Source organism: Taudactylus pleione, unplaced genomic scaffold (genome assembly GCF_031769625.1).
Source record: "Taudactylus pleione unplaced genomic scaffold, aTauple2 ptg000116l, whole genome shotgun sequence".
Classification (NCBI taxonomy): Eukaryota; Metazoa; Chordata; class Amphibia; order Anura; family Myobatrachidae; genus Taudactylus; species Taudactylus pleione.
In genome coordinates this window covers 2057207-2129295 of record NW_028284518.1, presented here as the reverse complement: position 1 = coordinate 2129295, position 72089 = coordinate 2057207, and the positions used below count along the sequence as shown (strand labels likewise).

The following is a 72089-nucleotide window of genomic DNA, read 5'->3' as shown; positions in this document are numbered from 1 at the left end:
TTGTCTTATGCTTCATGCCTTGATTCATCCACAATATATATAATTCACCTATTGCATATGTCTAATGTCCATGGCAGATACCATTTTTCTGCCTCACCCAGTATTTATCAACTGATTCTGTGAATTCTCATCCCTTTTGAATCTACAGCACGTCTTGACTGTATGCATTTATATTCCATGCATCACCTTGTATTCATTAATAAATTTTATTTTATGTCTACACTGACCTATGTCATCTATACGGTCGACTCCGTCACAGCATTTATGTTAAGGAGCGCCTAAATACATGGTAATACCTACCTTTAGACACATAATTCAGACTTTGGTTTTCACTAGGGAAAACCCATTACCATTCACGGCCCGCTTACCCTCAACAGGAGCGCCCGGTTTCACCAATACACCACAAAATCTGAGTACCATTTCCCTAGACTAGTGAAACCAGGCAGCACCATGCTGAATCATTATTCAAGAAGATCTGAAGATGTCAAAGAAGTCTTCAATATTAACTTTAACACTGAAGAAATTGAAATAAATTCAGAGAATCTTGAAACAGCCATGTATAAAATGAGTGAATGGCTATTAAAAGAAAATAAACTATGGTGGGAGGTGGCTACCCTGGACAAATATCGTACAGAACAAGTTATTCCTAAAGGCCTCAGACTAGAAAAACACCCCTCTTTCACAGATGCCACTGAGGACTTTATTCAGGAATGGTCCAAGATTTTGGATACATGTTCTTTTTCTCTAATAGATCTTATCATAAATGAGAGAAAACAGAAACTAAAAGATACACAGGAGACGATTGAAACACTGAAAACATTGCTAGAACCATTTAACCACCTCTCTACATTCAAAACTTTAGAAGAAGATATATGCCTCAAAATCGAACAAAATACAAAGGATTTAATGAAAAAGAAACAAAGGAAACTACAAAGAGACTTTGATTTTTACAAATTTGGAATAACAAAATCAAAGAAAATTAAAAATGGACAAAAAGAAGGAATACCCTCAAATAATTATAAAAAAAACGAAAAACATACAAGAAATATCCCACTTAATTGGAGACATCAGAATAAAGAAAATGATAGAAAAAAAGAAGAAAACGAAAATGAAAGACAACATGAAAGATGGAGAGAACCCTATCCCAGGTACACACCTAAGTGGAGAAAAAGACTGCATCACACACCACCTTTTCACCAGTTTACGTATAAGAATGAGCCATACTATCCCAGTCTGAGAATAAACAGAAGACCCTACAAGACAACAATAAAAAACAGATTTAACATTGGTTATAAAAGGTCGTTTCAAAGGTATCAAAGAACTCCAAGCCCAATAAAGACCTACACCCCGCAATGGAGAAACCGAAATAATGAAAAATCAAGGTTCCACACACCAAACAGAAGTAGAAGAGATTCCCACAGAAAAAGGACTCCAGAACGCAGGAGGAATAGAAAATCCTTAATAACCCCTCCTGCCGGCCACTATAGATTACACGGAAGAGGAGTGAGACACCTGGAAAAAGAAAGCACTTCAGAAAGCACCCCACAAAAATCCAGAAATAGAAATAGAAGACACTCTGAAAAGAGAGAAAAAGGAGACATCCCCATAGTGTTTGAATTAAATTCAGACCTGGAAAACACAAACAGAGAATCATCTCGAACAAATAGGAATTATAAAAGTCCACACAAAAGAAGAATCACTATAGACAGATGGCCAAGAATAACCACTCCCTCAGATCAACACAACCCACGAGGAAACTCTATATTGGTAGAAGAAGAAAGCAGCTCCCAAGGGAACGAAACACGTATAAGGAATGAACCCCCTTTTCGCGAAGAAAGGAAGGGAAAGAAAAAACGACAATAAAAAACGACACAAAAAGAAAAATAAGGTATAGGGGGAAAACTAAAAGAAAAAGAGGCACAAGAGCTGGGAAACCAAAAACAAATAAAAAGAAAAAGGAGAAGAAAACTGAAGAAACAACTATCATTAAACCAACAGAAGAAAGACAAATCGTCTACAATCTAAGCTCTAGAGTTCTCACAACAGCCGAAGAGAACGTGCTAAAAAAGGGACTTAAATTTGCACCTACTACATCACACGACGAATTCGATAAGTTCATCGATGTACAAAAGTACATCAGGAAAATTTCTTTGAGAAAATTCTTTGAACTAAACAAATTAAACACTCCAAATGAAGACCTATCAAATAATCATGTAGTAAATGAGGCAGAAGAAGAAAGACCCATTACATTTAGAAAAACATCGACCTTTTATCCGGCTCACATCAAAGGAAACTTTATAGAAACCTTCCAAAAATTGATTATTGAAGACCTCAAAACAATTAAAAAGCACAAACAACACACCCTGAACTAGAATAGAAAAGACAGAGAAGCGATGAAATCCCTAAAAGAAGACACAAATATAGTAATTAAACCATGCGACAAAGGAGGAGGAATCGCCATCCTCAATAAAGAGGACTATAAAAAAGAAGTCCTGAGACAACTATCGGACACCACTACCTATCAAAAACTAAAAACTGATCCTTCACTACGCATTAGGAACAACTTCCAAAAACTCATCACAAGACATTTGGACAAAGGTGCAATAACCGTAGAAGAGTATGGTTTCATCAACATTGTAGAACCAGTCACTCCAACCATCTACGTACTGCCCAAAATTCACAAAAGCATTACGTCACCACCTGGAAGGCCCATCATCGCAGGGACTGGGAGCCTAACCTCTAACCTCTCCGCCTTCATAGACTCCCTGCTACAACCTCTCGTCGTCAGAAATCCATCTTACCTCAAAGACACCTCGGACACAATTAGGAAACTACAAGGGGTATCCTGGGAAGAAGAAATGATCCTGGTCACTGCAGATGTAACATCCCTGTACACCATCATTGAACACACCCAAGGAGAAGAAGCCATCTCTGAGTTCCTAAACGAAACAGAATATGACACAAACAAGAAAGCTTTCATAAAAGAGTCAATCCAATTTATTTTAGAAAACAACTTCTTCTTCGATGGTGAATATTATCTGCAGAAACGGGGTACAGCCATGGGTACCCGTTTCGCTCCCAGTTACGCAAATTTGTTCATGGTGTACTGGGAGCGAAACGAGATCTACACAAAAGAATGTTTTAGTAACAATGTGATAACTTGGAATCATTATATAGATGATATCCTCTTCATTTGGAGAGGAACAGAAGAAACTCTTGATGATTTCTGCAAACAGATTAACAACAATAACAAGAATATAATATTGACATTCAATAAAAGCAAAAACGAAACACACTTTCTGGATTTGTCTGTATACATCAAGGAGAATATGATACACACAAAGACTTTCAACAAACCAACAGACACGTATAACTACACATGAACACCACCAGAATTGGCTTAATGGTGTCCCCAAGGGACAGTTCACCAGGATCAGAAGAAATTGCAGTGAAAACAATGTGTGTCAACTCCAAATAGAAGAAATGAAGAAAGAGTTCTTAAAGAAGGGCTACAAAAAACAAGATCTCGAAGACACTGCCACAACCATATTACAGACAGAAAGATCCAATCTCCTGAAAACCAAACAACCCAGAAATATACAATCAAAAAAATCTAGACTCCAATGGTCATTCATTACGGGATATGATTCAGACCACAAAAAAATAGAATCTATCATAAGAAAACATTGGCACCTTTTACAAGAAGATCCTGTCTTGAAGACCATAATTCCCACTAAACCCCAGTTCACCTATAGGAAAGCACCCAACCTAAAAAACCATCTCGTCAGAAGTGCATTGGAAGTAAAACCCCCTAACCCAATCAGGACAAAAGGCTTTCATCGCTGTGGCATGTGCATAGCCTGTAGACAAATCAAAGACACAACCACCAAATACACAGAAATAGAGATGAATGGCTCTAAATTAAAAATTAGAGACTTTATTACCTGTAACTCCATCAACGTAGTGTACCTGATTGTCTGTTCTTGCGAAAAAGGATATGTTGGAAGAACATCAAGACCTCTCAAAACTCGGTTAGGAGAACATCTCCGAAATATCAAGAAAGGGGTCATGACTCATAATCTGTCTGATCACTTTCGTACACACCATCAATGTTCAGCCAATCACATAAAATATTTCACAGGTCTCAAACAGATAAAACCCACCTGGCGAGATAGAAATGTTGAGAGAAACCTGGCACGTACAGAGATGAAAAGTATATTCAATTTACAAACCCTTGTACCAAAAGGCTTAAATGCAGATTTCGAAATAAAATGGTTTCTGTGATCATCCTGTATACCCCTATATCCCATCCCCACTTCATGTCACCTGATACATCCTCTAACTAATCTCACCTTCTTTCCTTTCACGAGGCATCACATACCAAGAAAAGTCATCTACAAGTGGAATACAGAACACCAATCAAGCTAACAATAACATATATGGACACATTCTTCTATTCCTACAAAATGTCAGCTTTCAAAAAGGAGACATAGGAAGAAAGTGAGGAAGAGAACGGGGGAAAAGGGAAAAGAAGGAAGAAAGGGGGAAGGAAAGAAAAAGAGAAAAAAAAAAAAAAAATCTTTTTTTTTTTTTTTTTGCACTACCAAGATGGCCGCTGGAGCACTTCCGGTTTGGCGAACATAACCACACATTGATATGATAACCATCATCAACAGCCTTCAATAAAGATACCTACTCTGGTAATCAACACATTGCTATCCTGGGCCGCACAGAAAGATGCCAGGATTCCTTAAAAAGAAGATCTAAAGTACTGATGACATCACTTCCGCCCAAAACCGGAAGTGGGGCAAGGAGGAAGCTTTAGCAAGTGCACCTCATACCCAGAGACTGCTATAAAAGACCTCCCGGGGGGTGCTTAACCCTAAATCTCCCTGGGAGCCCTAAACCTAACCCTCCCCTCCTTCGATCGGGATGCCGGGCGCCGGTCTCCCGGCATCGGTAAAATGACAGGCATTGGGATTAAGCAGTCGGGAAGCCGGCGTTCGGCATTGCATCCGCTGGCTTCCCGAACGTATACCGGTGCGGACATCATTAATACTCTACTTACTGTGGATTCGCCATTGTGGGACATTGTGTTTCATTAATGTCTATTTTGGGGAGTGAATGGTGAAGGCTCCGTTTTGTTTCCACAGGCTGCATTCATAGTGTTTTGCGCAGATTTAAAATTATTACTGTTTTATTACAGTCTGAGCACTCCCGCTGAGCATGCAGTAGCGCCTCCCTGTCCCAAGCATAATGAGAAACTAGATAAGTGGCCTTTAAATCACTGAAAGCATTCTCAAGTTTAACCAAGTTTAACCTCTTGTCTATTACATTTTTTATTCCCCACAATACGTTAATATAAGTGCCCAATAGAAAGGGGAAGGCGTTAAATGAATCCCACAAAATAGAGGCATCCAAATATGAATCATTGGGATGCAATCGGGAAGCCGGCTGACATTATACCGACAGCCGGCTTTTCGACTGTCATATCCCGGTGAGGGTGAAATGCCCAGCGTCTAGATGTAGATGGTGCTCATTTCCCCGACGCCGGGAGACCGGCGCCCGGCATCCCGATCGAAGGGATGCCGGGTGCCACGAGCGGACAGCCACGGGAGGGGAGGGTTAGGTTTAGGGCACCCAGGGGGGACTTAGGGTTAGGTCCCCCCCCCCCCGGGAGGGTTAGGGTTAGGCTAGGCGGAGTGAGGGTTAGGGTTAGGCACCCCCGGTGGGGACTTAGGGTTAGGCACCCCCCCCGGGGGATTTAGGTTTAGTAAGTGGGGAAGGGGGGTTGTTAGGGTTTGGCATTTAAAGGAGGGATTAGTGTTAGGTACTTGGGGGGAGGTTAGGGTTAGGCACCCCTAAGGAGGGTTAGGGGGGTTAGGTTAGTCTATACTTACCTTACAACAATCAGGATTTCCAGCGCTGTCGGGCTCACGCTGCTGGGATATGTTCCAGTGTCCGCCTGCCACTGCTGGGAATCGAACCGCCGGTCGTATCTCAAACCGATTCCGAAACATTACACTGGGGAACGAAAAAACATTTTTTTTTTATTGCCAAGGATTTAAGATCGGTTTGAGAGTACTTGCAGGTCCTATTTTCTTCGCTATAGCTGAATTGGCTCCAATTTTCAAATTAATGAAAAATTATAAAATGTAATTATTTTCTCCATTTGAAGTACCTTACTAGTCTAGGCCGCTTTACTTAACAGAATCTACTTCGTTTTGCTTTATTAACAAATGCCCTCTTTCATCAATAACAAGAATTAAGCTGCATACACACACGATTTTTTGAACGATTATCGTTAACGATATCGTTTATCGTTCAATCGTTGAAAAAATTGTTCACTTTCTGAGTTTAAACGATGAACGATTATCGTTCATGCGCGTTCACGTTTGTAGTTTGTAGTTCAGTCAGACTGGACAACTCAACGATTTTCATTAAGTTAATATGCAAAAATCGTTTGTAGTTCAAAAAAATCGTTCATTACACTTTAAAAAATCTGACAGATAATCTGACAGAAAATCGTTCTTAAAATTGTTGGTAACAAAATTGTTGTGTGTGTATGCAGCTTTAAGATGCATACCCACACAACGATTTTGTACAGTTGACAACTGTACGATTTTGTACAGTTTGCACAGTTGACAAGTCTGACTGAACTAGAAACTACAAACGTGAACGCGCATGAACGATTATCGTTCATCGTTTGACTCAGAAAGTGTACGATTTTTTCAAACGATATCGTTTAACGATAATCGTTCAAAAAATCGTTGTGTGTGTATGCACCTTTAGTTTTATTTGTGATAACGTAGCTGGTAGTCACGTTAGAGACACATAACACATTCATATCTCCTAACTAAGATCGAGATGCACTAACATCTCGGTATACTTACCGCCGGTCACCGCCTGTCTGCTGATCGCATATGCACTAACATATGCGATCAGCAGCACAAAGGACAGCTCTTCCGATAAGAGCTGCCTTTTGCGATCTGCCCTGCGCCGTGGACATCCGGATTTATGACCCGGGAGTCCATCTGCGCATGCGCAGAGTGACGCGACAGCCGCGGGCATGCTGGGAGGGATTCGATCGGATCCCTCCTTGCACCGCGATGCGGTAGAAGCCCATAGGCAAAGGCAGGCGTTACCCTCCGCATCGCAGCCCGGTGGCCAGCTGATTGATACATACGGAAAATGCGGTAAACAGAGGTTTTACCACATTTTCCGTTTAGTGCATCCCGTCCTCAGGCTGGGAGGAGGCGTGGCAGTGCACTGCTGAGCCTGCTGGGACATCCTCAGACCACAGCCACGCCTCCTCCCAGCATACAGAGAGGAGCAACGGAGAGGACAGACTGATGCAGTTAGCACACCTCCTGTGCCTTTGTTCGGTTCTGTCTCTGTCCCACCACAACCAATTTCACGTCGTTTGGGCTTGTTTTGTTCAGTACGTCCTCAGCTTTTGTTTGGAGTTATCACTGAATGTGTGAAACAAAACGTTTGCGCCGTAAAAATGAGTTGTACTAACAACCCTGATGTTTTTTGTTAGTGTTGCAAAAGAATTAAAATATATAACTGTGGGCCTGATGCAGACCCGGTTGCAAGTGCTGAGCGCTCGCAAGTCGATGTTGGCCAAGTGCGCATGCGCACGACGGAGGCGGCTCCGTCCTGTGCATGCGCGAGACCTGAATAACGATGGCCAAGCCGTCGTTATGGGTCTCGCTCCAAAGGGAGCGTGCTGTCGATGGTGATTGACAGCACGCCCCCTTTGGTGGGCATGCCGGGGGCATGGCTGCCCAGACGGAGGCGTGGGAGGCACATATAGAAACTGTTCCCCTGATTTGGATGTAATTACCCTCAAATTAAATCTGAAAGTCTGCAGTTAAAGCACATCTTGTTTGTTTCATTTCAAAGCCATTGTGGTGGTGAATAGAGGCCAAAATATGAAAATTCTGTGAATGTCCCAATATTTATGCACCTGACTGTATCTATAATATTTAGCAGGACTGTGAAAATATTGGTACAATCGAGTACCATCGCAGCCTCACGCACACTTACACAAGCCCTGACCTTACTCAGAAATTGCTAACTTCAGTGCACGATATGAGGCCTCAGGCTGCGTAGGGCATCGCAGTGGATAATTTCTGCATGCCCAAGCAATAGCATTCAAACGCATTGGCACGCCTGTGTTCGGCAGACCACCCCCGCGTTACCACCCACAAACGGCAATTACTGTCAATCACTCTGCGATGGGTCTGCGTAGCTGCTGCAATCGCAGTCCTGATTGCAAAGGCTAGTTTGCGCACTGCAATGCATGCGCAGTACGCAACAATCGTCCGATTGTGTGCGTATTAGCAACTGCGTTCCTTGCTGAATCAGGCCCCATATTTTTTTACTTGACTTCGTGACATCACCAAGGATTGCTTAATCCCATCATTTAGACCACAGACATTCCAAGAAATCAGAACCCCCCCAGGAACCCTATTCACTGCCATGAAAATGGAAAACTAAACAAAAAGATAGGAGAAAAGGGGGACGATAGCCTAAACTCCATAACTATCACCCGACACACCAAAGAGACAGACGAAAGGAGAATAAACAGTGGTCCGCAGACCAGGCAAGCACAGATAGTAAACAGAGGTCAGCAGACCAGGCCAGCACAAATAGTAAACAATGGGCCTTATTCAGACTAGTACACAAACGCGATGGTCAGAGTTATCTCCAATGGGCTTAGGGCCTGCCTAAGTAGTGCTACAGTGATCTGGTCCTAATGCCCAGAGTCGCCTCCAGTGGTCTCAGTCGTATTGCCTGCCTATCTGCTGCTCAAACCGAGTGATCTCGGCCTAATGATCAAAGTCACTTATATGTACAGTAGTGAGGGCTCAGGCGTATTGCCTGCCTGCACGGAGCCCGGTCACAATCACCAGACATCAGCTAAAGGTGATTTGGGGAATCTCCGGCCCTGGCCTACCTTCTGAAGACTACCCTGACCACAGCATGCTTCCGACTCATAACGGGTTTCCCGATTTTTGTCTCTGACCGACTCGGTGACCCCTTAAATCCAGCGCATGTGCCCCCCTAGCCCTCCCTAGTTGCGTGCTGGCACCATCGATATTTGCAGTAGCCTAGTACTCTCCTCAAATCAAACCCCTTCTCAAGTGTTAGCAATAACATGTGCAATTGCAAACAGCATAGCTTACCTGGTTTGCACATGTGCAGTAAGGGATTTGTGGACTTTTTGCACATGCACAGTAGTAAAACATCGCTCATCTACGTAAGCATTGGCACTGCATCCATGTGTGAATCAGGCCCTAAGTGCAGTCTTTGCTGAAGCCTGTGAGTGCCTTAGCTATTTTGGAACGAGAGCCTGAGTCAGAGTTAGTTGCTATTGTGACCGCCCGCATTGCAAAAATAACTACGATCACAAATCATATACTGATTTAAAACAAAACCAACCCATACCACAGAGTTGCAACCAACAATCACCATCGTAAAATGTATAACACACCTTACACCCGCAGAGGCGAATGTGGCCAAACGCACACTATAGCGTACATTTATGGAATAACAAAAGAATACGCAAGGACGCGAGTCACACACAAGTCATTCTGCAAATACTCCAGCGATTTGTAAGGTTGTAGCCATCTCTAAGTCATGAAAAAGTAAACAGCCAATTGAAAACCAATTACATGAAAGGGAATAGATATCGAAATAGGAAATGTTTAAAAATTGTAGAAACATTTTCTGTGTTAATAAATATATATTTTTTATTAAGTTTAAGGCACATGCAGTCCCTTACATGTATTAGGTTGCCTAATGTAGAGTTATTGTCTCCAGTGGCTGTAGTGGTCCCGGCCACTGCACACTCACTTCCACTCCCCCTAGTGCTTAACTCTCTCCTCCTCCCCCCTTCACTACCTAACCCTAATCTCCCCCCGCAATCTAACCCTAACTTTCCGGACGGCGCCTATACCTAACCGTCGGCATTCTGTTAAATTGTGACATTTCAGATATCGACATCGTCTAGTGTGTACCGCCCTTTAGAGTGTTTTTGGCCTATAAGAGAACTACTGTAAGCAACCCCAAGAAATGACACAAGTGACAAAAGCAAATAGTGATCAATGTTTCAGTTCATTTTTAGTTTCATTTGAAATAATAACAGTGCTAATTTAAATATAATGGTTTTTTTTGGGTGGGGGTAAAAAGAACAATACAAATACTTTTCAGGCAAGAAAATTGGCTTCATCTTCTTGTCCTAAAAATGAAAACACTAAATAAAAAAAACTTGGGTGACAGCATTGTAAGTTACCCAAAACAACAAATACACATGTCCATAATCACTCAGGGACTGATGTTTCAAGCAGTGAAAAAAGTAGAAAAGTGGAGCAAAGAAGTTGCCCATAGCAAATAATCAGCTGTGAGGTAGCATTTACCAATTGCATTTGATAACATGATAGGTAGAAGCTGATTGGTCGCTCTGGGCGACTTCTCCACTCATTTCACTGCAAAGCAATTTAACACATGCAAACTATTTATGTCCACACATCATGGGTGAGATGCATCAAGGGTAAAAATGCTGAAAATGGAGGCAAATTGGTATCAGTACATTTCCATATGGAGACAGGGGCTTAAGGGGGCCTTGCAAAAGGAAATGTGGACAAAGTAAGAATATGCTCCTCCACAATTCGAATTAAAATGCTTCAACCTTCAATTTTGTAATATATAGATGACCACACAGCATTTCTAATGACATTTGTTGTGGTCACTGGCACAAATGATCATATAATAACACATCTTCCTATACGCTGACACCCTAGCGCCCCCCCGGACATTAATATCTCTGCCCTGCCACACTGACATTAATACTAGATCTCCCCGTCACATTCACAGATCCCCCCATTCACATTAATAGAACCCGTCCACCCACACATTCACATTAATAGACCCTCCCACACAGATTCACATTAATTGAACCCCCCCATAGACATACACACAGACTCTCATTAATAGATCCCCTCACCTCTCCTCTCCTGCAGCAGCACTGACATCAAAGGTTCTCGCTAGCGCTACAGTGAGCTCTGGGCTCAATTCAGATCTGCTCTCTAGATGCGTATGCAAATTCGGCATGGCAGGCGATCGCACGGCAAGGCATTAGTACGCCCACTTTGTCTTAGTGTACGATCGCATTGTGTATGCGTAAATTTCAGCCAAGTGACGTGTACTATGACGCTGCCTCATAATTATGGCGTTAAGACGCTCAGGCTTTAAGACCCTCAGTCACGCCTGCGTTAAGACGCTCAGGCACGCCTGCGTTCTCACCTCCACTCACCCGTTTTTTGAGGCCAGCCCGTCACCACCCACAAATGGCTTCTCCTGTCACTCATTCAGCCAGGCTGTCTATACGCAGCGAGCGAACGCTTCCCGATCGCTCACACTGGTTCGCACACGCGCATTGCGATGTCTGAATCAGGACCTCTGATCACTCACACAGCTCCTCAGTCAGTTTGGCGTCAACTCCTCCTCCAGCTGTCCTCCGTTATGGCTGGGAAGCCTGGGCTGATCAGGCAATGCTGGGAGCATCAGTCTCTCCCAGCAGTCAGTGTGTTGCCCATTTGACTGTCAGCCCTGTGCAGGGGGCGGACCTGGCAGGCATCTTCGGGCTCCATAGCAAACGGACTCCCTGCCCCTGCGTCTTCCTGTATTCAAGCCCGGGCCCCATCGCGCATGCGTGGCTAGGATTTTCTGCAGGGCAGTGGGGAAAGTGGTGGATTGCATATACCTTGCAGGGTAACGGAAGCTCCCATCTTAATTTGGAAGGCTCTCGTGGAAATCGGGAGGGTAGGCAAGCATGACCTATGCAATGCCTCATTTCCTAATATAAAATGAAAAACTATTTTAACATGTTATATGACTAAACTGATCAGTTTGGGTGTCCACACTTACAGTCCAGGATTGACATAAATGCATATTTGAGCACATAGGGCCCCATTTAAGGACCAACCTAAACACCAGTGATACAAACGAATATGCCACTGGTATTCATCATTACTAACCTCACAGATGGTATCCCGCACTCAGCTGGCTGCGACGGGCTTCTATGTCATGCGTGACGTTCAGTCTGCATATCTGTTTCACCCGGCGGGGAAACGACAGCGCCTGGAAGGCTTAAAACACAATTTAGGTTACAGCTGTTTGTTAAATATTGAAAGGATGACATAATCCCTTTAGCTAGCGAGTGCTAAATGCGTTATGTATCATTGTTAAATGGGACCCATAGCTTTTAAAATACATCTATGAAATTCTAATTAGGACACTCTGCACAATGATACCTATGCAGAAATCCAGGTCTCTGAACGTGTTCCTTAAGCAGGATGCTTAGTAAACATGGCCTTACACTTCAAACATTGCTATAATTGTGACATACACGTAGAATGAAATATCTTTTAGATGGGCAATAACAGTACTGGGGTGAGTAATGTATTGTGACCCACACAATTAGTATTTGCAGGATAGCTCCAATCAGGCTCGGACTGGGCCACCGGGAATTTGGGGTGGGCCCCGTGGCCGGGAGACCCGTCCCCTTCCTAAGTGGGCAGGGCTTGCAGTTTAGTGAATCTCCAGCAGTGCATATCTTGTAAATGAGAAGGCTATGTGGCTGTTGGTGATGATCGTCAGGGCTGGACACACTACTGCTGTATATATAGATGTTTCATCACGCTTCTCTCTGTGGCTCCGCCCCTTTTACCTTACTGAAACTCCACCCATTTTATCCATGAAACCCCGCCCCTTGCTCCATTATATTTTATCCCTGTACTTCTCCCCTAGTCACCTCCCCTAGTGCCTGGTCCATCCTGCTTCCTCTCCTATCCCTGGCCTGCAGTGCCCAGGCCCAGCTGTCTGTGTCTGTGAGAGCTCCCCTGCAGCTCCGCAGTCAGTGTGCTGGGACCAGTAAGCCATCTTCACAGTGAGGTAAGTATATGGGGAGCGGTGGGGTGTATTGATGCAATGTCAGGGGGGGGAGTATATTAATTATAAAGGGGATGGGGGTGTAGTAATTCTATAGGGGGTATATTATTATCAGAGGGGTGTATTTAAGTTATTTTGGAGGTACAGTAATGTTTTGTTGGAGCTGATGTGATGTGTTTCTTTTTCATAGAATGTTTGCACAAATTTTCATTTACAAGAACACACACATATGGCCATGATGACAATGGGAATGGAGAAGTGTAGCAGAGAGACATGGGGCAGGGAGTGATGGGCTATTGTAGTTCACTGGCACTGGTATTAGGAACATATACTGCTGAGAGGGACTCCCACCCGCCTTCTCGTGCTGTTGGTGACGATCGTCAGGGCTGGACACGCTACTGCTGTATATATAGATGTTTCATCATACTTCTCTCTCCATGGCTCCGCACCTTTTTCCTCAGTGAAACTCCACCCCTTTATCCATGAAACCCCACCCTTTGCTCCTTTATATTTTATCCCTGCACTTCTCCCCTAGTCACCTCCCCTAGTGCGTGGTCCATCCTGCTTCCTCTCCTTTCCCTGAAAAGAAAGAAAAGATGGTGCACTGTAATTCCAATGTTGTCCAGTATGGGAACCAGCTGCTGACACCTGAGGGATCTTGCACAAACCCTCACAAAAACCCACAAAATGTAAAAAAAGGTGTCTGCGCTAACTCCAATACAAAATGACCCAAGACTGTATAATAATTATAAAAATGTATTAAACATATATTTGTTAAACATGTATAAGAGAACTGCAGTTCAAACTAAAAACATATACATACATTAAGCATTGATACACAGTGTAAATAAATGTGCCTCCAAACATTACGACTTGTGGCAAATAACTAACACAATATTGCTGTTATAGAACTAAAACACAATGAACCTGATTCAGACCCGCTCGCTAAGGCGCGATTGCTCGCTCTGAGCGATTTTTGTGCAGGCGTATAATTCACAGTGCGCGTCCGCAAGCCATTCGTTGTGATCTGATTTTGGTTGCTCGTAAGCCACTATCAGGTCGCTGCTTTGAGTGACAGATAGCGCCGTTTGTGGGTGGTAACAAGGGAAGGTGCTTGTGAACGGGGGAGTGGATGTGCGAACGCAGGCGTGTCAGGCCGCCAAAATGCCGTTTAAAGGGCGTGCATAATTAGCAAAGTAGCGTCATTGTACACGTCACCTGCATGTATTTCAGCCAGCACTGATCGCTGTGCTTGCGGCAGGTTAAGGCAACCCCAAGGGCTGCGAGCAGCTCCGATGGCTCACGATGGTCCCGATTAATCCTACATTCCTGGAGATGACGTGTGTTGTGAGTGGCAAGGGAGCGTCTTTAGACACTGCGAGCACACTTTGCCGTAGCTCGCTAAAACATAGTGGGCGTCCTTTCACGACGCAGTGAGAGTACTTCATTTAAATATCCGCCCCCTTTTTGCAAGCAAATTGGCCACTCGCTGAGACATGGCGAGCGTTCGCTTCCCATGGCGCCACTTTGACAAATTTGCATATGCATCTAGCGAGCGTACACAGATAGTGAATCAGGCCCTTAGTATTTTTGAAGCAAAGTAATTAGTGTAGGTTAAGCATAACGATGCATTGCACAGATCACTTGTCAAGTTTTTTGCCCCTTTACACAAACTGCATACTTTTTCCTCAATTCTACGTCTTACTTTGCTTATAGTGTAGTAGGTACTTAGGATTAGTGTTATAGCGCAGCTAAGATGCATAGTCCCTGGCACGCTAAACGAGACTACAGTATTTGACACAATTTGAGAATAGATGTATGTGGACACATTTGTATCTTCGTTTTTATGTATTGTATGGTGCAGTGGGTCTTGAGAACATAGACACCAGTACATCATACACAGTAGATGGTCGCGTCCTTTCAGTGGGCCCCTACTACTGCATTACCCTGGTGGGCCTTTCATGTCCCAGACCGACACTGGGTACAATATGTAAAAGTTATATTTTGTAATTCTGATGTCCCTCTCACAATCTCCTCATCCTCTGGCTCAATGTATTGGCCATTCTATGGCTCATGTCTCCTTGAGCCATGAATACCCCACACAGTAACCATTTGCAGAGAATACATGAGGCACCTATATACTTACAAACTTAAATACATACATACTTACAAACTTATCTTACTAATGAGAATAGGAGCAATGAAAAGAGAGCACAGCTGGTCAAGTTTAAAAAAGGACCAAATGTTGAATGGCAGAAAGATCTACACAATCAGAAAACATGGTGTGCACAAAATACAGTGGTGCTAGATGGAAACATACACATACTTATCTTGGTATGCAGTCGGGATGCTGACGGTCTAAATCCTGACCGTCGGCATCCCGACTGTCTAATCCCGGCAAGGGTCTAATGACAGGCGGCAAAATCCCGACACCTGTCATTTTACCCAGCATTCCGATCGAAGGGAAGCCTAGCACCAGGCACGGACAGCTGCAGGGGGGGGGGGGGGGAGTTAGGTTAGACTTAGTGTTAGGCACCCCCCGGAGGGAGGTTAGGGTTAGGCAGCCCCCCCGGGAGACTTAGGTTGAGGCAGCGGGGAGGCACTTGGGGGGAGGATAGGGTTAGGCACCTCTAAGGGAGGGTTGGGGGGGGGGCTAGGTTAGTTTTACTTACCTTTAGCGCAGTCTGGATCTTCACCTCTGCTGGGCTTCCGCTGTCGGGATTTCAACCACCGGCCATGCAGTCGGCGGTAAATCATACCGATCCCCTTATCTTATCAATGAGAAAGAGAGCATTGAAAAGGTAGCTGGCTAATTAAACATTTTGGTTTGTTTCTTTGAGTAAATCTCTCAATGGGCGCAACAATAAACACATGCAGGTGGTGAAGATGAGAAAAGTTTCCCTACATCGCTGTTTGCGTACAGACGTGCATATGCATAAAACGCATGTGCATACACACATAACAGCCACTATAAAGGGAAGCCCATCTAATAAGAACCACTGCATGGATTCGGGCTAATGCCCAACAAGCCAGGGAGGCCACTGCTCCTCAATTGGCCTCTCCTGAGGAACAGCAAGAAGGTGAAGGAAACAACCCTGTGGATGAAATTGTGGATGAGATGCCAGGTCCACGCCAGCCCACTAGTCAACCCATCCCAGGACCATCCCAGAAAAAAAAGGCAGCCAAGTTTCAGAAGAAATAAACTTCATATCCTGGTGGAGGGTGCCATGGAAAAGATACATTAAGAGCCTCGGAATATGAGTGCTGCAGTCAAAGAATGTTTTTGGCAAGACATCACAGATACCATTAATACTGAGGACCGTTGTCCGCAGTGTGTTTGAAATGCACAGATATTAAGTTAACATTTATGTACAAATTTTTTTGTGTTTTTTATTTTTAATAAACTTTTTACTTAAATTTTCAAAGTAAAACAACAGTAACCGCATTTCCAGCATATATACTTATACATAAGATTAATTGCACCCACAATAAAAATTGTAGTATTAATTTTCCCCAAAAAATGAAACAACAGACTGGAAACACAGAAAAAAAGGGGGGGGGGGGGTAGACAAGGAAAAATAGGAAGGGTGGGAGGAAGGGCAAACAAAGCAGATCGTTGGTTATTTGTGGGTTTTTTTTTTTTATTGCATAGAGATTTAGTTGTGGTCTCTGATTTTCAACCATACACTACATTTTCTGGAACGCAGATGTTCTCAGTTAATATAAGAAGGGAAAAAACACATTATGGGAAGATATACTAAGCCTTGGAGACTGGTAAAGTGGAGAAAGATAAAGTACCGATCAATCAGCTTCTAAATTTAATTTTACAGGTGTTTGAAAAATGACAGTTAGAAGCTGATTGGTTGGTTCTCTCTTCACTTTATCACTCTCCAAGGCTTAGTACATCTCCCCCATGAAAACCATGTCAATTCAGATATGTCCAATGAGTATCTTTCTAATGCGTGATAGAGCCGTAATAAGACATTTAGGTGCCTTGTGCCAGAAAGAGCATTGGTGCCCCGAACCCCCTTATGTTAAATAGTGACAATGCTCACCCAAAGGAGGGGTGTGGTTTTGTGGGAAAGGGGCATGACCCCACAATAGTATCCCCAATTCAAATCATTCCATACAGTAGTGCACTTTATTCACATTGCGCCACACAGTAGTGTCCCTTATTCACATTACTCCGCACAGTAGAACCCCTTATACACATTATACCAAGCAATAGTGCCCCTTACACATTATTGCACACAGTATTGCCCCTTACACATTACTCAACACAGTAATTCCCCCTTCCACATTGTGTCACACAGTAATGCCCCTTACACATTATAACACACAATAGTGCCCCTCACACATTATGCCACACAGTAATGCCCCTTCCATAGGGTGAGTCACGGTGACAGTGTTAGGATTTGCGGTTAGCAAATCATCTTAGTGGCAGTTCCCAGTTATAGTTGTTACTGGGATACTGCATCATGTCCTGTCTTTGTTCTGGCTTTTTGCAGGTAGCTGGAAATCCTGTCTTGTCTGTGTTTAGATCATAGTCTGTCATTCATGTCTATCTATGTGTGTTTTGTATCATGTGCTCCACTAATTACTAGCTGTCTCTCTGCAGAGCAGGTACACACATGCCTTTGACTAGGAATCCCCAGGAATGGTCTCTGACTGGATACTGCATCTCATAAGTATACAGCCAGCCCTGCTCTCATTGCCAGTTATACTGTCTGACAACCAGTGTATGCATGTCTCTCTGAAGTCTGAACTTTTACTGGTCTCCCCAAGTTCCACAGTTCCAGTGTCCTGCACCTATCTGTCTGTTAAGTATTAACCTGTGGAATATACCCTGCTGCTGCCTGTGGCACTTTAATTCCAGAGTCCAGCTAAGCCATGTCAGTCTGCTTCCTGCCTGTGTTCCTGTCATGCCAGAGTTCACCTGTCTGCCATATTGCTCCAGACACACCTCAGCCTGCATCTCATCTCGGCTGTCATAGCCTCACCACGGCCTGCAGGGCCGAATCATAGCTGCATCTCATCTCGGCTGTCATAGCCGCTCCACTGCCTGCAAGGCCGCATCATAGCCTGCATCTCATCTCAGCTGTCATAGCCGCACCACGGCCCGCAAGGCCGCATCATAGCCTGCATTCTGATCTCGGCTGTCATAGCCGCACCACGGCCCGCAAGGCTGCTTCATAGCCTGCATCTCATCTCGGCTGTCATAGCCACACCACGGCCCGCAAGGCCGCATCATAGCCTGCATCTCATCTCAGCTGTCATAGCTGCACCTCAGCCTGCAGGCTGCTTCCTAGCCAAGTATTACCCAGCTCTCAAAGCCACAACTCAGCCCAAAGGCTGCAACTCAGCAAAGTGTCACCCGCTCTCAAAGCCGCATCCTGGCTGTCTAAACTGCCCCACGGCCTCAAGGTCGTCTAGTACCTTGTGTCTATTTTGTTGTGTCTGTCTAGTTCTTGTCTTTTTTTTGTCAGTCTTGTCATAGTCTATTCTTGTCTTGTCCAGTCCAGGCTTGTCTGTAATCCTGATACATATCAGTCCAGGTTGCTACTGCCCTGCAGCAATTAGTATTGTCGTGCCACTCATTGCCTGACTACCCAGCTGCATCACTGTCCCTGGACATTCATGAGACCCATTATCTGTCGCTGCTGGTGTATCCTGTCGTGGAAGGACTGCCACATCATCGTCCTGTCTTGTCCTAGTCAGCAGTAATGCGGTCTCTCGCCAGATGTGTAAGCCTCTACTGCTGGAGGCATAAATCCAGGCGGCCACCTAAGTACCGGTTTGTAAATAATTCACTAAGGGAACAGCGGGTGGCTGTTATTGGTGGAAGATCCTCTCCCTGGCTCTAGAGGTCTTACACAACCGTGCGTGAACTGTAACAGACAGCATTCACCCGGCCACCAATCTCTCACTGTCACTCACTGACTGCTGGTCCTGGTCATCTGCCTTCCCTGCATGTGAAACAAGATGCTGCCCTGCTGCGATAACCGGCCAACAGCTCTTCCACGCTCTAGGCACTATGGAATGGAGTACTGCAGATGAGAGGGGGAGTTTGAAGCTATGAGGGGAGAGAGAGCAGGAAAGGGGAACATGTGTGGGGGTGGGGGTATGTGGTGCCACGGAAAGGGTGGTAGTTTTCAGCTGTAAGGGGAAAGAGAGCAGGTAAGGAACCTGTGTGGGGGAGGGAGACGGGGGTGCTGTGATTGGGGGGAGAAGTTTGGAGCTGTATAATGTGTGGGGGAGGTGGGTGGGTCAGGGGTGACATGAATGGGGGGGAGTTTGGAGCTGTGTGAGGGAAGAGAGAAGGGAACAGGTGTGGGGTAGGTGGGCAGGTGGTTGGGGTGCTGCGGATGTGGGAAAATTTGGAGCTGTGTGAGGGAAGAAAGCAGGGGAGGGGAACAGGTGTGGGGGAGGTCGGGGGTGCCATGGATGGGGGCAGTTTCGAGCTGTGGGGAAGGCAGTGGAGCAGGAATGGGAAATAAGGTGGAGAGAAGAGGAAAGAAGGGGGCGGATAGTAACAGGAAGGAAAGGGATGGATCTGTATTCTGTAGCAAATGTAAGGTGAGGAGGGGCCAGCCATAGCAAAAGGATATCTGCTCAATCTGCAGAGGAGGTGCCAATACCACCAACCTCTAAACAATCATCTTTGCCATGCCTCCCCAGCAGTCAGGACATTCTTAGGGAAATTCACATGGAGACAACAAGTAATTCTGTCATGCAAATGCCATTGGACCACAGGAATGACCTAGCGGCTGAGAGATATTAGCTTGTGAGGGTGCAAACAGATAATAAATAAGGATATAGGGAGAAGATCTAGACCTAGATACATTAAATTGAGCATTGTGACATGGATTCTAGATCTTTTAGGAGACTAATGGGGGAGATGACGTAATGAGAAGAGGTAATCTCCTGACTACCGCTGTGAAGATATAGGTAAGAGAGACCTAATAGAATGAAGATGATATCGATACTAACGGACATGGCACGCAATTCAATTCAAACAGCCTATAACGGGAGGCTATTGGATAGATGATCTATTTAAGGGTCACTTGTTTTCCGGCTCCGGTTGCCTTGTCAAATCAGTTTTATGCGAAACGTACGTCGGCACTGTTAGCCGAGTGTTTGTAATATGTAATGTTCTAGAGGAAACACTGATGTATTAAGTATAAGTTGGATCACTGATACATATTAGACATACAATAATCCTCCATTGCACACTGATATTGGGAGAAATGAAACTAGTATATGGGAATTAAATATGGGAATTATGGCCCTCATTCAGAGCCGTACGCTCTGAGCAGATCGCATGCTCTGAATGAGGGCCGTCCTCCATAACTATGGAGCATCCCCCTGGACGCTCGTATAGCTGTGGGTCACCACCCACAGCCTATACGAGCGTGCAGTTTGATGGCCGCGATGGTCGTGACCATCGAAACTGCGAGCAGGAACCTGCGATTGAGGTTTTCAACCGCAAGGCCCGGAGTGATTTTGGCTCTATCAGAGCCAAAATCACTCCCACTGACATCACTAGTGATGTCTGTGGGCTGGCTTCTGACGGGAGGCGTTCCCTTGGGAAAGCCCCCGTCAATCAACATCGACAGCACGCCCCCTTTGATCAGACACAACGAGCAAAGGACTTTCCTTCGTTCGTCGCGTCTGGCGCATGCGCACGACGGAGCTCCCGCCGTCGTGCGCATGCGCAGTGCACAACATCGACCCACTTGCGAGCGGACAGCCGCTTGCGAGTGGGTCTGAATCAGGGCCTAAGTATGTACAACGTGGAACTGTTCTAATCACTGATACATATTTGATATACAATAATCCTCCATTACATACTGACATCGGGAGGAGTGAAACCAGCGTATAGGAATTAAATCTATCTGAATCTGATGTACAGCGAAAGACACGATCTATATACTGTACTATATACACGGTGGTGACCATTTATTTTACTCCATAAAATCTTACTACAGTAAAATTAACCCACTAGTAACTGCTGTATAATAGATATATTAATTTTATTGCAGCACTGGATCCCTATGAAATAAACTGCACCATTTTATGAGAGATATATATTCCTCAATAAATCATGTACAGGTGGACTAGATACATAATGGTGGGTACACACCTGACAGATATATCTGCAGATCTAGTGATTTGCAGATATATGTGCAGATGATGGTCATTCATACACACTGAATGGCCATCGTCTGCTTGTGCCCTCGGGTCCCGGCAGCCAGGGGGCGAGTCGGGGCATGTCCCGCCCCCTCCCCTCAGCTGCCGCTGTCTGTGGACGGGTGGTCTGCAAACTGCCCGTACACACTTGTCGATAGACAGATATGTCTGTGTATGACGCAGTTCACAGACATCGTGTGTACACACTGGCCGCCGGGCAGCAGATATATTGGCCGATCAATTGATCAGACAATATATCTGTCAGTGTGTACCCAGCTTAAGGTACAGTTATTAAGGATCTACTGATTGGTAATCTATACGATACTCATTTGCTGAGGAATGTAAAACCTCAGAATTTTATATCAGTTACAATTCGTATCTCCCACAGCTAGCTATAAAGATATGTGATATATGTAATTACCAATTGTTACAGTGTGACACTCTGACGTATGAGATACAAAGTTACTCTATTGTAACAGCAATTCCATTAGCTGGAGATTATTGTAATATCTCCTGAATAGTAAATAGGAGAACCTTTATTTAATACATTAGGAATTCCTTTCCTGTGAGTCAGTAGCCATATGTATAAAGTTCATATAGAATAAGTTATTCATTAATAGGACTAGACATTAATATTAGAGAATTGATTTAACCTTATACTAGTAAATAATCACACAGACTCGCAGCTATATAAAATAATTTTAACTCTTTTATTTTAATCACTTTTTCTTACACTGTATACACAATTCTTACTATATTTTTTAACAATATATTTTGCTTTGCTTTTTGTATTGTACTAAAAATGTTTTAAAGTAAATTAATAAAGGTTATATTTTAATACTAGTGCACCATATACAGATTCATTTTCATTTTCTTATTTTCATATTGCATATCTTCTGGATCTGTGGTAGCACCCCCACCAACAATACTGACAGAGAGTTATCATTATTTAGGGTATTTTCTTGAATTTTGATTTGTATCAGATTCCCTGTGCAACAGATACCCTTTCTCTTTGCCCTACTGACACATCCACATCTCCCTCCCTGCCCACCTCCTACAGTTTCCCTTTCTAGCTCAGGTGCCCGCACCATCGCTAAACTCTATTCATATCAGTCTCCCAAATTAATCTTACCTCCATGTTACAGCAACTCGGATAATCTTATTCACATCTCCCCCACAAACCCTTTCCCTCTATCCTGTAATAAACTGGTCTCCACCCATGACCTTTTCATCTCCAACTCCCTACAGCTCCTAGCCATTATTGAAACCTGTATTTCACCCTCTGACACCTCTTCTCCTGCAGCTCTCTCCTCTGGGGGCCTCACCTTCTCTCATACCCCTCGTCCTGGGGGTCACCATGGTGGTGGTGTTGGGGTCCTTCTATCCGCCAGTTATTCCTTCCAGCTAATACCCTCTGAACCATCCCTTACATTCCCCACATTTGAGGTTCATGCTGTATGCCTCTTCCAACCAGTAAACCTCAGAGTAGCTGTCATTTACCGTCTTCCTGGCCCTCCCTCTAAATTCCTTGACAACTTTGCTTCCTGGCTCCCTCACTTTCTCTCCTCAGACCTTCCCTCTATTATCCTAGATGATTTTAACATTCCTATTGACATTCCCACAGAATCCTCTGCTGCTAAACTCCTTACCCTCACCACTTCATTTGGTCTTGCCCAATGGACCTCATCACCCTCCCATGTGAGTGGGCACTCACTTGACCTGGTCTTTACTCACCGTTGTGATATTTCTGATTACTCCAATTTCCCATTCCCATTCCCCCTCTCTGACCATCACCTTCTTTCTTTTAACTTATCCCTCTCTCCTTCCCCTCCTCTACCTCCTAAGGCTACCATTATTAAGCGTAACTGTTGCCTTTTCCTCCCTGCTGGACTCTCTTCTCTCCCCTATCCTTTCTCTCTCCTGTCCTGAACAAGCCACTTCCCTGTACAATGCCTCCCTTATTTCTGCTCTTGACTCTGTTGTTCCGGCAATAACTACTCACCCTCGCAGATCCATACCACAACCCCGGCATTCCAAATGCACCAGATACCTGCAAAAGTGTTCACGAATTGCTGAGCGTCAGTGGAGGAAATCACGTTCTAAGGCAGACTTCATCCATTTCAAATTTATTCTCACATCCTACAGTGCTGCCCTGTCCTTCTCCAAACAATCATATTTCAAGAACCTCATCTCCTCCGAGTCCTCAAACCCCTGGCGTCTCTTTGGCACTTTCAACTCCCTCCTCTGCCCTTCCCCTCCTCGCCTCCCCTCCTCGCTCTCTGCCCTTGACTTTGCCACCTACTTTACATCCTTGTCCAACGTTTCTGGAGAGGAAGTCATGGCCCTCATCCAGTCCTCCCCTCCTTCCACCTCCCCCTTGACCCTATACCTTCCCGTCTTCTCTGTTACCTGTCTCCTTCTGCCTATTCCCATCTTGCCCACCTCCGCAATCTCTCCCCATCATCTGGCACTGTCCCTTCTGCATTCAAACATGCACTTGTCTCTCCCATGCTTAAAAAACCTAACCTTGATCCTAACATACTCTCCAACTACCGACCAATCTCTCTCCTCCCTTTTGCTTCCAAACTCCTTGAGCGTATTGTTTACAACCACCTTACCACCTTTCTTTCCTCCCACTCCCTCCTTGACTCATTTCAATCTGGCTTCCGTTCTTTCCACTCCACTGAAACTGCCCTCACAAAAGTATGCAATGACCACCTTACAGCTAAATCCAAGGGTCACTACTCTCTCCTCATTCTCCTTGACCTCTCTGCTGCATTTGAAATGGTAGACCACCCTCTCCTCCTGCAAATACTTCACTCTCTTGGTCTATGTGGCACTGCCCTCTCCTGGCTGTCCTCCTACCTCTCTGATCATTCCTTCTCTGTCTCCTCTCATGACTCCTCTCCCCCCCCCACTTCCACTAACAGAAGGAGTTCCCCAAGGATCTGTTCTTGGCCCTCTCCTATTCTCAATATATACGTCCTCTTTAGGTGAACTCATCAACTGTTTTGACCTCCAATATCATCTCTATACTGATGATACTCAAATCTACCTTTCCACCCCTGACCTCTCCATCTCGCTCCTTACCCGTATCTCCAACTGTCTCTCTGCTATGTCTTCATGAATGTCCCAGCGCTTTCTTAAACTTAACATGTCTAAGATTGAGCTGATCATCTTCCCATCCTCTTCCATTACCTCACTTCCCACAATTTCATTATCTATTGATGGCACAACTATCTCCTGTTGTCCCAAAGTGCGCTGTCTTGGAGTTATCCTAGACTCCTCCCTCTCCTTTAAACCACACATTCAGCACCTCTCGCAGTCCTGCCATTTTCACCTAAAAAGTATTTACAGAATTAGACCCTTCCTCACCCAGGATGCTACTAAAACCCTCATCCACTCGCTGGTCATCTCCAGGTTAGTCTGCTGTAACCTTCTCCTAACTGGCCTCCCAGTCTCCCACCTCTCTCCATAACAAGCGGTCCTCAGTGCTGCTGCTCGTCTCATCTTCCTCTCCAGACATTCTACATCTGCTTCCCCCCCTACTTCAAGCCCTACAATGGCTCCCCTTCCCCTTCAGATGCCAATTCAAGGTACTTACACTCACCTACAAAGCCCTCACCAAATCCTCTCCCACTTACATTTCTCTCTCTTCACACTCCTGCCCGTCCACTTTGCTCAACAAATGCGTACTGCCTCTCTTGCCAACTGATTACTTCCTCCCACTCCAGCATCCAAGATTTTGCCCGTGCTGCTCCCTACCTTTGGAACTCTCTCCCTCTTCCTATCAGACTCTCCACCTCTCTACAAATCTTCAAATGAGCTCTCAAGACTCACTACTTCATCAAGGTCTTCCAGCTCTCATACTAAGCCACCTCATGCTCTTTCCTCCCTTTCTTCCCCTTCTGTGTCACGCCTGTCTGCCTGCCCCTCTCCTTTAGAATGTAAGCTCTCACAAGCAGGGACCTCTTCCCTCATATGCTTCTCTTTACATTTTCTTCTACTCCTTACTCCCCACAAGGGCACCTAACACTTGATTGCTAATTCCCTGCTGCTTATTGTGAGTGTTTTAATCTCTATTGCAGCCATGTATATAAACCATATCCTTGTCCTGCACTGTAATGTACTGTAAGTTACCTCGTTTCTTGTTCACTTATTATTTTATGTACTCTGTAAGGCGCTGCAGAACACTTGTGGCGCCATATAAATAAAGGATAATAATAATATTAATGAGGGGGGACATCCACTGGTGTAATGTGAGGGGGTCGAGTGGTGCACGTCCCCTGGGCACCGTCGGACATGGTGGTGTGGGGGTCGCCACAGACCAAAGTCCAGGGCACGTGCGGTCCACAGCACTACATATTAAAACAAACATGCCGGCAGCGACATGTTTGTTTTAGCACTGCAACCAATAAGACTCTTATTGGCTGCTGCACCCAGGGCCGGAGCCGGGCTGGAGCTCACTCATGCGCTCTGCCTTCCGGCTCCCACACTGGGTGAAGGGAGAGACGTCATGATGTCTCTCCCATAGTGCCAAGTGGGCCAGAGCCTTGCGGACAGCGGTGGGTGCAGGAGCGGGATTCTGGTAGGTATAATTTTGTCTGTGTGTGTCTGTGTATTTTATGTGTAAAAGGCACTGCATAAGGGGCACTACTGGGGGCACTGCATAATGTGAACTACAACAGGGGGCACTGCATAATGTGCACTACAACAGGGGGCACTGCATAATGTGCACCACAACAGGGGGCACTGCATAAAGGGCACTATTACTGGGGGCACTACTACAGGGAGCATTGCATAAGGGGCACTGCTACAGGGGGCATTGCATAAGGGGCACTACTACAGTGGGTATTGCATGAAGGGCAATACTACTAGGGGCATTACATAAGGGACACTACTACTGAGGGCATTAAGGTGCATATGGAATGGAAAGGAATGTTCTCAGAGTGACGAGAGATGGTGATATGTCATGTTGACACACCCCATTTTTCAGTGGCCACGTTACACTTTTTTGGCACGTGCACATGAGGGGGGGGCTCCATTTTTCATCTTGCCCTGGGCTCCAAATACCATAGTTACGCCACTAGGGACATCTATGCTCTTATGAACCAGGGCTTGAAGGAAATTGTGGCCAGGTTGCCACCCTCTGGACCACCACCAACACCACCACAAGTTGTCGAGCCCACCACCTCCAGTTTCCAGGCCCCCCAGTCCTGGTCATGATAATTCATCCCGTGTCCAGGTGCCACGTAGATCAAATTGGCAATCTGCGTCTGATTCTGCCCAGCCTGCAGGGAAGCGTGGCTGGAAAAAATAAGTGAATCCGAGACGTTCTTTAGCTGCAGCCCCATTTGCATGGGCCCATGATGTATTTAGCCCATGGCACACTCCAACAGGATACTATGATCCTTTCGGCTGAAACTTTTTTTTGGGGATAGGGTTAGGATAGGGTTGATTACTGGGCTGGCTTGGGCCAGTATCTCATCCATAATGTCATCCACAGGGTTTTTTCCTTCAAGAGGCATTACTGGGTCTGGTGACACCCGGTACGCGCTGTAAATCCCCCAAAAGGGGGTGTCGTCTGCCAAAAAGGGGATGTGGCCTCGTGGAATGCCTGATCATGTAACTCCGTGGCCGTGCCCAGCATTCCCAGAGATGCTGGGCTGTACCCGAAGACTGTGTCTGCACTGCCGGCTCCTCCTCTGTGACAGGGGCCAAGTGCTGCAGGAGAATGTCACACTGCAGCACCCGGCTCCTGTCACTATGGAGGAGCCAACATTTTGGAGTCAACCCTTCCGAGGGTGACACCCGGTGCGGCCCACACCCCCTGCACCCCCATAGTGATTCCATTGTTTCCTTCACCTTCCTGCTCTTCCTCAGGAGCTGCCACTTGAGGAGCATTGGCAGGTCATTTGTATATTATTTTTTATATAATATAAATATAAAAAAAAAACATTTAAATCATGGCATGTATGTGTTTTATATCATCTAACAATTGTAGTGTGTTATGCATAATTCTGTAACATGAAAATTGACAATTGAAAATGAGAGCTGGATAAGTAATATGTGGTGACATATATTACATGTGGTGTCATCCATGTCCACTTGTATAATGTTTATTATTCACATTTTTTTATACAAAGATGATGATAATTTAATATACAACAGTAACTATTTTTTGTTGCCAATATATACAAGTGTCCAGCATGCATATAAGATTGTTTTCTTTTTTTCTGGTGATTTATGTTTGTACAACTGAATATAAACACAAAATACACAAAGCAATTATACGGTAGTTATAAATATGTACATGATGTTTCAGATGTTGCTATACATTGTAGCACAAGTGCATTGAAATACGGTTTGAGTTAATCAGTAAACATACACACACAAAGTCTTGTATTGAATTTTAAAAGAGCTGCAGAAATGTGCATGTGGACACATGCACACACTTAGCTAACACCCCTTTCAGGGAGAAAACCTGAGCAATACACGGGTTTATCAACACGTGAATTTCCAGGGTCTCAGTCCCCAAACCTGGTACAGAACAGGGTCGCGGATCTAGGACTCCAACCCAGTTGGAGAAGATGAGATGGAAAAAGAAGGCTGGTACAAATAAGGGTAGGGCAGAAAAGCTGGCGCAGACAGTGGATGGGCGGAAAGGCTGGTGCAAACGAGGTGTCATAGCACAATGGTTTTGTAGACTCGGATTGGGACCCTTGGAGTTAACTTTGTCGGTAGGCGAGTATACGAAGCTTGAGGCCTTGATGAAGTCTTTACGCATAGGGACCAAAGCTACAATGCTATGTATAGAATATAGCAAATGAACAGATATGGATATAGTGATACCCAGGGTAGACAGAGACCGAGCACAGGTATAGTCTGTAGGTGTACTGAATGCAGTACTGGAAGCACAATTAATACAGTTTATGATTAGTGCAGGTCTCAGATGGACATCTCTGCATGTTCAAGCTTGAACAATTGAAGGATCCCTCAATCGAGAACATTTTTGAAAGGTAGCCCCTAGGCTATTATAAGGTAATGCCATCTTTGCGTTGTATTTCGGAGCTTGGTAAATTTGGCAGCACAGAAGCCCCCATAGAAACCTATGGAGGGGTCCGGGAAGTCGGCGGCCAGCAGGAAGGCTTGCCTACAATTTTTGGGAGGCTCCCGGCCGAATCTGGAGAGTAGGCAAGTATGCTTTCGATGGGTTTAGCCACTGGGTGTTATCTGGTGTACACACACGGTACGGGCACCCAAAGAGAGCAACAATTGAATTTCTCCGTCAGGCGCCAAATAAAGAATTGTACCGTCCCCAGAAGTGTTTACATTTAAAATGCTGGATTGCATATGCCATTTCATTAGCCATTACCTGACAAAGTTGTACCCCAGTAAGAGACTACATTTTATTTATTTTTTGCATACACATTTTTAAAGTATACAAAGCTTGATTTTTTCGATTAGTTTATTTTACAAAATTAAGTCAAGCTATAAAGTATACTTTCTTTTCAAGGCAGTTTTGTGTTTTTTTCCTGGGCCATAATAAAATGCGTATGTAAAATTTGGAGCGTGTGGATAACAGTCTATCTCAGTCACTATTATATAAATATCCTAATGTCTTCCAAGTTCCAGATCCAATTTGTCGACAAATGTTTTTGAGTGCAGTTGTCTTGTTTAGCAGTCAAGACGGATTTGAGTGGAGCATCGGAACTTAACAGCAGGTGGCGCTGTAGGCTGCGCGTGTCAGTGTTTTGCATGGTAGCTGCAGGCCTAGCTAGGACTATTCAGAGCCTGCTAGGACGGGGCTTCCTGCTGCTGCATTAGGCTGTCACCTACAGGATTTCATCTGACACTGGATACAGAAAGGTGGAGTACAATTATACACACAGTATTTGATAAGTTTCAGCTGTCTGAGATCACCCTTGCATTGCATTGAGGTCCCCTTGACCAGGTTGCTGGATAGTGATGGGACAAGGCAGATATTATTTAGCAACAAAATTACTTGTAGGTGGAATCTAACATATTTCCGAGGGTGTCAGGCGGTGCTGGTCGCCTATGAGAACGACGTGATGTTATTGTGACTGCATATAGTGTATGGTACACGTGCTTCCTGTTCCTGACAGCATGGTGTCCCCCAGTGTATTTCCTGGTTATGTATAATCTATTATCTGCCACAGTTATATCACCACCTTACATTAGCAGTTATCATATCCCCTCACATTAGCACAAAACAAAAAGCAGCTTGCAATGTTTTTATCTCATGCAGCATTGGACTAACCTGATGTAATGGTGCATGTATCATACATACAAGCCATATTAATCCTCATTTCATGTATTGCCTCAGGCTGGCCCCTGACATAGACAGTGGGTTGCTGCTATTTCCAAGTTGGAGAAAGGACCTCTGTGACGTATCCACCACATGACCGCTGCAGGAGGCTGGACCGCTCCTGCGTTACCATCCACTAGGGCATAGAGGGGGAATAAATAATTGTGGCGAGCCACCGTGCCCGAAGCGTGGCGAGCGGACACTTTTGGTCCCCCGTTACCATCCCCGCCCCTCCCCCTTTCAGGCCGGGTCACGTGGGTGTGACGTCACAGGTCCATCTGCGCTCTGTAGTCTAGTCCTAACCATAGACAGTGCTGTGCCTTCCTTCCTTTCTATGACAGTCAGCCTGACGCCTCACTCTGCTTTTTCTGCTTATTTACATATCACAGTCTGAGTTGTACTAATTTACTGGATATACAGTAGGGTCTGATTTACTACGGAATGCAATAGCAATTACGCACACAGTTCAACTGCGATAGTATGCTAATCCGCCGCTGCACTACATAAGGACGCCCGCATTACCTTACACGCATCCGTAATGTTTAGCAAGACTGCAAAACCATTGGTAAAATCGCATACCATCGCAGCCTCACGCACCCTTGCACAAGCTCTGACCTTACTCAGAAATTGCTAACTTCACCGCACGCTATCAAGCCATCACAGTGGATAATTTATGCACGCCCATGCAGCAACGTTGAGACGCACTGTTACGCCAGCTTTCGGCCGACCCCCCCCGTTACCACCCACAAGTGGTACTTACTGTCAATCGCTCTGTGATGGGTCTGTGTAGTCACCGATCGCAGTGGCCGATTCGTGCAGGCGCACTGCGATACATACTCATGTGCAGAACACAACAATTAGGCCGATTGCATGCGTATTAGCAACTGCGATCCTTGCTGAATCGGGCCCATAATAAAGTATTAATTTACCATTAATTTAGACCAGTTTATTGTAGTCATAAAATAAGTATTACAATCAGAAGTATTGGATGACCGTTGGCAAGTATGAAGCTGTAAAACTTCTTACATTTGAGTATTTCTTTATAATAGGGAGTAGTACACAAATAGAAATGATTTGTATCGCTCGATTAAAAGACATTGTTGTCTGTAAAATAAATAAATGACTGATTGTCTAGTACCAGCTGTCGGGCTTCCAGAGTCGGGATTTGAACCGGCAAATTTCAATCCAATCCTGCAGACTAGTGTCATAATATTACATTAAAATTATAATTTTTATTTTAATACGGCAAAAATGTAAATGCATATGACTCAAAAAATAGCTTAGCATATGCCTTTTAGCCAGTGTACCCCAAAAATGTAGCGTCCCTTCCAACCAGATAGCAAGCATATAACTTAATACAAATATGTGGGACAGATGGGGAAAGCTAAAAAAAGACTAATATTCAACATACTGGGGCAGATGTATGAAGATCTGGAAAGTGATAAAGTGCAGAGTGATAAACGTCCAACCATTCAGCTCCTAACTGTCATGTTACAGGCTGTGTTTGAAAAATGACAGTTGGGAGCTGATTGGCTGGTCATTTATCACTCTCCACTTTATCACTTCCGAGAGCTTCATACATCTGCCCCATTGTATGTTGTATTTGGGCCACAAGCATAGAAACCTGTTACACGATTGGATTTGTGGTTTGGCAGATCTGAATATACTGTATATACCTCTGATTTCCTGCTACTCCTTTGACTAAATACTGTAGCTGCCAGCTGAAAGTAATACACACCTTGCTACATGAAGAATATCTGCAGTATACTGATGGAAACATTGTTTTCCAAGATGCACTGCTGAATAGAGCACAACAAATATAATGATCATTTTTTTTATCACACTGTGCTGTCTATCCCTTCTGCTTTTAGTTGTATACTGTTTTTGTTTTTTGTTTGTTTTGTTATATGGGTATTCCCTATGGTAACATTAATTTGAAATGTGGTTTCCATAAAGATGCCAGCTTGAAACTACAGCAGTGATAAAACCCTTGATATATAATACCATCCTATTTAATGAAATGTTTCATGGCATTGCCAAGCAACATCAATTGTTTCTTCATTTTACCTACTTTCTGAAAAGTACCTGTATCTGGCTCCTCCTCTATGTCCTCCAATAATGACTGATTCAACTCTGGCCATCCAGTGAGGAGGCTACAAGGTGATTCTAGTGTCACTATGAAGCTGATTTACTTTGTGTGTGAGACTACATGTATCACAATGCACCTAAAGCTGGCCATACACGCTACAATTATTGGGGCGATCTGCCCGATATCCGCGGTTCGCACCGATAATTGTTGCGTGTATGCTGGCGACCGAGTGTTAAATATTGCTCGGTCGGGCATGCCGGATTGTCCAGCATGCCCATCTGATGCGATATTTAGGGGGTAAACTGTCGGCCGCATCGGGCAGTGTATGCCCAGCCACGGCCGACAGACCGACATTTTCTGTGTTCCTTCCCATGGAAGGAACAGGAAAATGTCTCCTCCCGCAGGGGAGGAGCACAGATGTCGGGCAAATACACTGTGAGTAATCTCACAGTGTATGCCGCGGACATCTACAGCTGGCAGGCTGCCAGATAACATGTCTGTCGGTCTGACAGACATTTTATCTGGACGTGTATGCCCAGCTTAAGTCTGTATGCGCACATGCAGCACTGATGATTTAATCACATGCTAATGAACAGCAGCTGATATGACGAAGAGGCAGAGCTAAGGGGGCTTCTCTGTCCAAATAACGTATGGTTGCTGACATAAAAAAAAATACTGTAGCAGCTCCATAGCTGACACAGTGATTGATGTAGTGGTGAAGTTCCACATGTTCGTGCTAACAACCAGTCCCCTATAATTCTATATTTTGGATATTACTGCGAGAGGAGAAAAGCAACTACTAAAATGGCAGCTGCCCCTAGAAACTCCGTTAACAGTTGCTCTCCAAGGTTAGAATGAAAATATATGGTGATAAATGTGATTGGCCTGCATGGCAGCTCTCCACTCACCTTTAACGGAAAATCTACCCTTTGAGCCACCGCTTCGTAAATATTGCCCTTTGTGTCTTAGACTGTTCCACGTGGAGCAATGATACATCTTTAGTATTTGCACCCTGATAGTTATACTTTTTTTACATGGAAATAGTGCCTTGCATACGGTTTGTGCTGTTATATATATATATATATATAACGCTGGGCATAACAGATACCTAGTGATTGACAGGTCTAAAACATACATAATGGTCGTTCACATATAGGTTGGCAAGCTTGAATGCAGAAATGTATAGTCAGTGTAGTCCATATGGCCCATGTAGTCCATGTGGCCCATGTAGTCATTGTAGGACATGTTTTGTCCATCAGAGTCCTCTGGTTGATTGAATCAAAATTCTTCTGCCTCCTTTACACATCAAACTCGGACTTATGAAGAAGTTTGTAAATGGGATGAACAAAGATGAAGAGCTTTCAAGTACCTGAGCGGGAAATGTCCACTTCTGAGTGATGCTAAAGCTAAGGAAGGAATCTTTGTTGGTCCTCAAATTAATCAACTCCTTAAAGATGAAAACTTTGCCCGAGTCCTCCAGGTTAATGGGAAAGTGGCTTGGGAAGCCTTTATAGGTGCTGTGCATGGCTTCTTGGGTAACAGAAAAGCTGGAAACTATGATGAGATTGTGAACAACCTTGTAGAAAAGTAGAATCAGTTAGGCTGCAACATGCCACTCAAAATCCACTCATCTGGACTTCTTCCCTGACAAGTGCGGTGAGTGATTCCACTGAGACATTTCAGTAATGGAAGGAAGATATCGGGGTAGGGGGAACGCTTCTATGCTTGCTGACCACTATCGGGCAGTGACAAGAGATGCCACAGAAAAGGAGTACAAGCAAAACACTATCATGAATAGGCCACTATTTTATATAATAATCTCAGCCGCTGTACGTTGTTTTGTACTTATTCATGATTCGTTGAATTGAAACAACTTATTTATTTTGTACCAAGAAAATATAAGGTTATTTTAACATTTCTTTTCATTATGACTATATTACTGAAGTACATACAGTACAAGTAGTGTAGCTAACACGTTAGAACTAATCAAATCATTCTGAAGTAAAACATTTTTTTATCTCAAATAATTAAAATATGACAGTTTTTTTTTTAAAGGAAACATTACAAGTATTTCTTTGTTGTACAGTGTAAGCTTACAGAGTGTACCTAGCTTTAGAATGCTGATCCAGGTATTGGGAAATTGGAAATGTGCAAGTTTTAAAATCTTATCTTCAAAGGAGAAAATAAGAGTCATTAGTGTTATATATATGGCTGTGATGCTGCCTATGTGGCTGACTCTTTGGTAAGAGTTATAAGAAGACTTGCAATAGGAATGTTACATATTTTTCATCATAACTTCATTGGAGAAATCCTAAAGAAAATAAAAATGTGCCTTTAGCAAACAAAAAACAGGACCTGTTCTTTGTGATTTCATTTCAAATAGTTATTGGCATTTTGTTCTTATTTGAATTCATAGTTTAATTAGCTTTTTTTGCACATTAATGTGAGCTCTATGAGTTCTACTATTTTTCCTTCTATTATTCTGAACCAAATGCAGGTGAAATAAGCATTCTCTCTCTTCTGCGTTCTGCAGCTGCCTAGCAACAATGAACCTGGCATCATTAGAATTGGGTGATGGCAGTTTTCATTTGTCTGATTCACTGTTACACTGACTCCCTTAACACCTGTTGCATGAAGAGGAAGTCTTATATACCCCAGAAAAATAAAAATAATTATACAGGGTGCAGGTTATGTGCTAACAAAGCTCGGCAGGAAGTACAGTAGACCAGTCAGATGGTAGCTCTATTGTCAGCAGTTTTCAAATGCCATGTCCTGCTCACGTAGCACTCTATATAAAGCCTGACGCCTGGGATTACACGTCTCCTTTATACTGGCATTGATTCACAGACTGTGCAGCTTGGGATTTCTCCCAGTGCTGCCTCCATGGTAAGATTTGTAAGAATACTTGTACATTTAGTGAACTGAAATCACCATTTGTGTAATTCCAGACACTGAGTAGTGAGTGCACCAAGTTACCTTTGATTGTAATCTATATAGTAGATCTGTCTTCTGATAACCTCACCTGCAAAAGCTGCTTCTGGCAATCCTCTTCATGATATTACATCTGTGTTTCAGTGCACTGACATATCTTCAGAAATGGTGCACCTGTTTATATTTCTCTGTTTAAAGCATTTTTCAATGTGTTTTGTTTGTATAGGAACCGTAACTAGTCCTAATGATTTTTCTTCCGTTACAAACCCGGAGACTGGTAACTCAGCTTTACTGTGGATTGAAGCCATGTTCGCGTAAAAAGGGCATTAATATGGATACTTCACGTCCGAGCTCTAGTAAGTGCCAATGTGCGTGGCACAAGCTGCCAAAAGGAGGAGTTATAGATTTGTGACCTTAAGTAGAGAAGTATTTATCATGTACTGATCAAATGTTTTAATACACCCCCGTTTTATCATTTCAAGCCCAGTGAATAATTTGAAATAGTACAAAAGTAATACGTTTAGGTTAGCAAAAACTGTAAAGTAATGCAGTTTTCAGGGAATCGGTATAAATCCCGACGACTGGCAACAGCAGATCCCGGCAGGTAAGTTTTCTTTTTTTCCTTAACCCTCCTTTAGAGGTGCTTAACCCTAACCTCCCCCCATAAGTGCCCAGACCCAACCCCCCCTCCCCGCACCCTAAACCTAACCCAGGGCCGCCGCCCGGCTTCCCATCGTTCGGTATGCTGGGCGCCGGGATTTCGCCGGGTGGCTATTGATAGGCGTTGGGATTTCGATGCCTATCATTAATCCCATGCCGGGATTTGACAGTCGGGAAGCCGTTTTCAGAGCACATAAAGACCTTTTTCATGGAACCAATAAAAGGTTAAGAACTTACAGCTATTCTGCATTGAAAGAGGCACTGCCAGTGTCTTACTGATGACTGGAAGAACGCCTTATGGTTTTTGTATGCCATTGAGTAGGCAAAAGGTACGTCAGTGTGTGGAGTTTATTTACTTACCCACCTGCCGATTCCTGTGTGTTTGAAATAATTTCCTTATGACATTTTAGGTTTAATCGCAAAAGCATTGTCCGTTTAAATTTCAAGCTTAAACGCGCAGGGAAGTGGCTGAGTAGTAAGTAAACACCTGTCATAGCAACTGTCAGACATGCAGGAGGAAGCAAGATGGTCTGGGGCTCTTTGGATGGATCCCGAGTTGGCAACTTGCACATAGTTGAATGGAATCTTTAATCAAAAGGGCTACTTACAGCATTGTGCAGTGCCATGCAACACCCTCCTGTCTACAATGTGTGTTGAGAGTGGCGCTGGTGTGATTATGAGGACTTTTGCTGCCGTTTAATATTCGAGAATCTTCCTAATGTATTGTGAAAATAATACAAGATCTATTCTGATGTACCTGGGCGCAACAAGTTCCATAAAGCTGTTGAATGTGAGTGTTGTGTGGCTGATTCAGTAACCAATGTATTTTATAATAATGGCATGTATTTTTTTTAAAATCTATCAGTGGTTATATGTAAAAATCCTAACGGCAGTAACAGGGTACAAATAAGATACATTAGAGGCTAATGACATTCAGTAAAAAGATGAACAAAATTGCGATATAATCACTATTTAAAATATAGCTGGCAAAAAACAATATAGAAAGTAACTATGTATTGCCGGTGGAGTAAATAATATATGTTGTTACAAATGATTACTTGTATAGGATATTCCTATCAGTCTTTCAAATTATTTTATTTTCCAATTGATATTGATGAAAAAGTTAAAATGTGCACACATTTTCCACAGCGCTTACCAGTCATTCACATCACAGTCTGTCCCAGGGGAGCTTACAATCTATGTTGCCTATCTACAAATGTGTCCTCTTACACCTAGCTTCAATACGCTATGCTGTGCAAGAGGAATCTGTATGAGATGCCGGAGCTCGGGATCCCAGCTGTTAGAATCCCGACGCCGGCATCCCGAAAGGGTAGCATACCGTCACTTGTTGGTCGGTATACTAACCCTCTCCCTACCCTAACCCTCTCTCTTTGGTGCCTGAACCTATCCCCCCCCCCCTAGTGCCTGAATTTAACCTCCCCCCCCCCTCCCCTAGTGCCTAACCCTAACTACACCTAAACCGCCGATACTTATTTTTGTTATCCTGGCGGTCGGGATGCGGGTGCCAGGCTTCTGACCGGCGTCGGGATTTCGGCCCCGGGAATAGGAGGTTCGCCATCCATGCCGAACGCATACCGTGCAAGATGCCTGTTGCGAATGAACTTTGCCAAGTGGTGTAGATATAAAGGTGTTGCATATCAAATTAATAAGTGCAATCTCGTCAAGTGGGTTTGTCACTATATGCAGTCGGGAAGCCGGTGGACCTAATCCCGACAGCTGGCTTCCCGATTGCTTAATCCCGGCGAGTGTTAAATGACAGGCGTCTAATCTAGACGCCTGTCAATTTACCGACGCCGGGAGACCGGCACCCGGCATCCCAATCGAAGGGATACCTGGCGCCAAGCGCAGATAGTCGCGGGGTGAGAGGGTTAGGTTTAGGGCTCCCACGGGAGGGGGGACTTAGATTTAGGAACCCCCCCCGGGAGGTTAGGGTTAGGCTCGGGGGAGGGAGGGTTAGGGTTAGGCACCCCCGGGGGGACTTAGGGTTAGGCACCCCCTCGGGGGACAGGTTTAGGCGGCAGGGAATGGGGGGTTAGGTTTAGGCACTTAGAGGGGGGATTAGGGTTAGACACTAGGGGGGGGAAGGTTAGGGTTAGGCACCCCTAAGGGAGAGTTAGGAGGTAGAATAGGTTAGTGTATACTTACCTGGGGACGATCGGGATTTTCATCCCTGTCGGGCTGCCGCTGTAGGGATTTGAACCGCTGGCCAGGGGTCCGGCGGTAAACCATACTGATTTCTTTGTCATACTGTAAGTAAGACGAACATTCGAGTGAAAAAGACGCTCAACACAAGTTGAGTCACATGGGGCCTGGTGCTCTGTGAAGGGCTGTTTGGCGCAACTGCAGCAGTAGCTTATGAAGACCCATTTGTATTTCCCCATTTTATGGATACACATACACACTAGTGTTTTTCTCCTTTGGGTTCCATAGAGTCCACAGGAATTACCTTGGGGTATTAGGAAGGAGTAAACCAGGCACCAGTTACAAGCTTTAGCTCCCAGGATGCACTTGGTCCTCCTCCATATATACCCCGCCCCTCCTGCAGGATTCAGATGCACCTTTTTAGAAGGGGACTGCTCAGGCAGTCCCAAGCTTTGTTTTTTCTTTTCTTCTCAGAACAAGCAGCGATAGGCGTCCTAATGGACGCCCATGCTGCTGCTCCATCTACTCCCGCCGGCACCGCAACAACAGTGAGAGAACTGGTGATTTCGGCGTGCGCCAGCGGAGCTTTTACTAGCGATGATGCTGGGCCCGGAAGATGCGGGGACGCAGGTAAGGTGGTTCCCCGTTTGCGGGGAACCACGTAGCAGTCCGTACCTTCGGCAGAGGAGACCTGCTGAAGGTTGCTGTTGTGAGGAACCAGGGGCCGACTGCTTCCCCACTAGACCACCGGGGCATATAAATTTTGCCGTGGGGACCATGGCGGCGGCCGTCTTACTGGCCAGTGCAACCAGAGAGTTAATACAGCTTAGGGGAGGTAGGCTCTCCCTGGCAGCCCAAGACGCCGATCCAAGCTCAACATTCTCGCGCGTCTGGGTTGCTTCTCCCTGCCTCCTCCATATATGAGATGCCCAGAGACCACTTTCAAGTGCTGTGCTGTAGCTGCTAATCTCAGGAAGTTTGGTTAGTCTCCCTGTATACCTCTCCTTTGGTAGACAGGTTATACAGAGCTCAATATCCTGCTAAGCTGTGTGCTTTTGCGTAGTTGATTAAGAGCCCATTGTAAGTATATTGCTTAATGCATTGTATGTGACTTATTCTAGTTCTGCTTTGTGTTATAGTGCCTTTATTTTTCTTAAAAAGCCTATCAGTTATAGCTATCACTGCTATTTCTCCTCATCCCTCTGACAGGGTATGGAGGTTTTCTGTGTACTTCACATTTACTAGATAAAGGTGGTCACATTGCATTGTTACCTTTATACTTATATATGCTAAGCGAAACAGGAGTTTATGCAGGTTTTATTTGTGACTGTCGGTTATAACTCTCACTGCTGTTGCTCCATTTAACTCTCAACTACCAGGTGTGTAGGGGTTAAATTGTACTTCACATTTGCTTGCGAAGACTGAGTTGCCCATCCCCCTCTCTCCTAATTAATTGGAGACACTCAGCGGCAATTGAGTGTTTGCTGAGGGGAGATTTGGTCTCTCTCTCTCTCTGAGTATACCTTTCTCCTAGGACCAAGGTATATAACATTGGAATCCTACCAACTTTTTTGCTTGTATGAGTTGATTCAGTGCCGATTTGTATGCCGTGCACTTATTTCCTACCAATGTATCTGCGATTTAGTGCCCATTTGCGATTATATTATATTTATATGCATGTAGATCCTACCAAACTTATGTGCTTAGGTAGTTGATTTTAATAACCTTTCTGCTGTTGGAAAAAAATTTTTTTTCTTTTTGTTTTTTTCCTAACCCCCAACTATCTGGTGTATACGGAAGCATGGCATTGTTAACCCTACACTTGTTGGCGGTTACTTGCAAATATTTCCCATGTCTACAAAGGTAAACAGGAGACCTTTGTCCCTGTGCTGGTTTCATGTAAATCCTGTGCAGTAGGTGTCTCAGGTTTTCATACAGGATAGACTGTGTGTTGATTGTTATACACCACAAGAGTCCACCTCGCCAGCACCTGCCTGTTCAGGGGTCGCCTTGAATGTCCTCCTGGTTTCAGGTTATGACGCAGTTAGTGGAGCACTTATCAGCCCTCACACTGCCTCCCACTTTTGGCGATCCCACAGTGATTACAGCCTGCTATGTTTTCTCTTCCCATAAATCCTTCCTGGATGGAGGGTTATGTCCACTCAGGTAGATGCTGAAAAGCCAGATTCTGAACTATCTGCAGATGTTACAGGTGAATAAGGCATCAGCCGCCTAAGCATATAAATGGACTGCACCATACTCTCAGTCCACCCTGCTTTTAGATTCTGATATATCATCTGAAGAGGCAGACGATTCTCCCACTGGACCTATCTCGGCGAGGAGGAGTGTCATTCATCAGTGGATGTTCCTCTCTAACAGTGGCGGTTAATTCAGTCCTCATTATAGAAGATGAAGTACCTGCTCCTAAAGCCTAATAAACCTGGTGTTCAGACACCAGAAGGTGATTTAGGCTGGATTACCTTAAACTGAACAGCTCACTGAGATAATGCGGGAAGCATGGAACACTCCATATAACTGTTCAAAATTCCAAAAAGACTAGTGTCTTTTTACCCTCTCTCACAGGGAGAGTATATTAGGTTGGAAAACCCCCTCCCTACATGCAGGACGATCAGACAACGATATATTTATTGTTGTCTGATCTGACCGTGTGTATGCACCATAAGTGAGGTTGGTAGTGTCCTCGCTAACGCTCAGCAGCAACTATATTAGCCCATCCCCTAGGGTCCAGCGCAGTCCCAACCCCTGCCATTCTATATATATGTCCCAAAGGGCAGACCTGTCCAGATTCAGGCCCTGATTCAGAGCCGGACGCTCTGAGAGAGAGCGCTTGCTCTGAATCAGGGCCATCCTTCTCGTTTTTTAGAGCGGCCTCCCGGCCGCACGCATAGCTGTGGGTACCCACCCACAGCTATAGCGAGCGGCCAAAAAGATGGTCGCGATGGTCAAGACCATCGCGACCATCGGGCTTGCGACAAGACCCTTGTGGTAGGGTCTCGTTGCCGCAAGCCCTGGAGTGCTTTCGGCTCTATCAGAGCCGAAGGCACTCCCACTGACATCACTTGTGATGTCAGTGGGGCCGGCCCCAGACGGTAGGCGTTCACCATCGACAGCATGCCCCCTTTGGTACGAGACCCATAGCGACGGCTTGGCCGTCGCTATCCAGGTCTTGCGCATGCGCACGACGGAGCCGGGTCCGTCGTGCGCATGCGCACTGGGCCAACATCGACCCGCTTGCGAGCGTTCAGCGCTCACGAGCGGGTCTGAATCAGGCCCTCGGGCTGACAATGTGACCACAGTAGCCCACCTCAATCTTTAGGGAGGCACGTGAAGGTGGTCAGCCATGAAGGAAGTTGCAAACAGTCTGGTTGGGGCAGAATGTTATCTTCCGGTAGTATTCATCCCCGGAGTCCTAAACTGGGAAGCAGACTTCCTAAGTCATCAGGACATACACGCCAGGGAATGGGCTCTTCATCTGGATGTCTTTCAGATCCTAGTGGACAAATGGGGACTACCGGAAGTATACCTGATGGTTTTACATCACAATCACAAGGTCCCCAGGTACGGATCCAGAACCAGGGACCCCTCAGCCGCCTTCGTCGATGCTCTGGCTTTAAGATGGGACTTCAGTCTGGCATACCTATTTCCTCCAATCTCCCTCCTCCTATGGGTCATCAGGAAATTCAAGCAAGAGGGCGGCACAGTAATACTGATAGGTCCTGCTTGGCCCAGACCCCATTGGTTCACTGACCTTCAGAGTCTCTCCATAGACACTCCATGGCCTATTCCTCAAAAGCGGACCTGTTAGCACAGGGTCCCTGCCTGCATTCAGGCCTTCCTCGTCTGTCTTGGACGGCGTGGCTCTTGAGTCTTCCATCTTAAGATCCAAACTGTTTTACTAGCTCTGTAATTCAGACGATGCTTAGGGCACGAAAGCCTTCCGCTGCCCGCATCTATTACAGAGTTTGGCACTCCTATTTTCAATGGTGTTCCCATAGAAAATATGACTCTACAGTTTTTAGGGTCTCCCGAGTGCTTGCTTTTCTCCAGGCTGGGTTGGATCTCAGTCTTTGCCAGGCCATTCTGAGAGTTCAGGTTAAAAATCAGGGGTGTTCTGAGGGTTCAGCCTCCCTTTGTCCATCCAGTAGCTCCCTGGGATTTGTCTTTGGTTCTCAGGGCTCTACAGGCTCTCCCATTTGAACCCCCTGAACTCAGTAGACCTCAAATGCTTGACAGCGAAGACCGTTTTTCTTCTTGTTATCTCCTCTGCCTGTAGGGTCTCTGATTTGGCAGCTCTTTCTTGTTGTTCCCTCTTTTTTGATTTTTCACCAGGATAGAGGTGGTCTTTCCAGGGCGGGTTACCTGCCTAAGGTAGTATCCTGTTTTCATGTAAATTAAGGCATTGTGGTTCCAGCCTTCTAGTGTTCAGACATCTCTGTAGATGGAGCTTCTCTGGATGTTGTATGCGCCCTCTGTATCTACGTGGATCGTATCAACTCCTTTAGGAAATCAGACTCTGTCTTTTTCTCCTGCATCCACTAGGGGACACTGGAGTCTCAGTACAGTGGGTATAGATATGGGATAACCGGGAGATGGCACTTTAATAAATTTGAATAGTAGCTAGCTCCTTCCCCCCTATACCCCCCTACAGGACAGTCTAAATTTTGTGCCAAGGGAGCTGGTCACATACAAGAGCTCTCTGCTAAAAATCAATGGATCCTCGATCAGCATGAGGATCAGACAGGCAGCTCACTGCCCCTGCCTGTCTGCTTCGTTGGAGCTGCCGAGAGACCTCATCGCCGCTGTTTGCAGCACGTTGGAGTTTCAGCTACAGAGACCACTATCTCTGGGGGGTAGCCAGATGCACTGCGTGCGGCATTCATCGTGCTCCCCCATTAGCAAGCCCGCAGCTGGCAGTATTTGGCAGCAGAAAGGTTAGTGACTCCTGGCACTCTGAGTAGAAGGGTGACCAGGAGAAAATGACAGGCAGGCATTAAAACAGCAGCAGCAAGAAGGGAGGGGACGGAGCCTAACACACAGTTCTGCTCCTGCCTCCCAGCAGCCCCAGAGCTTCCACAAGGAGTCTGGTGGCCATTTTACAAACACAGGCTGCTGACTCATGCAGAGAACAGACATGTCTGCTCAGATTGTGCCTGCACAGTGGGGATAGACTTGTGAAGATCAGCTTGGACTGTGTTTACACAGTGATTACAGCATTATATTGTGTTAATAACATCATTATATTGTATAATAGCACTGGTCTCTGAAGCAGAGCTGGTTGGGCGGGGTTGATAGCATAATCTCCCTCTATGCCCCTATCTCTTCTTTAAACAGTCTCTCTGCATGTGTGTTTGTCTGTATCACTTTTCTCTGTGTGTCTGTGTACAGTGAAGTGGTAAATGACTTTCAAGTGTTCTAAGGCTGCACAAAAAACTTTCTCTTGTAAACATTGTGCAGAGAAGTTTACACAGGGACTATCATCCAGTTCCCTGTTGTGTGAGAAGTGTGATTCAGAAACACAGACTGCAGCATCCCCACAAAATTAATAGACTGATCAAATTACATCAGTCATGTCTCAAATGTCTGCAGAGCTAGAAGCTCTGGCCGCGGTCTTTAGCCAGGTCTGTAGAAAGGCTCACAAGGGTTATGTCAGCCCAGGTTCCTCCCGTGGCAAAGTCCTCTAGTGTCCCTGCTAGGAGACTAATACCGAATCCCCTTATGTGGGATGATCCGGAAGAGGACGACATGCCCTATACAGAGAAAGGGGAGGTACAGGACCCTATAGAGCGGATCCTGTATCTCTGGGTGTAGAGGCGCTGATTGCAGTGATACGCCAGGTGTTACATGTTGAGGACAGGGATCCTGTAGAGGTTAGGCCATCTATCTTTAATAAAAAGCAAAGACTGGCAGCCTCCATTCCAGTGTATGAGAAATTGGACGAGATCCTTACCTCAGCGTGGAAACACCCTGATAAAAGGTTTCAGATTTCAAGGAAGCTTTTATCATACTATCCCTTTCCTGCAAAAAGCAGGCATTTATGCGAAACACCTCCTTCAGTGGACCCTTCAGTGTCACGTCTGTCAAAAAAGACAGTTCTCCCTGTTCCAGGGGCAGTGTCTTTAAGGGAGCCTTCTGACAGGAAGTTAGAAACTACCTTGAAGTCAATGTACACTGCAGCATTGCAGAGTCTGCTGCTTTTCTTGGAGAGGCTTCTAAGGATATTTGTAGTCTTTCCTCTAGATCCTCGGCCTTGGCTGTCTCATCCCGCAGAGCCCTGTGGCTGCGACAATGGCAGGCGGATGCGGTATCCAAGAGAGCCGGGGAAGTGCTTCCATTCATAGGAGAAGCTCTGTTTGGAACGAAACTGGATAAGTGGATATCTCAAGCCACAGGTGGTAAGTCCACTTATCTCCCATCTGCTGCTCCTCTCCCCAGGCAGCCCTTTGCCGGACCGTCCTTTCGGTCCTTTCGTATTCCAGGCCATGGCAGAGGTGCTCCCGCTATCTCCTGGTGTCCCAGAGGCAGGGGTAGAGCCACTGCATCCTCCTCCCAGCAGAATAAGGCTTCAGTTAAGCCTCCAGCATGACGCACTCCCTTCTCTCCTGGGGGACCCCAGGGTGGGAGCTCGCTTTTGCAACTTCAAGGAAGTTTGGATCAAGTCTTGCCAGGACGCATGGGTCCGGGACATCATTATTCAGGGGTTGAAGCTGGATTTTCAGATCCAACCTCCTCGTTTTTTCATAACTGGTTTGCCGGCATCTGCGGACAAACGGGTTGTTATACAGGAGACAATACAAAAGCTACTGCCTTCTCGAGTAATAGTGCATGTCCCTATCCACCAGCAGGGTCAGGGTTTTTATTCCAACTTGTTTCAAGTTCAAGATGAAGTTCCTGCAATCCGTCATTGCAGGGCTAGAGAGGGGCGAGTTTCTCGTATCCTTAGACATAAAGGATGCTAATCTCCATTCCCATTTGGCCTCCTTATCAGGCATTCCTTCGTTTCGCAGTGCGGGCCTCTCATTTTCAATTCCAGGCCTTACCTTTTGGTCTTTCTTCAGCACCAAGAGTGTTCACGAAGGTCATGGCAGTAATGATGGCCCTCCTTTCGGATACAAGGGGTTACTATCGTCCCTTACATGGATGACCTACTCCTCAAGGCTCCGTCAGTCTCTCAATTACTGCAGGACATCCGGGCAACACAGAGGGCCTGATTCAGACCCGCTCGGGAGCACTGAGCGCTCGCAAGCGGGTCGATGTTGCCCAAGTGCGCATGCGCACGACCCGAATAACGACGGCCAAGCTGGCTTTATGGGTCTCGCACCAAAGGGGACGTGCTGTCGATGGTGATTGACAGCACGCCCCCTTTGGTGGGCGTTCCGGGGTGGAGTGGCTGCCCAGACGGAGGCGTTCCCATGGGAACGCCTACAGTCTGGGGCCGGCCCCACTGACATCACTAGTGATGTCAGTGGGAGTGCTTTTGGCTCTGATAGAGCCAAAAGCACCCCAGGACTTGCGGCAGCGAGACCCTAACGTGGGTACCCACAGCTATGCGAGCGGCCAGGAGGCCGCTCCAAAAGAAGGAGGGACGGCCCTGATTCAGAGCGAGCGCTCTGTCAGAGCGTCCGGCTCTGAATCAGGGCCAGAGTCTGCTGTTGCAACACGGATGGATCCTGAATTACCAAAAATCTCATCTGCAGCCTACACAGCATCTGCCCTTCCTAGGGATGATTTTGGACACAGTGGAGCAGAAGGTATTTTTCCCGCAGGATAAAGTCACCTCCATCCAACACATAATGCGATTGATACTGCGTCATCGCAGGGTGTCAGTGCACCTGTGTACTGTGCCTTCTGGGAAAGATGGTTGTGTCTTTCGAGTCCATCCAATACGGGAGGTTCCATGCCCGTCCATTCCAACTGGACCTCCTCTCTATGGTCAGGGTCCCACCTCTTCCTTCACCAGTGAGTTCAACTGTCACCCAGGACTCGGACATCTCTCCTTTGGTGGCTGAATTCCTATCACCTATTGGCAGGCAAGAGGTTTGCACTGTGGGAATGGATTCTCCTCACCACAGACGCCAGTCTGAGAGGATGGGGGGCAGTGACTCAGGGAAGACATTTTCAGGGCGGCTGGAGGCAGTACTGCCCATAAACATTCTGGAGCTCTTCAGGTGGCACATCCTCTGTTGAAAGGGCCAGGCCATCCGAGTGCAATCCGACAATGCCACGGCTGTGGCGTACATCAACAAACAGGGCGGTACCAAGAGTCGGTCCGCCATGAGGGAGGTAAGTCGCATTCTTGTCAGGGCTGAGCTACGTAAGTTATATTTTTTGCCTAAGGTAGTGTCGGCGTTTCACATCAACCAACCGATCGTAGTTCCGGAGTTTAAAGAGGATTCTTCGGCTTCCAGATCCCTAGATGTTGTCCGGGCTCTTCGGATTTATGTTGATAGGACAGCATCCCTCCGGAAGTCGAATGCGCTGTTTGTTCGATATGATATGGCGTGGCCAGGCTGGCTGGCTTCTAAGGCTTCTATTTCTAGATGGATTCGTCTGACAATCACACAAGCCTATCTGGCTGCATCAAAGCAACCACCTACTTCAATCACAGCGCATTCTACACGCTCGGTGGGTCCTGACCCAGCTTTGTCGAGCGGCCACTTAGTCAGGCCGGCATAATGTTACAAAGTTTTACCGTTATGACACGGTTGCGGCTTCTGCTTCACAGTATGGCCGTGCTGTTTTGCAGGGTTCTCAGTGCTCTCCCGCCTGGGATGAGAGCTCTGGGACGTCCCCATTGTACTGAGACTCCAGTGTTCCCTAGTGGATGAAGGAGAAAACAGGATTTTGGTACTTACCGTTAAATCCCTTTCTCCGATTCCACAGGGGACACTAGATGCCCACCCGGCGCTGTTCCACCTGCATTTGTTATTGTTCTGCCAGGTTTGGACAGTCAGTTTTTTCTTCAAGGTCTGCTTGATTTGTTTGCATATTTGCTTGTTTATGCATGTTCTAGCTTCTCTTCTCCTCTGTTATTATATTTCCAGCTTTCCTTGGGCACAGTTTATTTAGACTGACCTGTAGGGGGGTACAGAGGGGGAGGAGCTAGCTACTATTCAAAACTATTAAAGTGCCAGCTCCCGGTTATCCCACATCTATACCCACTGTATTGAGACTGCAGTGTCCCCTGTGGAATCGGAGAAAGGGATTTAACGGTAAGTACCAAAATCCTGTTTTGTGTTGTATGGCTTTCACAAGCGACGCTGACCAGCTAACAAACAGACTCTGGCTAGATGGCTTCGTATGATTTCTCAGGTTTACACACAAGCTGATCTCCCTGTTCCAAACACAGTGATGGCACATTCTACTCGATCTGTAGGACCATTGTGGGCGTTTCGACGTGATGCCTCTGCTGAACAATTGTGCAAGGCAGCCACGTGGTCTTCCGTCCACACTTTTTTCAGGTTTTAGGCCTGCGATACTTTTGCCTCTCAGGATGCTTCATTTGGGTGCTGGATTCTCCTTCTCTGATCTGGAGCGTCCCCACCCTTAAAAGAACTGCTTTGGGACATCCCCAAGGTAATTCCTGTGGACCTAATGGAACCCAAAGAAGAAAATAAGAGTTATGGTATAACATACCTTTAACTCTTTTTCTTCAAGGTCCACAGGGCACCCACCCTACCGCACCCGGTTGTTATTGTTTTTTTCTTTTGTATTTCAATGATTCCCTCTTCTTAGAGAGAGTGTTTCTGGTGTACATATATATGGAGGAGGACCCAGTGCATCCTGGGAGCTAAAGCTTGTAACTGTTTGGTATCTGAATCACTCCAACCTAATACCCCAAGGTAATTCCTATGGACCCTATTGACCTTGAACAAAAATGTTATACCATAACTCTTATTTTTTATGACCTCAACAGTAATGGTAACAACTATACCATCCGTGCTGCAAAAGGTGGCTACTTTAATAAGTCAAAAATTTAGATTACATTCTGTTAAAGAAAATAATTCTATAATTAATTTTTTTTATCTCAAATTTTTTATTTGTTATATGCTTTAATTTCAGAGTATATTTAAGGTATTAAATGGCATACATTTTAATAAAAACTGGAAACATGGGGGTGTTCTAACACTTTTGACCGGTATTGTATTCTATATTGTATACCCAGTATTTGCATCCACTATCCAGAAAGGCAAAAAATATATTTTTCTCTGCTCAACCTTTAATGGCAGCTTACAAGTATTCTTGTTGTGAATGAAATGTGTTGGGTTGCTTCATTACCTATAAAGCAGAAAATGACAATAAATCTCTGCTCTATACTCCAACAGTGGTATAAACTGGCCATACACTGAGCGCCTGTCATTCAGATTGGCTGATAAAACGATCATTCAGTGTGCGCGTAGGAACGTTTATCAGCCAAACCAGTAGATATCATTAAATTTTTTTTTAAATGTATACGATTCACTCAATAAAAACGTCACCATTGTAGGCGGACATATGATTAATGTCTGCCCATCAGCGGATTCCAGTCAAAATGTCGACAGGTTCTGAATGTCAACGTGGACATTAGGTCGACATTCACAGACGTTGACATTTGACAGGTCGACACCAGAATGTTGACAATACATCTGTTATTAGTTGGGGTTAGGTTAAAATAAGAAAAAAACAACTGTTGACATTCTGGTGTCAACATGGTTATGAATGTCGACATTTTCACTGTCGACCTAACATTTGTGTTGACATTCTGTGAGCATTCTGAACCTGATGACATTCTTGTGTCGACATTCTGAATGTCGACATTTCACACCACACCCCTATCAGTAGAAAAGGTATAAATAATAAATAAAAAAATAATTTTACATGTGTGGGTTTCTCCCCAAATTCTTTAATATCATTAGCACTTTTAGCCTAGTTTGGTTTACCTGTAAATCAAGTGGGTCCCATCTGATTTTAGCTTAAGCTGCAATAGGCTTTGCCAGCTGGTGCTGGTGGAATCCTAGAGGGTAGGTTTGCGGGGTCCACCCTATCATGGTTGGCCAGTTGGTACCAGGGCTGGCTTCACTTCTAAACTTACAAACATTTGTTGCTGTTTTCTGCCAGAACATGGCAACATTTGCAGTCCACTCTGACGGTAATCTTTCACAGATGCGCATTAGGTAATTCACTATGTGAAGATTGCTTAGCATGAAAGTGAACTAAAGGCCCCCACACGCAGATCGATATATCACGGCCGATTCAACTGTTTTGAACGATATCGAAGCTATATAGTTCCGTGTGTGGGCATGATATCTCCCGCTGCGCGCTCCCGTGCTTTCTGCATGTTCAATTGATCTGGGGGATCGACAAACAATCCCATGCAACGCTATGCGAGCGGGGGAGGGGGGTGCTGGCATATCGGACACACGCCCACCGGATCGCCCTGGTGGGGCGATCAGTGCATCTTGGGTACGTGATGTAGAGCAGTATAGTAATGTGATATTGGCGAACACTACATAATTTCTTATGTACAAAATAGAAAATGAAAAGATAACGCTCTTTGTTGGGGGCACAAACTTATTTAAATCTGGTAAAAAAATATATTTTATTTAATTAATGTACAACACAATATAAGCACCAAAAACAGACACCACATAGAAATCAATGGATCACAAAAAGATTAATGAATATGGATGTCATAGATATCACACTCCAAGGTGATTTATCCGAAAGATCCTCACATTTGATGTTATTAAATCAATTCACTCAAATAGTTCCATATTAACCTGAGAGTATCCTCTCAGTGTGATTCATCATAATGATACATATCAAGATGAAAAAATAGAAAAGAGATCAGTTAATAACAATGTCTCTTGAGTTAAATGAACTGACTATTGGTTTGATGGTAGTATTCACTGATATCAGATTAACCACATAGAGAAAGAATAGTTAAAAGAACTGCTCCAGTAGAGGTATGAGATACTGCTGTTAACTCATCTGCCAAAAGGCATCCAATGATTTTAATGAGTGTTCCCCACCTCAATGGCAGTTATAATAGTCAGAAAAAAAGGCAAGTGATTAGTATTAAAAGAGAGAATCAAAAAAAGTCATGCATCTGCTGTCAAATCTCATAACTTCCAAACCATCGTGCAGAGGAGAATTTGATGAGAGTACATATAAATGACAAATATTGATTCTCTTTATTTAGTGCATCTGCTGTCGGTAATGCTGTGCCCGGCTCCTGCGGACCAGCACCGATGAGAGTGCGAAGAAAGTAAATCTGGCATTATCCACCTATAGTTAAATAGAACCCAAGCTAGTATCTAATTCATAAACAGCATAAGCATCAATTAACATATTAATTTTTAGGTGGCTTCTCCGTATTATGTACCAGGCAAAATGTATCAGAAGCAAAGAATGGTTCCCTTTATGCCAAAGCGGAAGAGAATATGACTAAATTGATTAGTATATTTCCCCATCAGATGTAATTCAAATAAGTTTACTGTCATGAATTTCAAACCTAAATGGTCATATAGTCTATACAGTATCCCACAGATGAATGGCATCAGTAAGGAAAGCAAGGGGTTAAACACTTGGTAGTTGAAAACTCAGCACAACCTACCACAGGTGAGTAACATCATAGTAATTAATAATACACCCTGATCTCTGCTGTTAATAAATGGTAAGTTGATACCAGCCTTGGGATTTAATGCTGCAATAAAGTATTCCCTACATGCAACAATAAATAGATATGCAGATCATGTATGGAATATTTGTCCACAGTCAAAACTATTATAGGTGGTCAAAAAGTGACCCTACATGCAGTTTTAATGACTGAGGAACATCAGCCCTTGCGTTATTGATATCCTAGACACAATGTCCTTGTATCATAACAAAATAATGGGACACCTGTGACATACACATAGTGGTATGGGAGCATAGTCTGTAAAGAAAAAGGGGACTCACTCCAGTAACCGTGGTGCTTCTGCAATGACTGGCAACGGCTGCACATAAGGAAATATATAAGGGGCGTTACCTGTTGTTGCCCTCATGCAGAGTATGGCACATCCCACCTGGCACATCCCGGTAGCCGTGGTGCTTCTGCAGAGACTGATAGCAGCTGTATTAAGAGCGTTACCTGCTTCCCCCGTCATGCAGAGTATGAGTCACCTGGCACTTATTAAGACCACTTCTCATAGTTTTGTTCAGGATGTTAAGGGGTGAAACTATTAACTATATTGAGAGACCAGCATTATTAGATATGACTCATTATGGTCTTACCTCCTTAGTCTTATATAACGTTTGCTCTTTGTGATTTTGTGTCTGACTACTATTTAGAAATATTCACTGTAGAAATATACCCCTGAAATATTACTGTTTTAATATGAGACTGTAAAAGTCAGTGATCTGACCCTCTTCCTGTGTAGATCGGGACATAGTGAAAACCATTTGCTCCATGCCGTGCAATGTTTACAAACATTGCACTGGTACTTTTTCTGACTATTATAACTGCCATTGAGGTGGGGAACACATTAAAATCATTGGATGCCTTTTGGCAAATGAGTTAACAGCAGTATCTCATACCTCTATTGGAGCAGTTCTTTTAACTATTCTTTCTCTATGTGGCTAATCTGATATCAGTCAATACTACCATCAAACCAGTAGTCAGTTTATTTAACCCAAGAGACATTGTTATTAACTAATCTCTTTTCTATTGTTTCGTCTTGATATGTATCATTATGATGAATCACACTGAGAGGACACTCTCAGGATAATATGGAACTATTTGAGTGAATTGAATTAATAACATCAAATGTGAGGATCTTTCGGATAAATCACCTTGGAGTGTGACATCTATGACATCCATATTCATTAAGCTTTTTGTGATCCATTGATTTCTATGTGGTTTCTGTTTTTGGTGCTTATATTGTGTTGTACATTAATTAAATAAAATATATTTTTTTACCAGATTTAAATAAGTTTGTGCCCCCAACAAAGAGAGTTATCTTTTCCTCTTCTATTTTGTACTGTTTTCTAACTCTAGGGGGAGCACCGCCAACCTTATATGTTGATGGCATTTATCACATTTACTTATAAAATATGTTTCAGATATTAAATTTATAACCTACTGTCAAGCAACTTGAGAATTTTTGGCGATACATATATTAATTAAATAGCTTGTGCGGAGACACTCCCTTAATCTTTGACTATAATTTCATATGTATCAGATCTGGCAGATTTTCGAGAAGCTTTTGCGAAGGCAAATCATATAGCAGTGATTACAGGAGCTGGCGTCAGTGCAGAGAGCGGAGTCCCCACCTTCAGGGGAGCTGGAGGATACTGGAGGAAATGGCAAGCTCAGGTGAGCCGCACTGCATCTGCTTCAGGGTCACCAATAGCCCTGTCGGTGGGAGTATTTGTTTTGAACACAAATGTCTTCTGAAAGAAGTGCAGTGTCAACCATAATTATATTAGAGTGCGTACAGATGTGTCCTCATACACGACTGCTGCAGTCCCCCATATAGCCCTCTTGGAGCACCAAATTTCATGCGACTCTGCTTGCGCGGGCATCTTTTTATGCAAGAAGATGCATCTTATAGTCGAAATCGGATATGACAAACCGCTTCAGGAGACTGCACTGATTAAGGTGATATGCTACACTTCTATGTACAACTGAGTCTAAATCTGTAAATTAGTCTGTATACGAAGCACAACGGTACTAGCACTAAGACTCATTTTTGGCCGAAAAATAAGCTTGGCGCATGCTGAGTTAAAATTGGGGCCTGGCGGCTGCTCGTTCTAACTGTCTCACGGCGCATGGAATTTTGTGGCTCGGTGTATGAGGACACATCTGTAGCTAGAAGCAGGACAGTTGGGAGAGATGGATACAGCACTGTGCTAATTCTGGGCTCCTGGCAGTAGATGGATATAGACTATAGTGCTATGTCTTGGCTCCAGGCTAGGGATGTGCAGGCTCGGATAGGTTCGAGTTTGCACGCCGAGTTCGGATTTTTCCCTCCAAAAAAACGGAACTCAGAAAGAGGCAAAACGTCATCTTGCATGGACAAACATCATCATTCCTCGACTTTAGGAATGATGATGTTTGTCCATGCAAGATGACGTTTTGCCTCTTACTGAGTTCCTTTTTTTGGAGGAAAAAATCCGAACTCGGCGTGCAAACTCGAACCTATCCGAGCCTGTACATCCCTACTCCAGGCAGTAGATGGATAGAGAGTATAGTGCTATGTCTTGGCTCCAGGCAGTTGATAGATATAAGTACAGTGCTAGTTCCTGGCTCCAAAAAGTTTGTAATTGAAGTTGCTGTGCCAGGTCCCAACACTTGGTAATTACAGGTAGAATGCTAGGTCCTGGTTCCAGGCATGTGCGCCCAGAGCTGAACAGGGCCCTGGTACCTGGGGACCTGGCCAAATTGGGGAGGCATGGCCATACATCCTTCGAAAAAAGAAAAGGAAAAATACTATGCGTGACACCGTGCACTGCAAAGTGGGACATTTGTCTACCTCAGCAGCAGCTGACCTGGGCCCCTCCAACAAGCTTGCACCCCTCGTTCCAGGTAGTTGATAATTGCTTGTACAACACTACTTGTACTTACTGGCTCTGGGCAGTAGGTAAGCAAAGTTTCTATAACATACAATTACAGTGATGGTTTTCTGTTGGTAAGATCTATGTAAACCAATAAATTAGTAATAGTTGCTGCAAATATGCAAAGCAGTAGAATAGTTATGTAATGAATATGAAGGCTTTTCATAGAGGTAATAGTAATTTTAGGAGCTTATATTTGCTTGCTACTTTAATGTTGCATTAGATGACAATGTAAATACTAATAAAGCCATGCTGCCTTTTGCTGGGAACACACTGGCTGATATATTGGCCGATCAATTGATCGGCCAATATATCTTGTGTGCATCGACCAGCTTGTACCAGCGGCATGTCTGTGAACGACATCATTCACAGACATATCGCATCGGCTGTTCTGCACACCCGATTCCCAATATATATTCAGATATACTGGGGCATGATGCTGTATGTACGGGCAGTCAGCCGACCACCTGTACACTTGCAGCAGAGGCCGCGGGGAGGGGGGTGCGACATGCGGGACCCGCAGCCAGATGACAGATGATGGTTGTTCAGTGTATATGAAGAACCATCATCTGCAGATCACTCGATGTGCAGATGTATCTGTCAGGTGTGTACCCAGCTGTAACAGAAGGTAGTTGGTAAGGCTATATAAATGACTGTTAATAAATAAATACTGATAAGCCGTGCTGCGTAACAGAAGGTAGTTGGTAAGGCTATATAAATGACTGTTAATAAATAAATACTGATAAGCCGTGCTGCCTACTAATAGAAGGTAGTTGGTAAGGCTAGAGACTGATGTTAGTGTTTCTCCTAGTTGCAGTATCAGTCCACTACAAGGCAGTACGCCAGGACATACACACACAGAAGTTGTGAACACCCAACTTATGTTTTTTGTAGTTCATCTAATGTTTTCTTCCGCTATATGAGTAATGAAACTGCTTGCATTGTGTGTTATTTATTACAGCACTTGGCAACACCTGAGGCCTTTGCCAGGAATCCTTCTCGTGTGTGGGAATTCTATCATTACCGAAGAGAAGTGATGCTCACAAAAACTCCAAACCCAGCACACTTGGCTATTGCAGAATGTGAATCTCGGCTCCGTAAGCAGGGGAGAAAAGTGGTGGTGATCACACAGAACATTGATGAGCTGCATCGCAAGGCTGGCACACGCAATCTGTTTGAAATCCACGGTAAGGGTCTGTGTTTAACCCTTTAATGACTGGAGGCATCTTGTAACTCTACGGCCAGATAAGGTTCACATATTTGTGATGCATTTTAGGTTGCTGGGAATAGCTTTTAAATATATGTAGCTAAGGCTACGTATAGTAGTAGTGTTTTGTTAGTGAATTTAAAATAGATTCTTATTCTTAGTTGCATCTAATATGCCTTGTAGTTATTAGCGACTTAAAAAAAAAAATGTTACGATAATTATTCAATAGAAATGTGGATACTCCTTTTTCAAACATCATATTAAGTGAAATGCTGTGTGGACACCATATACAGACAGCCATGGCCATAAGTTTTGAGAATGACACAAGTATTGGTTTTCACAAAGTTTGCTGCTTCATTGTTTTTAGGCCTTTTTGTCAGATGTTACTATGATATACTGAAGTAATATTCTGTCTAACGCTTTTATTGACCATTACATTAAGTTTATGCAAAGAGTCAATATTTGTAGTGTTGACCCTTCTTTTTCAAGACCTCTGCAATTCGCCCTGGCATGCTGTCAATCAACTTCTGGGCCACATACCGACTGATGGCCGCCCATTCTCTTTTTTTTTTTTTAATGTTTTTATTGAATTTTTTTCACATTGCAATAAAAAATATAACATTACCAAAAATGAAATAACGTAATCACAGATTAAAGAGACAATGTGAATTATGGATACATTGAAACCATCAAACCTAAAGCACTGTAAATCACAATATGGAATATGTTTTAGGTATATGGGAGGTGAAGCAAAGAAGGAGGAGAGTAGGACAGGTAGAGGATGGGGAAGAGGGAAGGGGAATGCCTGCATGTTACAGAGTGAATTATATTAAGTGAAGTACGTCAAAAAGAAACTTTAAATCGTTGTCAAGGGGGGTTCAGCTGAAAAATGTGCAGTACACAGGAGCCAGACTTTAATGAGATGTTCAGGGCTGTCATGTAAAACAGAGGAGATCCGTTCCATTCTGTAGGTGAACCATATAGCGTTAATAGTTGCTAGTACAGAAGAGGGGCGGTAGACTTCCAATGTGAGGCTATCATACATTTGGCTGCGTTCAAAATGTGTTCAATTTGTTTCTGTTCGGCACATGTGGTGTTTGGAATAGGACGAGAGAGGAGAGTGTATAAGGGAGTGTTCGGAACTTGAATGTCCACTATATCCTTAATCAGATGGCCGCCCATTCTTGCCTAATCAATGCTTGGAGTTTGTCAGAATTCGTGGGTTTTTGTTTGTCCACCCACCTCTTGAGGATTGACCACAAGTTCTTAATGGGATTAAGGTCTGGGGAGTTTCCTGGCCACGGGCTCAAACTTTCGATGTTTTGTTCCCCGAGCCACTTAGTTATCACTTTTGCCTAAGAACACAGCCATGAATACAGAATGGTACCAAAACATTCTCCCAACCATCCAAGAACAGTTTGGTGATGAACAATGCCTTTTCCAGCATGATGGAGCACCTTGCCATAAGGCAAAAGTGATAACTAAGTGGCACGGGGAACAAAACATCAAAATTTTGGGTCCATGACCTGGAAACTCCCCAGACCTTAATCCCATTGAGAACTTGTGGTCAATCCTTAAAAGGCGGGTGTACAAACAAAAACCCACAAATTCTGACAAACTCCAAGCATAGATTAGGCAAGAATTGGCGGCCATCAGATAGTATGTGGCCCAGAATTTGATTGACAGCATGCCAGGGGGAATTGCAGAGGTCTTGAAAAAGAAGGGTCAACACTGCAAATATTGACACTTTGCATAAACTTAATGTAACTGTCAATAAAAGCCTTTGACACTTATGAAATGCTTGTAATTTTACTTCAGTGTACCATAGTAACATCTGACAAAAAGGTCTAAAGACACTGAAGCAGCAAACTTTGTAAAAAAAACAATGCTTGTGTCATTCTCAAAACTTTTGGCCACGGCTGTAGATTAAATGTGTATTTGCTAAGGATGTTTTTTCTTTATTTATTTAGGCAGCTTGTTTAAGACCCGATGTACAACTTGTGGCAGTGTAAAAGAAAACTACAAGAGTCCCATTTGTTCTGCTCTTGAAGGAAAGGGGTAACAAAGCAAAGATGTTTGTTAGCCACAATTGCAGTGCATTTCTCCGTCTGACCTGCTTAGGTTATTTGGTTTCTGTATTTTCTCTCATGTGGTCATTTCAGAATGGTTTATGTAGTAATCTGACATTGGCTAGTGGTCACCATTATTGTCCACACACGCTGTGAAGAAGTGAGATTGGCCCAATATCACAGCCTTTGTTCTAAAAAATTAAACAGTTTTTGGTAATGAGTGAAATGTTGATAAAGATACCCCTATCAGCCTGTGTGAGCGAGCGGTCATCTTCCAACAACTCTAAGGCCGGGTACACATCAGAAGGACGTACAAAAGACGAAATGGTAATTCAACTTTCCCTTCATCCCAGAACACATGATATAGAGCGTACACACTATGCAATCATGTGTAGATCCCCGGCAGTTCAGGCAATGTCATCTTCAGAGGAAAGATTGAACCGACATATAGTGTGGTCTTCCGGTTGATTGTACACACTGCACGTTATGCACTACATAATTTACGACATCTTCCCCTCTGACGTGCAGCACATCAGATGTAAAGATGCGACAAACCATGCACGTAAACGCACGATAGAGCTTCACACTAGGCGATGTGAAAGATATGTCATTCCAATTTGCCTCAAAACTACATATCGTCCAATAAGTGAATCCATGATAAGAGCGCTTGCTGAACCTCCTCTAATTTGGTAATCTATGCATGTGTGCCATTCGGCTAGATTGGCCATCTAAAGATTAATATTAATAAAGTTAGTTTATGTTTTCATTAGTGCTCCTGAGCCTGAGGCACAAGAAGCTGCAATCCCAGTAGAAGACCTACCACGGTGAGTATTTTGAGAAGGCATATGTTTCCAAATTACTGTCCTATTCACTCATGTCCATGCATTGCATCTGTCACTTCTACATGTCTGATTTTATGATGTAGACAAAACTAGCTTCTCCACTTTGCTAACCAAAAAGTATGGGCAGTTTGTAAAGGATATTTACAGACGTAATACTGCAAGTGCAATGTATTCCTCAAGGTATATAAAGTGCCATGACCAATCTTCCACGGTTCCATATAAACACGCTTGAAATACTGGTCCTATAAATTCAATGAATAGGATTTTCCGTTTATAACGTAGGAACATTTCCTGTACCACGTTTTACTGTATGTTACTTTTTTTTATGAACAGTGACATTTGCCAAAATACATTATCATTTTCACTATTAACTTTTATTCATATAGAGTCAGCATACTCCATAGCATTTTACAGTTGAGGACAAACATAGTAAATAAAACAAGCTGGCTAGACAGACAGACAAAAGTGGTAGGAGGGCCCTGCTTGCAAGCGTACAATTTCTGACTATGAGCTCTTTGTAAGTGCAAAGTCTATAGTACATTCAGGGAAGAGCAAAAGTAGGCAATATACAGAACTGTTTCCTACTTTACTGTTTCGTGTGCGTGCCAGAAGCTCCAACAGTCTTGTATTTGTGCACAGGTGTGAAGAACATGACTGCAATGGTCTCCTCCGACCTAATGTGGTATGGTTTGGAGAAACCTTGGACTCAAATCTTCTAGCAGAAGTGGAAAAAGAATTGGAAATATGTGACCTCTGTTTGGTGGTGAGTGTTGCTGCGGATATCTAATAGAGCACAGGTTCTCAATCTTCGTCCTCAGGACCCCAAACAGTGCATGTTTTTCAGGTCTCCACAGAATCGCAAGTGAAATATTTAGCATCACCAGTGGAGCGTTTAAAATGTGTCAGTGAGTAATGAATACACCTGTGCACCTGCCAGGCGATCTGGAAAACATGACCTGTGTGGGGTCTTGAGCACAGAGTTTGAGAACCACTGTAATAGAGGTTGTTTGCTGCTGAAAGCACAACCACCAAAGTGCAAAGGTATGTCCACAGTAGATAAGTGTTCACATATCACTTGTCTTGGTGAACTTTTATATGTGCTTACCTAGCATCTATTTTATTAGTTGAGCATAATGTTCCTTATACATAGAACAACGGCAAGAACAATATTAACCTAAAGAAAATGGATCTAAGTGGGGCATAAGACGCAGCCCGAAGTGCCAGACTAACTATGCACACTTCATTATATGAAATGTCAGCTAGAATGTGCTCTGTCTCTACTGTTCATTATCTGTACTCTATGTACTCCTACTGACCATTATATGTATTCCTGTGCAGGTTGGGACTTCTTCTGTTGTCTATCCTGCTGCCATGTTTGCACCACAAGTAGCTGCTAGGGGCGTGCCGGTAGCGGAATTCAACATGGAAAGCACGCCGGCAACGATGGGATTTACGTAAGAACCGTTTAGCAGTCTATAAACTTCTATGGTTTTTTTGTTTGATTTTTTTTTTTTAAAGCTATATTTCAAAATTAGGAGTTATTACTATGTTGTAACAGCTGAAAATAAGGTTTTCTATATGTATGAAATATACTGAAACGCATGGAAATGATATACAAATCTACATATGGTGGCACTGCAACACATTCAATATAGTCTTAAGCAAATAACAAATATAGATGGCCTTGCCCAAATGTTATGGATGTCAATAATGGTATATTTAAAGAAGAAAAAAATATATATGATCTTTTTTTTTTTTTTTATCTGTTTAGATTTCATTTCCAAGGACCTTGTGGAACAACCCTGCCTCCTGCACTTGCTCGCCATGAAACAGAAATAATCTCTTGAATTTTAGTTGCACATGGATATGAGTAAATGGATGCCACTGATAATTTAGTGTGAATAAAAGAACAATACATTCTGCAAGATGGCGTACTCATCTGGAACATTGATGTATTGCCAACTTGGCTGGTCCTGTTGACTCTTCTAGAACACTGTCCAGTTGTACTATGCACTTAGTATGAATCAAATACCTATATCTCATGATTGAGAAAACTAAGACAGTGAGCAAACGTGATTACTGGGCAATCCGGTGGGTTTCTTTCTGCTTATTACACTGATTTGCTATTAATGTTAAGTCTTGTGTTTGGGAGGTATTAATAGGGAGGTATACGCTGCAATAGGGAGGTATTATTTTTTTGTTTTTTAGAAAATTTCCTGGCACTTCCTGCTGAATTTAATAATTTAAGTATACATTTTGTTTCTTGAATTCATCGATCTTTCCATTAATGACAAAGGCATAATGATAACATCAAATGATCACCAGGTAAAGATGTTGCTTTCATATATTCTATATTACTGAAAAACAAAATATAATACTTCTTGATTGCACACATACAACTTTGTTTCTAGCACACTAACACATTTGTCATGTTCACAATAAAAGGAAGTCGGGCACCCTTTTATTACAGTATGTTACAAGTTTAATGCAGAATGTCATTTTTTGAGTCCAGTTGTTTAGATTTGTAAAGTTGCACATACTATTTTGTGTACAAGCAGATGTATCACAGCTTTATTGCAGCTTTTACCAACCTTGGAGTCCTGTCAATAAACTGATATAATCAAAATGAAACAGTAATTCTACTTCAAGCATGATTTTAGAAATCCATTAAAAATGTTGTTTATAGTTGGAAAAAATATTTCTTATGGTGCATACACATGGTCAGATTTTTCTTCAGATCTCAACGATAACTATTTAAAAAATCGTTTATATCTGAAAGAAAAATCTGACGTGTGCAACGATGAACGATGAGTATTCCCGTTTGTCAGATAACGATATCTGACATCTGATGTGTCTGCAGTCAGTTTTGGACGATTTCCATTCATTTTAATGCAGTCAAAAATCGTTCAATCGTTTGCCAATCATTATCCAATCTAACGCTCCTTTGTGCCTAACCCTAGGTTCCCGCCAGGGGTGCCTAAACCTAACCCCCCCTTCCCACATCCTGAACCTAACCGTGCCTAACCCCCCCTTTCCCTAGCCTAACCTTCGCTGTGGGGGTGCCTAACCCTAAGTGCCCCGGGGTCCCTAAACCTAGCCCCCCCCCTTCCCCGGGCTACCCGTCGCGGACGATCGCGATGGCAGGGGTCGGTGTTCTGGCGTCAGGATTAACATAGGCATCGGTATTTCAACACCTATGTTAAATCCCTTGCCGGGATTGCGCTGTCTGGAAGCTGGCGGTCGGCATTGCGGACCGCCGGCTTCCTGACTGCATGCCGCATAGAAGTCTCCCAGGCAGACTAGTGCAGTGCTGCTGTTTAAAGATCTAAGGTTACAATTTATGTTTGAAGTTAGATTGAAATGGTTTTAAATTGGGAATAGAGTGATTATAAGCAGCCTCGTTAAATTGTGAGCTGCCAGTGGTAAGAGAATGGTGTTACAAAGGTGGCTTTAAGAAGAGCAAGGTGATTTATTTAATCACACTCACGTGGCCCACTGGAGCCTTATAAGATGTTATAGATAGAAAACATTGCTTATTTTTCCTTCCTAAATATAAGAGCAGTGGAGTGTCTTGGAAAGTCTAAGACCACGAGAGAAACTGAAATGAATAGACTGTTTTATGTGGATTGTATGACATTTTGGCTTGCTTTCCCCCTGGTATTGTTGATAAATCAAGAGTGAGACTTGGTGCATTAAGTACAGAACACATCATTAACGTTCATTTTCTTCTACAATATTAAAGTAGTTATCTTGAAACAGAGGCAGCCAAGGAATCTCTATAGGGATTTAGGTTTCCCTCATTAATTAAGTCCTATAGGGGTAAATTTTACTAAAGGTAGATTTTAATGGATGGAACCATAAATCTCAACTGCCAGTTAATATAAATTCTAATTATACACAATTATAACAAACAGTTGTTAATAGGCAGAAAACCTTAAAAAATACAAAAGAAAAATTAACAACGATGCAAACAGGTGTATCAATGTTATGATAATATACCAAATGTGACTGTGCTTATAACAATATAAATGTATGTAAAACAAACACATCACAAGTATGTATTAAAAGCAATATAAGAAATCGCATGTAAGACACATATACTCATTCACAGAGCAAAGGAAACTGCTTTCGATATGGGTTCAAAACCCTGTAGGTAATTTTGTGTTGCCAACCTATGTGTTCAATGTTCCAGAATTATTATATTCTTATGATATATTAATGAGTTATTCAATAATCCTCAGAAATCCAAATGATACATATAAAGTATCCCCTGCTCCATACATGTGAAAGTTCTATAATAGGCTCTGTAATGTGACAAATGTACCATATATATGTAAGCAGTGTTAATTGTTTTGACCATATAGTAATAACCACTTGAAAGACCTGTATAGATCCCAGAGGTATACATCATTATAAATAATGGGGATCAAATATTATCTCACAGTATCTTTGTCAAGTGCAGCAATAACTAACTATATAATATTGGTGAATCCTACTGGGAACCATCTCTTACCAGTGTTTTCTCTGTGATTTTATTCAAATGTTTGTCAACGTTGTGCAGTACTTCTTTTCAGGACTCTTGATGCTTCCTTACGGTTAATCAGTCATGCAATATTAAGCTGAATGGTCCCAGCTTGTTACGTATTGCTGAGAGATGAAACCCAACGTTCCATACTAGGCACACTATCTGAGCTGCAGTGTGTAATAACTGGCACCCTATGGGGTATATTTAATAAAGGTCAATTTTAATAGATTTTTATTGATTTTAAATGAAACAATATCTATCAACAGCAATGTTTTGTTGCTGGAGCTAAATCACACATCTACTAATACTTATCACAGCCACAGACAGCAGTGTTGAAGAAGAAAGGGAGCGAAGCAACGAGAGAGGCACCAGGTGAGTCTCCACAAGTTGAAGGGGTGCTCTAGTGGCAAGCTCAAATCAAGCCCAAGCCGGGACCATCCCCCTCCCTAAGCAGTGGCTGCATTACTCGTGGACCGGGGACACTGGTACTCGGTGGTGAGCCCAGTCCGGAGTCCCTGACCTACTCTGGCAACACAGCCCCTACCCCTCCGACAAGAAGATACCCCGGACACCCTGCGGACGCAGCAGTAACACAAATGGCGCGCAGCATTGTCTTTGCACTCAGGTGAAGTAGCAGGATGCCAGAATCCACCCCACTAACATATTGAAAAGACAAATTCCACCAACTTTCTACCTACCTACCACTCATTGGTGGATTACTAAGTGTGTATTCTATAAAACGCAAAGACACTAGAACAACAAATGGTGTAAACCGGTTACACTATACCACAACCAGAATCGATACCAGCAGGTATTTAAAGTATATTCTCTTATTATCCTGCATATGTGTTAAGTCACTAAAGAAATCAGCAGTGACCTTACATTAAAAATCCCAATGTGGTATTACTCTGGTTCTGATAACATCATTGGAACTGATGTAATGATACAGAATGGGTGGATCTTAGATTTAGTGAATTGCATGTTATGGAGAGGCTCAAGAAACTCAAAGGTCTGTGTGATAAAGCAACATCACCTAGGACCACCCATAAATGCAATTGATGACACTGCTAATATGGTAGTACACAAATGGCCAGAGATCTCTCACAATAGAGATACACCAATACACCAATTGTGTACCAATACCCAGAACTATGGGCCCAAGGAAAATTACTGTGGAAAGATGGTTGATGTCCAAGTGGACATACAAGGTACAGATCCACCACCTCAACATCAATATCGTTTTCTCCCTGAAGCCATCCATGGAATCCGTTATAGAAGCTGTGACTGATTTAGAGTCAAGGGGGGTGGTCATAAAGGGGAATTCCAAGTGCAATAATAAAGAAAGACAAATACCTGGAAACTTACCAATGATCTCAGAGTTTTCAATAAGTACACCCCAATGTCGGTTGCAGAAACACCAGACATAATGGCAAAAGCCAAGTATTCTCTACCATTGATGTAGCCAATGGTTTTTTCTCCATATCATTGACAGAAAACTGCCGTTACAAATTTGCATTCACTGAGCAAGATACACAATGCATGTTTTGTGCATTACCCCAAGGATTACATAGCAGCGCCACATATTTTCACCAGGCACCAGCAAAAGTGTTGAGTGTGTTTTCACGACCAGATTGCCTGTTGCAATATGTGGATGATTTACTCCACCATACAGAAAGTATGGAGGAGCACTTAACTCTTCTACAGGAATTATTATGCCTCCTTTTTCATGCAGGGCTCAAATTGATTCCTCATAAGGCAAACCTGGCTAGGTCAGAGGTCCTATTCATAGGATTTAAGATTTCTCATGGGACAAAAGGTATAATGGCTGCCCATATTGGAGCAATGGTCAAGGTTCCCAAGCCTGGCACAAGACTTACACAAGTTTCTGGGGATTGCAAACTTTATGAGGGAGTTCATAGAGGATTTTGCAACTAAAGCGAAGCCCCTTTATGAACTGCTAAGAGGTGAGGGACCTTCATTAAAAGACTGGGCAGAAACATAGGAAGTGGCATTTTTTACTCTGAAAAGAAAAGTTGCCCCAGTGCTGGCCACTCCACACACAGAAGGTGAAATGGCCATTCAGGCCCATGCTGGCCCAGAGTCTATATCAGCGGTCTGCTACTACAAGTAGGATCTATGAGTAGACCATTAGGGTATTTCTCAAGGCTCCTTTCACCAGTTGAAAGGTTTTGATTAGTGTGCAAAGCAACTTGCAGACATTCATTATTCTGTCAAAGTGACTGGGCATATTGTAGGGTTCAGGCAGCTCAATGTGCAAACTCCACACTTCATTAACCCTCCTACTCCTGGAGACGCTTCCTGGAGTCTCTCAACAGAGGTTTGGGAGGTGGAAAATGGACCTCAGTGGACGGAATATCAAAATCTGTCACAAGGCTAAGTATATCCTATCCCAGTTGTTAAACACAACTGGAGCAGAGCATGAGTCTAGTCAGTCTACAATACCATTCTTTAGACAGGTAGTGCACCCTGATGACAGAATCATCTTAGTTGATGGGTCACACTTTCATCTAGATGGGTCATATGTGACAGGATATGCGGTCTTGGATGAGACCATAGGAACTCGGAGTCTGGTTAGACTCCCAGGTCACCTGTCAGTCCAATGTGCTGAATTGGAGGCAGTGAAGGAAGCACTCTTACTCCATCCCCCAGGGAGACGCACTATCTATAGTACAGCTCATATGTAGTGCGGTCTCTCACATTACATCTTGATACTTAGCAAAAACGTGGATTCGTGGACAGCCAGAATAAACCTCTGGTGCATGTTTGTTTTAAAGGAACTTAGGGAATGGGGTAAGACCCATCCTGATGATGCAGCAATCATCAAAGTGCCTGCACACCAAAAAGGGAGTGATCCCCTAATCTTAAGTAACAATGCAGCGGATGAAGCAGCAAAAATGGCAGCAGTATCTGGGATCTTTCAGGATCCAGATGCTGAAACCTTGCCCTCAGTCCAGGTGGCAGTATGTAGAAAAGTCCTTGAAGAAGGACTGGTGTCATTTGAAGAGGAACAGGCAAAAGACTGTTTTTATGACTGATAGAATTTCACCACAAGATCCCTCACCACAAGAATTTCACCACAAGGTCTGTCAGACAGAGTATACTGTACCACTCACCAGGAGAAGGATTAGAACCTCTCCCTGCATTACCCTCACATCTTCAAGTGGACCTGACAAAACTCAATCATCAGCTCCTTGGACATCCTGACCGGGATAAACTTTTCTCTATTTTAAAGAGCAAATTATACTGATCAGGAATGTTCAAAACAGTAGAAAATGTCACCCAACAGTGTTTGGTGTGTGCCCAAATCAACCCTCGGGCACCAGCTCTTAAGCTAGTGTTACAGCATGTGCCTCCTGCAGAGAGGCCCTGCTCAACCTTACAAATAGACCTCATAGGACCACTACCAGCTGGCAGCCGAAATTGTCGCTATGCCTTGGTAGTAGTTGATGTGTTCTCAAAGTGGGTAGAAGCCATTCCTACAGCGAATGACTCAGTGGCCACTACAGCACGGGTTCTATGGGAACAGATTTTGTCACGCTGGGGTATCCGTAGGATCATAGAATCATCGAGGGACCCATTTCACTGGCAAGGTCATGAAAGCCCTTTGTGAACTTCTGGACATAAAGCAGCGCTTCCATGTTTCTTATCATCCCCAATCAGCAGGGATTGTGGAACGAATGAATCGGACCATCAAGGCCCGGTTAGCCAAGGCACTGTTACAGAAGGGCTCTTCTTGGATAACCGCCTTACCCGCAATACTCATGTTTATTATGGTTACGGAAGCATCCACCACAGGGATCACTCCGTTTGAGCTCATGACAGGTCACAAAATACCATTTTGTTTCCCTAATGAGCCACAATTGTTAAATCCCATTAAAGATGCTGTCGCGAGAGATATGTTCCTGCAACAGGTGCAAGATGATATCAAGGGTCTGCTGTCTTATGCAGCTATGCGGCTGTATAAACCCTATCTACAGGGGGAGACACCTATGCCCTCTGTAGGTGATTTTGTAATGGTTAAAGTTTTCTGTAAAGCAAGTCCTTGGGATGCAAACTGGGAAGGGCCATATCTTGAATTCATGGGTGAAACTATGCTAAAAGTCCATTGACAACTAAAAAGGAATCTCGGAGGCGCAAGGTATTCTGAGTACATATTGATCAGGTGAAAACCACATGTGCTGTTTCCACTCAATAGAGTTCACACACCTTAATGCAAAAAAAAAGCAGCAAGGAAACCCTTTTTTTGTAAATAAGTTTTTGAAAGAAATCTGTATAATCATATTGTTTTTGTTTTTTTTCTCTCCTACAGGCCAATGAGAGCCGGTTGTTTAAAAATGGTCTATTTAAAAAGATTCATTGGGTACATGATTGATTGGGTACACCTAGTTTGTGTGTTTGGAAATGGATAGGAAGAAGTTACATATTGACATACCTGCATTTATGTATACTAACAATTTTCTATTTTCGTAGTACATCGAAAAGCAGGCTAAAGGGGATCAAAAAGCCCAAGACTTCTCTGATTCTCCTTGCCAATTAATACACAGATTATTGACAGGAGAAAAAGGGGGAGTGACTATTTGAATTATGAAAATTTAGGACTTCCAGTTTAGGAATAATTTGGATATTTTTTATTGAAAATTAGAAAAAAAATTGAAAAGCAAAAGGCACTATAGGAACTTGAATGTCACCTAGTGGAGAAAACAACGTAAAGTTCAGTCTGATCATAGAGGGTGGGGAGGGACAGCTAATGCTCGGATAATCTGTTTTTCATCCATATAGTGAAATCAAGTCAACCACAGGATATCTGAAGACTGCAAGCAGATCGGATGGAAGAGAAGACGTCAGATTTGGTAGGAAAGATGGAGACATTCAAAAGTACTGATATCTCTTAATTTCTTATTTAGATGCTGATGAGGCCCAGCTGTAGACAGACAATATTTCTGGCAGATGACTGCATGGACCCTAAGATGATCAGACGGAACACAGATCGGAAAGGACCGGGACACAGATGGTCCAAAACAGATGTCCAAGATGACTACACCCCAGAAGTGTCCCCCACCTTATTTCATGAAGTTGACGACATCGAGGAAACAGCTATAGACTCTTAGTTTGAAATGTTGATGGACATTAGGAAATATCCTGCTGCTTACATAGAAAGATTTTTTTGTCCTTGCATAAATACAAAAAACAAGGTTTTTTTTTCCATCTACCTATGTCGAAGGAGAGAAACGCTGCTTCTCAACTCATTCATTATATCTTACTTTGAACTGTAAAAAGCACATTGCCATAATTCACCTTCTTTGATCAGATGTTAAAATGGTGACATAATATACATATGTCAGTTTATCTGTTAAGAACAGGTAACTGCCATCAGGGGGACTTGTTATAGGAGAACTCTCCCAACCCCCTCCTTTCTCTCTTCTGCCAACTGCAGACCCAGTAAAGACCAGTTCTCACATACATACACACACTTGATCAAATAATAGAGATTGCTTCCCCTGCTTCCTGGGTCAGGTTACAGCCAGAATCTTATATGTGAATGAACAAAGACTGTGAAGACACGTGTTGAGACTGCTGAATGAGTAGGTTCTAAGCCAGGCCTGTGATCTCCAAGAACATAAGTATTATATTATTGAATATATTGTTTTGTAGTTAATTGTAACAGGGTTATGTATGTACTGTGTAATCCTACTTTCATAAACTAATATTATACAGAGAACTCGGTGGGTGTTTTATGTTATTTCATGTGGTGATAGGACTTACATAGTGGGGAAAGATTTATGCAAGGAACAGTATAAAGGAATTAAAGGGAATATAGCTATCCCTTAACAATATGAAATTGTTATTGCATGACATGTACCTGATTACTAGTAAAGCTTTTACTATATAATTTTGCCTAGTACTGTATATTTGTCATTTTTAAATCTATTAAAATCAACCTTTAGTAAACATACCCCTGTATCTGTGTGATCTAGAAACTCTTCATGTGGATCACTATTTCTACAGAAGTTTTGGGTTTCAAAGTAGGGGCTTTCCCATTTTCAGACAATATTATTACTGGGCTGGCCCAGTGTGTCTAATGGAACATCAGAAAGAGTCTGGTCTGTGATTGAGGCAAACATGCTTAGGCTTTGCTTTGCTCCACCTGCTCTCTTCTGTGGCTGCTTCTATGCCAACCTTTCAAAATTACTCCTCAAACATCTGACTATTCAGCACTCATAAATTATTTTATCAATACCTTCAATTGGCATTTCATAGTGTCATTAGGCAGCATTGTTTTGGAGCAGTATTTGGACGAGGCCAATGTTTGAAGAGGTAGTAGTGTTGTGAAGGTATGTGGAGTTGGGGCAGTATATGGATGGGGGAATAGTACTGGGACAGTATGTGCAGGAGGAGAGCAATATCTGATAGGAGTCCTGGATGCACAACAGAACAGAACACTGGAATAACACAAAGAAGAGACTGGGGATGCTGCAAGGTGCTTGTCAGTATGAATGCAACAGGGATGAGAGGTGGTCACTGTCATTCTTGTTCCAGTGAGTGCAGGAGGAGCAGAGATCAGTGGGCGCAGACTGTGTACAGGAAGAACTATGCCCCATATGGTAAGAAAATAGGGTCAGGTGTGCATCCGCCAGGGAATGATGCTGGCATACTATTTTAAATTGAAAAGTTCACATCAGGGCCAGTGCCAATCCATCAAGCTTTGCGTCCCCTGCCTGTACATGAGTTTCACCTGCTCCGCCCAAGCTATGTCCCTGGCCACATGTCAAATCGCAGCTGTCTGCTCCTTTGTAGCAAGCAACTATTCCCAGGATTTGGAGTTGAAGTCTAGTATTCTAAACAACACATCCTTAGCTTTCTCTAAAATATGGGACCCCTGGACTTCATATTTCTACATCCAAAAACTTTTCATCTAGGTTTCTGACATCCTGTCTTGTTATTCAGTCCTCTTTTTTCCTCTCTACCTTCCTCTCCTACCCATCCCCTCCCCCATATTCCCTCATGCATCTTGCCATCTGCCACCCCCACTGCTTTTTATAAAAAAAATTTAAACTCTATCTGGTTAGCTGGTTAGGCCTGCAATTTGTAATTTTTTTTACATGCTTATCCTAGTTTTTGGGACTTCCTGCTTGTATTTGTTTACTGTGATTAAGGGCCCTCTGGCACCTGTAGTCCGTCTGTAAAGAAAATATAAAAATGACCACAGTACACACACACGGTATTTTATTTGAAAAAAATAAAAATTCAAACTGAGCAAATTCTTGGGTGGCTGCATCTTTGGTCCATGTACATCAATAGGTCTTCTGAAAATAACAAACTGATCACCGATTCCTTTCAACACAGGTGAAAATATGTGTGCAATAAGTGTATTTAAAAGATGGACACTACATGTATTTAAAAATACTATACAAACAACCACGGCTCCAAGTAAGTTTCTCTTTCATCCCCTGGGGGACACAATAGTTTATACTAGGGTATAGATGGGTGATGAGTGGAGCCTGGCACTAAAATATTCTGAGCAATAGAAGTTGTCTCCTCCCCATATATATACCCCACTGGCCCCAGTTCAGATTAAGGACCTGAGGGAGTCCAGCTGCATATTGAAGTGGATGGAGAAGCGCTTCCCAGCCATCTCCGCCATATTCATACCCAGGGTCAAGAACTGGGATGCAGACTATCTCAGTTGCCAGGGGACCTTCTTCCCAGGGAGTGGGCCCTTCATCCGGAAATGTTCCAGCAGTTGAGGTAGGCCAAAGATCCATCTCATGGCCTCTCGGGAGAATCAGCTGCCAGGGTATTGCTCCAGAACTCAAGATCTAGGTGCAGAGGCAACGGACACTCTGTCCATACCATGGAGGTTTCGTCTGGTGTACCTGTCCCCACATTTTCCTCTTCTGACATGAGCGAGTCCACAACAGTCATCCTAGTGACCCCAGATTGGCCTTGCCAAGCGTTGTACTTGGATCTTTTTCAGCTCCTTGCAGACAATCCATGGCCATTACCACTCTGGTCGGATCTTCTTCAGCAGTGTCCGTTAATGTATCCTGCGTCACAGTATCTTCGTTTAACCGCGTGGCTGTTGAAGCCATGATCCTGAGATAAAAAGGTATCCCGGAAGTTGTAATTTCTACTATGCTTTTGAGCCAGGAAACCGGTGTCAGCGGCACACTATCATCGCATTTGGAGGTCTTATATCTGGGTTTGAATGTCTCCATAGTTTTCCAATTACCACCTCCTGGCTGTCCCATCTTCCTCTATACCTCCAGGCAAGAGTGGATGCTGGTCTTAATCTGGAGACTCTGAAGATGCAGGTTTTAGCTTTATCCATCTTTTTTCAGTGTAGGTTGTCCATGCTACCGGATCTCCAAACCTTTCTGCAGGGAGTCATTCGAGTTCAACCACCATTTCTTCCTCCTACTGCCCTATGGGATCTCAACCTTGTGTTGACCTTTCTGCAATCGGAGGTGTTTGAGTTCCTGGACGAGGTATTTGACCTGGAAGATGGTTTTGCTTTTGGCTCTGGCTTCCGCTTTGAGGGTGTCCGAGCTTGGAGCTCTGTCCTGTCGTTCTCTCTACCTAATTTTTCATGATGATCAGGCTGAACGTAGACTGAAGCCAGTCTTTTTGCCAAAGGTGGCCTCGGCCTTCCATATCAATCAACCCATTGTGGTAACGGTTCTGTCGTCTTTAGATGTCTCTTCAATGTCTTTGGATGTGGTTCAGGCTCTAAAAGTTTGTCTCGCACCATGCTTTGGTGTGTAAAACAGATTCCTTGTTTGTAAAAACAAAATTAAATGAAAGTCCAAGCAATAGGTGACTCTAGCACCATGGAAAGTGATCAAGTACCCCTGTACCTGATCAATTTCCTTCTTCATATGGTATGACCACTGAAAAGCAATCCAGCGTCTGAGAGAAGTAATTATTTCCTCCTCTGGTCAAACTCTATCACCAGAGGATCTACATAGGAGGGATTGACAATATATCTGATCCTTCCTGTATACCAGATGACCAAGACTATGTAATAATATATAATCTGGGAAATATTGGTTTAATACCAAACCCTGGAAAATTGCTGAATCATTTGTGATAGATACCAAGTGATTATTGAAGGAAATTTCTGCGACAGGATTCTTTCTACCTGGAATAACACCAGCTGTATTGAAAGGGAATTCCCACTATAAAGTGTCCAGGTGATATGAGTGATTACACACACACACATATATATATATATATATATATATATATATATATATATAAAATGCGCATTTTTTTACAGCCTATAAGGAGATACTAACATCACTTACTTTAACATCTGATATTGCATATCAATTAAGCTGGATGAAAAGAGTATACTAACTAATATACGTACTAATACCATCCATTATATCTGAAAGAGACTCATCCAACTATCCATATGATGCACAATGTCTATATAATTTTTGTTTCTTGTTGGTGATATTGATTGTTTTTGACCACCCGTATATTGGTCATTTTTTCCCCTTGTTTTGGGATTCAGATACCTATTCAGGCTAGAGGAATACTATTAGTGTGTTCATTAAGAATATAATAGGTTGAAGGATTTCTCTTAAAATTGTTTTTAATTTTTAATTGTGTATGTGTATATTTTAATAAATGGATTCATTGTCATTCCTGTTATCTGTACAGCGCTCTCTTTTTTTGACGGTTCTAAACTTCAATATTGCTTTCTTGTTCAATGGGAAACATTTACATAGCTACCATAGATTCTTGAGAAATATGAGAACACATACTCTAGTGATTTTGGCATGTACTTTTCTAAGCCGCTCCTCCACAGGCACCATATCTAAGACATACACAATAGAAAATAGGAGAACAAAGGCAGAGCTCTCAAAGCTCTATCCAGTATCCAAGACCATAAACGAGGACAGGTTTAGAAACAAGGTCAGATAGGACACCAAATGCCATTTTGCATATTTTAGATAGAGAGATCTACTCATAAAAGTGATGGTATTCTCAAGTCTAGCACAATTCCAAAACAAGTTTTTGTATTATGCTTTTGAATCTGGAGGTTGAGATTTTGTAAGTTTCAAAACTGTAGATAATTAGTTCCTAGGTAGTCTCTAAGGCCTTGGTGTGGATGGGTTCAGAGTATTATTGGGAGGTTGGTCAGAATAATGAGAGTTTTTTGGGTAGAACCCAATCCTGTGGAAGTTTTGGGCCCCATGTAGCGATATAGTCCAAAGTGGTTGATCTTGATGCCATAGAAATAGATGGAAAGGGAAGCCCAGGCAGTAATGTTTTTTTTTCTCTCAGTCCTCAAGTGACTTGTTTAAGCTCTCTTCTCCTAGCCAAGGTGGTAGGGAAGAGGTACAGGTTCCACTGCTTTGGGGACTCAGTTGATTCTGAGTTTATTCCTCTAGGCCCATCTGTCCATATCTCTGTGTAAGTTATTAAAGGCATTGGGTTACTGATGAAACTATAATATATCTTTCTCCGTGTAGGTCTGGTATGTTATGACATCATCCACGT

General features: G+C 43.6%; 1 protein-coding gene across 1 annotated transcript; it reads left to right on the top strand.

Annotated features, from left to right (window-relative positions):
- The first annotated feature begins 28866 nt into the window (after positions 1-28866).
- On the top strand, positions 28867-59665 carry SIRT5 (sirtuin 5). Its single transcript, XM_088471758.1, has 9 exons — positions 28867-29019; positions 34726-34855; positions 51542-51675; positions 53878-54103; positions 56094-56181; positions 56963-57016; positions 57674-57797; positions 58373-58488; positions 58806-59665. The coding sequence occupies exons 2-9, from the start codon at positions 34744-34746 to the stop codon at positions 58879-58881; spliced, it is 930 nt and encodes a 309-aa protein (XP_088327884.1). The 5' UTR covers positions 28867-29019; positions 34726-34743; the 3' UTR covers positions 58882-59665.
- Positions 59666-72089: the final 12424 nt, after the last annotated feature.

Excerpts from the sequence above, each read along its gene's own strand:
- SIRT5 (XM_088471758.1), top strand. The coding sequence starts at position 34,744 with ATGATTTTTCTTCCGTTACAAACCCGGAGACTGGTAACTCAGCTTTAC. Across the intron at positions 34,856-51,541 it reads TACTTCACGTCCGAGCTCTA|ATCTGGCAGATTTTCGAGAA; the intron begins GTAAGTGCCAAT and ends CATATGTATCAG. Across the intron at positions 51,676-53,877 it reads GGAGGAAATGGCAAGCTCAG|CACTTGGCAACACCTGAGGC; the intron begins GTGAGCCGCACT and ends TATTTATTACAG.